Raw genomic sequence first — 71,611 nt, forward strand, 5'->3', positions numbered from 1 at the left:
CTCAGATCCTACTACCATCTGAAAATAAAGAGAAGCAGGTTCTCCAAGGAAGAGTGAAGTCAGCACAGGTTAAATGGGATAACCATTATCAATCTAGAGAAAATTTATGGCTGGAGAGATGGCTTAGTGGTTAAGGTATTTGCCTGCAAAGCCAAAAAACCCAGGTTCAATTCCCCAGGACCCACTTTAGCCAGATGCACATGTGTCTGGAGTTTGTTTGCAGTGGCTGGAGGCCCTGGCACACCCATTCTCTCAGTCTCTCTCTCTCTCTCTCTCTCTCTCTCTCTCTCTCTCTCTCTCTCCCCCTCTTTCTCTGTCAAATAAAAATTAATTTAGCTGGGTGCGGTGGCACATGTCTTTAATCCCAGCACTTGGGAAGCAGAGGTAGGAGGATCGCCATGGCTTTGTGGCCACCCTGAGAATACAGAGTGAATTTCAGGTCAGCCTGGGCTAGAGTGAGACCCTACCTCAAAAATCCAGAATAATAATAATAATATAGAGAGAATTTAAAGGATGTAGACCCTCTTATAGCCCAAGATTGGTGGGAGCTTGACAATGGAAAGCAGAATCATTATCTGTATATGATTCTGAATTGTTTTCCAGTTCCAGATACGGTTTTCTTTCCACTGAGTATATCTGCTAGCCAATCCAAGAGAAGTTGGTTACCCACCATGGCTGTATGCCACTATTGCACTTATGTAAGCATCATGTCAGGTTGTTTGCTTCTGAGTAGCTTAGACTTTGAGTTGTTTGAACAAATGTTGCCCACTTTCCCCTGGTAGCTCATGTAGCAACTTCCAGCACTAGATGGACTAATTATGGAGACTGATTATCTTCCAGATTCCAACCAGGTCTCTCCATGGTCCATGCTGACAGTGTATGGTGTCTTAAGCAGTAGGGTCCTACCGTTAACCTCTGGTGGGTAACCAAGTGCTCTGACAGAAGTCTGTCTTGTTTGTTTTGGGAGATCTAGTATGTCTCTCTGATCAACAGCTCATTGTGGATGTAGACCACATCCTGGTACAGGAAATTATAGGTCAGCACCAAGGGTAAAGAAAGAGAAACAGAAGAAATTTAAAGTTAGCTTTCATCTCACCCTCACCAGGGCCCTTTGGTTCAGGTGCTCTCCCTAAAGGCCTCTTGAGGGTTCCACCTTTTAGTCTACCTTCCAGGTTATAGGATTCTATGGTACAAGTTCAATTTGGGTTCAGTTTTGACACACATGGTTTTTAAAATATTTTACTTATTTATTTGAGAGAGAGAAAGAGAACAAAGAAAGAGAGGGGGAATGGGAGCTCAAGGCATCTAGCCACTGCAAACAAACTCCAGACATATGTGCCACATTGTGCAGCTGGATTATGTGGGTACTGGGGAATTGAACTTGGATCCTTAGGCTTTGCAGACAAGTGCCTTAACCACTAAACCATCTCTCCATCCTACACACAGGGGTTTTGAAATATTTGTGATCCAAGCCCTCCTACCAGATCCAACCCTCCCATGCAAACATCTTCTTCCAGCTAGTGGGCTTGCCTTTTCCTAATAGTGCTCCTTAATGAAGAGAAGTTCTTTTGTTTTAATGTTCACTGTGAATATTTTCCTCTGATTCTCCTCATTCGTTTTCCACTTAATATCTGCCTTTCTTGAGCTCAAATAGCATTCTTCTGTTCCTTTATAGAAGCTTTGTTTTTTTTGTTAAGTTTGTAATCATCTGAAATTGATTCTATATGGCAGAAACTCTTTCCTGTAAGGAACTAGAGTTGAACTAGCACCTATTCATTGTTAAAAGTTCAGTCTTTCCCAGGTAGTGTCACCTTTTCATAAACTAATGGCTGAATACATATGGTTTATCCCTTTGGATTCCAGTCCACTCTATTTGTCTAGCTGTCTCTTCCTGCATCAGTACCATATTGCTGTCATTATGACACTGTGGCCCTTCCATGTATCTTGAGATCCATTAGCATGTCTTCTATACATGTTCATCTACTTAGTTGGCTGAACTATCTATGGCTCTATTCATGTTCATATACTATTGGTTGTTCTTAGCCCTTGCTGAAGGGGGGTGAGGAAGTTACCCATTTTAGAATCTTCTTTAATTTTAATGCATGTTTTATTTATTAGCATGCAAAATTGTACATACTTTGAAGTAATTCCTGTATTCTTTCATTCTTCTTTGTGATGCCACTGGGTCACTCTTTCTTAGAATCTTCTTAAGGCCAACAAAAAATGTTTGTAAGATTTTCATTGTGTTGAATCTATAGATTAATTTGTAGATGAATGCTATATTCACAATGTTGAGATTTTTTAATCTGAAAATAATGAACTCTCTTCAGGTACAACTTTAGTTTTTCAATACTACTTTATAGATCTGATTACTGATCTTGCATATCTTTCCTGTACTTGAATTTTTAAATTCCAAAATAAATATTGTCTTTTAAGTTTTTTAATTCTTTTATGCTGGTATATAAAATACAATTTTAAGATTGCCTTTGGAAAATTTTTAAATTTGCAGGAAGCTGCAAATAAATATGTAGAATAGTCTCATGTGCTCATTGCCTGATACATGACTCTGGTATGGCTTTAGTAACGGAACACTGACTTTGGCACAACCTTCGGGACTGGTGCAAGTTCTAGCAGTTCCATGTACATTCATGTGTTAGTGCATCCATGATTTATTACCAGCAGGAGTATGTTTATAGCAACTACCAAAATCAAGATACAAGAGCATTTCCATCACCCAAAAGCAACCTTGGGCTGTTGCTTTGTAGCCAAGCTTGCCCTTTTGTAACCTCTAGTATCCTCTAATATGTTAATCTCCTAACTTTCTCATTTCAAGGATGTTACATAAATGGAATCACAACACAATATGAACCTTTTTAGAATGTCTGTCTCTCAATGTAATTTCGTTCTGACCCAAGTTGTAAGCATATCTATGGTCTGTTTTATTGCTGAGTAGTATTCCACATGAATGTACCAGTTTGTTGATTCATTCACTTACTGAAGGGCAGGTGGGCAGTTCTCAGTTTTCAGGGAACAGGAATGAAGGTGCTGCAAACATTTATGTACAGGTTTCCCAGTGAACCTAAGTTTCACTTCCATACCTCATAGTGTAACTGCTGGTTTGTATGGTGAATCCATTTTTAACTTCAAAGGACACTGCCAAATTCATTATTAGACCAGTTGTCCCATTTCACATTCTCTCTAGACATGTAATGGGCTTCTCTGCATCTTCTCCATGTCTGATGTCATCTCTGTTTAGCAGTTCTGATGTTTGTGGTAATAATATCTTGTTACTCATTTCATATCATTTCTCAAGTGGCTAATGCATGTAAACATTTCATGTGCTCATTTGTCATCTGTGATCCTCTTCTATAAAATGTGTGCACATGTCATTTGTCCATTTCCCAACTGGATCGTTTGTTTCTTAACATTTATTTGGGGAGTTCTTTAGCCATTCTTGATACAAGTCCTTTGCTGGCTCTCTGGTTTGCAGATGTTTTCCCCCTGACAGTAGCTTGTCCTATCATCCTCTAAAGAAGGCCTCTCACAGGAAAGATTTTGATGAGTCCCAAATTGCCAGTTTTTTCTTTTATGAATCATATCTTTGATATCATGTTCAAGAATTCTTTCTGGCTGGGCGTGGTGGCACACAACTTTAATCTCAGCACTTGGGAGGCAGAGGTAGGAGGATTGCCATGAGTTCGAGGCCACCCTGAGACTACATAGTGAGTTCCAGGTCAGCCTGGGCTAAAGCGAGACCCTACCTTGAAAAACTAAAAACAAACAAACAAAAAGAATTCTTTCTGTAGCTCTAGGCCCAATCATGACATATTTTGAGTTTTAAAAAAATATTTATTTATTTATTTATTTATTTATTTATTTATTTATTTATTTATTTATTTGGGGGAGAGGGATGGAGGGAGAGAGAGAGAGGGAAAGAGAGAGAATGGGCACACCAGGGCCTCAAGCCACTGCAAATGAACTCCAGATGCATGCACCATCATGTTCATCTGGTTTATGTGAGATCTGAAGAATCAAACACGGGTTCTTAGGCTTCACAGGTAAGCACTTTAACTGCTAAACCATCCCTCCAGCCCCATTTTGAGATTTTTGTTTAAGGTCTGTTTGTTTTTACTCCATGTCTGCCCAATTATTCTAATACCATCTTTCACTGAACTACATTTGCACTTACTACTGTCAGGCTCCAACTGAGAATATCTGTGTTCATTTATGAGTGCTCTGTTGTTTCACTGATCCATGCTCTATAAACACCACTGCTTCCATCACTACCACATGCTCTTGATCAATATCAATAAGCCTTCACAATGGAAAAGTAATTCCTCCAACTTTATTCTTTTTAAAAACCACTGCAGCTAATCTAAGGCTTTTTGTTTCCATAAACATTTTTATAAAGTGTGTTGATGTCTATTAAAAACCTTACTGTTATTTTGATATAGAATTCCATTAAACTGACAGACCAGTTTGGGAAGAGTTGAAGTAGCCTCTCATCTTCTGACCCATGACTCAGTCTTCCCATTTCCTGAGCTCTTTTGAGGTTTCTTACCTGTTGTTTCATACATTTCAGCACACAGGTCCTGTGTATGCTGTGCTACGTTAAAATCTAAGTATTGAATTTTGTTTGGAACAACCATACATTATATTCCATTTTTTAGTTCAGTTTCCACTTGTCTGTTTTTAGCATATACAATTCTGTGTGGTTTTGTGTGTTTATCTCGTATCATGCAATCTCACTTAAGTAATTTATTCATTTTAGTTCCACTTGTCTGTTTTTAGCATATACAATTCTGTGTGGTTTTGTGTGTTTATCTCGTATCATGCAATCTCACTTAAGTAATTTATTCATTTTAGAGGTTTTTTGTAAACTCCTAAATGTTTTCTATGTAAACAATCTTATCATCTACAAATGAAGACACTTTTCTTTCTTTGCTATCTCAATCCTTTTTCCTTATTGTATGACTTAGAAGATCAAGGGTTCTGTTGAAAAGGGGAGGGGAAAGCAGAAACTCTCCTTCTCTACTTAAAAGGCAAATGTTATTCCTCCGTGGTTCAGCATGAGGTTAGCTTAGAGCTTTGTACATGTGCTTTATCAAGATGAAGTAGTCCCTGTTGACTCAGATGTGTTTTCATCAGAAATGAACATTAAATCTTGTCAAGTCTTTTCGATGCATCTGCCAACCTGAACACTGGGTTTCCTTTTTCATTTAGTTTGTTGACAAAGTGGATTATAATGGATGATTTTCAAATATCAGACTAGCTTTGTATTCTTAGAAGAAGTCACCTTTGTGTTGTATTGCTCATTTTATATATTGCTGGTTTTAATTTGCTAACATTTTTGAGGATTTTTGATCCAAGATCATGAGAGACATTAACCTATAGGGGTTATTTTGTACCGTCTTTGCATGTTATAGCATCATAATGGGTTGGAAGGCATTCTCTCCTCTTGTTTTCTGGAGGAGATGGAATACATTTGGTACTAACATCTTTGTGTTTAGTAAAATTCTCAGTGAAACCAACTATGTCTAGGAATTTCTCTTTTGGGGTCAGGTGACTTTTATTTACAAATTTAATTTTATTTACAAAATTCAATTTACAAATTCAATATCAAGTGATAGATATACAGGGGTTTATATATCATATTGTTTGTTTTCTATTGGTTTCCTCAACTTTTTTCTTACTTTCCAATAGATAACTTCTGCATGCTTTAAGAATTCCATCTTTATTTGCTTATGTTTTGGAGCTATCATTGTGTAGTATTCTTGGTGGTGGTTCTAGGTAACACAGCATGCAGATGACCTTCAACCTGTTCTAGGGCTGTTTTGCTATTTCAAGTGGTAGAGTAAATATTACATTCACTTAGGTTAACTTCTCCATTTTGTAAATTTATTTATCTTGAGTATTTTCTGTGGTCATATTAAACACTGCATTAATGAGGCTACAATTTTGTTTCAATCACCAAACATGACTTAAAAACTCATGCAGTGCGAGAGAGTTTATGATCCTGTCATTTTCCCTTTCTGTTGTTCTTTTTCTTGCTGGAGTCCATCTGCTGTCATCCCCTTTGAAAACAAGTCCTGAAGGGGAGAGGGGAACACTGGAAACAATCTAGTTTTCCTTCATTTAAAGTCTTTTATTCTTAGTTTTCTTCCTGAAGAATGGTTGAGATCTGCCACCCAGGTAGACTTTTTCCCGCTGAATGGCTATGGAGGCCCTCCAAATGCTGTGTCAACCCCTGAAAACTCCACTGGCAACAGCATCAGGGACAATAAAGACTGGCCAAACTCCCCATGAAATTTTGTGAAGCCTGTAGTATCCTGACACTAAGGCTAGGCAAACAAAAAAAGCCGAACTGAAAACCACGGGTTGTTTTTCCTCAAGAATACAGAAGAAATGTTCTTGTAATACTTCAGATAGAAAGCATGACCATAAGAAGAATGATGTTTGATCAAATAAGGATTTAATCCAGGGATGCAATGCTAGTTCAATATTCAAAAGTCAACTGGTATTCCAAAGAAAATGAAAATTCACACAGTCATACCTACTGATACAGGAAAACTATTTAACAAAAGCCAACCCTCAACTCACCATAAAAACTCTCAACGAGCTGGGGGTGCAAATCTTTACAGAGAACTGGGGGGTGGGGGAGGATGCCGGTCTTCACACAGAACGGGTAGAGTGGCATGTCTTCTCACACAGAAGGGGGGAGGGGAGCGGGCCTTCTCACACAGAACCCGGGCGGGAGGCGGGTCTTCTCACACAGAACCCGGGCGGGGGGCGGGTCTTCTCACACAGAACCCGGGCGGGGGGCGGGTCTTCTCACACAGAACCCGGGCGGGGGTCGGGTCTTCTCACACAGAACCCGGGCGGGGGGCGGGTCTTCTCACACAGAACCTGGGCGGGGGGCGGGTCTTCTCACACAACATGGGCGGGGGGCGGGTCTTCTCACACAGAACCCGGGCGGGGGTCGGGTCTTCTCACACAGAACCCGGGCGGGGGGCGGGTCTTCTCACACAGAACCCGGGCGGGGGGCGGGCCTTCTCACACAACATGGGTGGGGGGCGGGTCTTCTCACACAACATGGGCGGGGGCGGGCCTTCCTTTCCTCCCCGTCTTCTCGACCGCGCCCCTCGCGCCGCCCACGCCCCTCGTACGCCCTGTCAGACTCGGCCCCGCCCACCCCTCCAACTTTAGGACAGGCGCCGAGGACACCCCGTGACGTCACTTCCGCGCGACAGCCCGCGTCAGGACCCCGCGCGGCCGCGTCCCTTCGGGTCCTTGAGCCGGGGCAGACAGCGCAGCCATGGCCTTGAGGCTCCTGAGGCTGGTGCCGACGTCGGCGTGTGCCCGCGGCCTCACTGCCCGCGCCGAGCGCGTGGTGAGCCTGCGGGAGGGGCGGGCGGCAGGGCCGGCGGGCTCGGCCGTCCTCTGCTTCCCCGTCCGGCCCGTGAGGACGCGCAGTGCGGGACGGGACCTGGCGGGGCCGCGAGCTCCTCTGCCCGCGCGCTGCTCGCGCTCACGCGTCGCGGAACCCGGGCTGCAGGACGCCTGGGGAAGGGCGAGGCCTGGCGGGCGCGGGGCCGAGGCGAGGTTGCGCGGCGACAGGAGATATTTGGGTTAGATTTGAAAGGAATACACGGTAAAGATCCACGTTGTAGGGAGCTAGAGTGACATTAGAAGCCGAGGGCACTTAGGGGGGTTGGTTACCTAGCTACTTGGCTGGCCAGTGGCTGAAACTACCTGGGTGGCATGCTGTAAAGGGCTTGGCCTCCATTCCGGGGGAGGATTCGATTCTGAACGGAGGAGAGGACTCGTCTCATTGAGCTGCCATGTGAGGGTTCTTGGGCGATGGCACAGAACGAGAAACAGGCTGTTATCTCTGGAATCTGTGTCAATGGACTGAGAACTTCAAAGGAGAGGGACACTACTGCAACCCAGGCCGGCACACACCTCCACCAGGTCACTTTTGGGCATTGCTAACCAAAGGCAGTATGGAATAACTTCAAGTCACATGAATGAGATGAGCAGAGTGCATGCCTTGTATCTTGGGGAATATCTGAAGGAACTGGTAATGAGTCCTGAGAAATGAGGTATTCAGTGTGGTTCCCGAGAACAAGAGGATAGGATCAAGAACAGGAAATTACTGAGATGACTTCCAAACTACAGAGAAGCACTTTCTAGAGATTAGGAAGTCAGGACATAGTTGTTTGCACGATGCAGACATTGCTGTGCTCCTTGTGTACCAGTAGGGGAGATGGATTGTACATGGCTCAGAGGTAGCCGAGAGGAGATCGGGATTAATCTCGGGGTGCAGCCACTTGTAAGATTGTAACTCTGCACACACACACTTCCCTTACCTCCCTTTCCCAGTGCACTTGGCATCAGCCACACTGGTTTTCTGCTGACTTTGCAGTGTTCCTACCTTGACAACTCATCTATACTTCTCTTTTCTGTACCTGAAAAACCTCCTCCACCTGGCCATTTCCTGACCACTTTCCCATTTGCCTTTGTTCCAGGGCCACACTCTTGGTGAGTGCTCCATGACTGTTGTAATATGAAAACCTACACACCCTCTCCTTTGCTTTCATTCATTTTCAAAAAAAAAACAAAAACATTTTATTTTTATTTATTTGAGAGAGAGGCAAAGAGAAAGGGCGTGCCAGGGCCTCTAGCCACTGCAAATGAACACATGCACATGCCACCATGTGCATCTGGTTTATGTGGGACCTGGAGAATCGACCTGGGTCCCATAGGATTTGCAGGCAAGCACCTTAAGCTTAAGCCAGCCTTCCAGCCCTCTGCTTTCTCCCCACAGCACTTACTTAATATACAACCTGACTTGCTTGTTTGTTACCTCATCCGAGTCTTGTCTTTTGGCTTGTTATTCTATCCTCCTTGTGTGAAAATGACTTGCCACTTAGTAGAATTTTAGCAAATACTTGTTGGGTGAAAGAATAAATGACATACAGTAATTCCTGAGTAGTAAATCAAAAGTTCATAAACTGTTAGGAGTTTGAGGTTTGGGGATTACATAAGAAATATGGTGCCATTTACTTTAGCCTAGTTCCCTGTGAATGGAACTTTGGGTGGTTCCAGTTTTCTCCTATTGTAAACATTACTCCAATGAGCAGCTTAAAAAAATATATTTGTTTATTTTGGAGAGAGAGAGAAGAGTATGGGCATGCCAGGCCTTCAGCCATTGCAAACAAACTCCACACATGTGCCACTTTGTGCATTTGGCTTTATGTGGGTACTGGGGAATCAAATCTAGGACATCTGACTTCGCAAACAAGGGCCGTTAACCACTGAGCAATCTCTCCAGACCCCAAAGAGCATTTTTATATGTAGTCTTCATTTGTCTTTGCTATGAACATGTGTATATATATGGTTTTCAAAATGAAACTAGTGCATTTTTTTCTTTTAATAACTAAGGCCATGTGTATTCCTCTTTCTGCAGTTTCCCCATGTCCCTTCTATTTTTAGGATCCCATCCTATATACCATCTGATGTTTGGACATTGTTTCTCTTGGCTGTGTTGATTTCTTGGATAACCTTGACAGTTTTAGGTAGTAGTAGGTAGGTATTTGGCCCTTCAGTGGGACTTGGGTATGTGCTCCTGGGAGGAGGACTCCAGAGGTCACATACCCTTGGCATCATACACCACTAAACATATCATATAACACAGCTTGTTTTCATTGATGATGTTGGTCACCTAGGTCTGGTGGTAAGTAGTTTCTGCCCTGTCAGTTCTCTTTCTCCCCCTCTGTGTGGAGTATTTGTTTTCCCACATGTATTATGTATGTAGACACCCATCAGTGTGGCTTCATGGTATTTACCTGATGCACTGGTTGATAGTCATTACTGCTTATTTTACTGCTACAATTCTAGCTGTGGCTGTTGGAACCATGTTCAGTCAGATTCTATATCTCTATAACTTACTCTTCATCATACACACTGTGTGTGAGAAGGCTTTCTTACTTTTTGGCACTAATAGATGGTTCACACATAGAAACATCGATTTCTTTTTAATTTTATTTATTTATTTATTTGAGAGCGACAGACAGAGAGAAAGACAGATAGAGGGAGAGAGAGAGAGAGAGAATGGGCGCGCCAGGGCTTCCAGCCTCTGCAAACGAATTCCAGACACGTGCGCCCCCTTGTGCATCTGGCTAACGTGGGACCTGGGGAACCGAGCCTCGAACCGGGGTCCTTAGGCTTCACAGGCAAGCGCTTAACCGCTAAGCCATCTCTCCAGCCCAAACATCTATTTCTTTAAGGAGCCCTGGTTCATCTTTTTTAAAAAATTTTTATTCATTTTTGTTTATTTATTTGAGAGTGACAGAGAGAGAAAGAGGGAAAGAGAGAGAATGAGAATGAGCATGCCAGGGCTTCCAGCCACTGCAAACGAACTCCAGACATGTGCGCCCCCTTGTGCATCTGGCTAACGTGGGTCCTGGGGAATCAAGTCTCAGACCAGTGTCCTTAGGCTTCACAGGCAAGCGCTTAACTGCTAAGCCATCTCTCCAGCCCTCATCTTTTTTTTTTAATACATATTTTTATATTGACAACTTCTATACTTCAGACAACAAACCATGGGATTTCCCTACCCTCCCCACTTTCCCCTTCATAACTGCGCTCTCCATCATGTCCCCTCCCTCTCTCCATTAGTCTCTCTTAATTTGATGTCATGATCTTTTCCTCCTATTATGAGGGTCTTGTGTAGGTATTGCTAGGCATTGCAAGGTCTTGGATATCAAGGCCAAGTTCTGTCAGGACAGTTGCACTGTAAGGAGTGGTACCCTTCCTTTGGCTCTTACATTCTTCTACCTATTCCACAATGGACCCTGAGCCTTGGAGGGTGTGAGATATTTCAGTGCTGGATACTCCAACATCCCTTCTTCTCAGCACTATGTTACCTTTTGGGTCATTCCAGTGGTCATTGCCATCTGAAAAGAGAAGCTTCTCTAACTAGAAGTGAGAGTAGCATTAATATATGAATATGAACATTAAGTGTAGTGCTTTCGGGGCAATTTGGTGAGATTAATATATGCATTTATCAGATGAGAGCAGGTTTTATTCCCCTAAGGCTCATGACCTCCCCTGCCGTAGGCTTTTGATTAGGTTTTCAGTACCAGGCATGTACTGGGCCTTCAGTCCAATTAGAGAGCAGTTGGTTTCCCCCAGCAGATATCCCATGGTTGCACTGTTCAGTCATTTGGCCTATCTGGCCAAACTTGAGTGGTTCATCTTTTTATTGGGTGGGGGGAATACTACTAGAAACAAAGGTCTGATAGTACGTTTGCTCATTGCTATTGAAGTGTCAGTTGGTTATAGACCTCAGCTGACATAGCAAGGAGTGACCTGCGTATGCATGGATAGGTAATTACACTTGGGTCACCTGACCTACTCCCTTTGCTTATTTGTAACTTCCTACTTTGACAGTGAGACACCTGGATCCCACCATTTGACATCCATTTACAGAAAACAGGACAGAGGGAGGGTATTGTAGTTGTTTGATTTAGGTGCTCCCCATAAAGTCATATGTCCTGAATGCTAGGTCCCCAGCTGGTGGCAATTTTGGAATTGGAGCCTTGCTGGAAGAGGTGTGTTGTTGAGGGTAGATTCATGGGTGTTACAGCCAGTTTCACCTTGGCCAGTGTTTGGCACACTGTCCTGCTGTCTAGGAGGTGATGCCATGCTTTCCCAACTTCTATTATGGAGCATCCCTTGAGTCTGTAAGCCAAAATAAACCCTGTCCTCCCACCAGTGGCTATTGGTCGGGTGCTTTCTGCCAGCAGCACAGGTAACTGCAACAGACGTGAATATGACAGTGAATCAGAATGGTCAGCCTTCGTCTCACAGGGACTGTCTGTATCAGCTGCACACACACTGTGCCTCTGGCCTTGACTCTTAATGGCTGCACTCATTTCCTTGTCCCTTCCCATATGCTCCTCAGTGGCAGTAGTCCGTCTCCCCCCCCCCCCCACCCAGGCAGGGGCTCACACTAGCTCAGGCTGACCTGGAATTCCCTGTGTAGTCTCAGGCTGGCCTTACATTCATGGTGATCCTCTTACCTCTGCTTCCCGAGTGCTGGGATTAGAGGCATGCACCAACATGCCTGGTGAGTTCATGTATTTATATATTGGATATTTTGTCACATTCTGCATTCCATCCTAAATAAGTTTTGATAAATTTGTGTGCATTGCAAGACCCTCATAATAGGACATAGTAAGCAGTCACTTCTCCAGAAGCGTGTATGGAGAAGGGAGGGAGTCGAATCATTATACAAACAAGCAGGTAAAAAGATGTAGAGGTGGGCATTTTTATCATGGAGGGGCCTTTTAGTACTGTACATAGTAGCTGCTAATTCTTAAGTGTAACCGGAGTGGTCATATGGTGGTGTGTCTTTCAGGAACAAATTCATAGCAGCGTACAATGCAAGCTACAATATGGACCTCTGGCCTTCCTCCTTGGTGATAAGACAAGCAAGAAACTGACAGAGACAAGCAAAGTGATAACTGTAGATGGCAACATATGTTCCGGGAAAAACAAGCTTGCAAAAGAGATTGCAGCAAAACTAGGTATGAGCCAGTGTCATGCAGAGTAGTCCCATTTCTCAGGCATGTGGCTTTTTATCCTGTTTAGAGTTTACTTAGCAATTGACAGGGTGGAATTGGGCCCACAGCAAGTTTTTACATTTTCAGTTCTACACTGGGTGCCTTCCTGTACTTAGAGCACTTGGGGCTAATGCAGGAGGATTGCAAATGTTTGAGGCTAGCCCAGCCTACGTGATAAGTACTACGTCAGCCAAAGCTGCATAGAAAGACCCTCACTCAATTTTCTTAAATGCTGCTTTTACTCTTTCAGATGTAGAAGATTTAAAATCCATACCACTTTCCATCTTAAACTGAATATTACCTGAGACAGCAGAGCGCTTCCCCTGAGCTCCAAAACCGGTGGAGCTGTTACTGTCATTCTCTTCCTGTGGAGATAAGCTAACACCACATGACTGGTCATTAGGACCAACTTCTGGCTCCTTGTGCACATCCTTGTGTGCTGTGACAGTGGCTGGACACTTGAATAGGGGCCTTCCTGGCTGCAGGAAACAGGACACAGTGCAGTCTAGCGGTCATGTGCCTGAATGTTTTATCCTTGGCACCTTGTGCTCTCTTTACATATGGTGGAATTGCAAACATGAGGGTGACTTGCCTTGAGTCCTGATGTCCAGCCTTAGTGATGACATTCAGATGGGCTCTTGTGTTGCCATTAGTCTACTCAGCTGGCAGTGGGAGTAAGAGGTCCACTTAGCTTCATCTGGTGTTTTTCTTTTCAGGCATGAAACACTTTCCTGAAGCTGGAATACATTATGCAGACAGCACTACAGGAGATGGGAAGGCTCTTGACGTACAACTTAGTGGCAACTGTAGCTTGGAGAAATTTTATGATAATCCGAAAAGTAATGATGGCAACAGCTACCGTCTGCAGTCCTGGCTGTACGCCAGCCGCCTCCTCCAGTACTCTGACGCCCTGGAGCACCTGCTGAGCACAGGTGTGGTGTCTTTGGTTGGGGGTGGTGGGCATGTTCTTTATGATCCTGTGTTAGAATTCAGCTATTTTCGATGGCCACTCAGCAGAGCTCTCTCTAAGGAGACTTGAAGCAAGTTCTGTCTAGTGATGTTAGAATTCACATTGCTTCAAAGTAAAATTCACAGTGTCCATTTATGATTGTGTGGTCGAGTGAGGTTTCTGGAAGTGAACTACTATGCCACTACGTTAAGCACATAGTGACATGTCAAAATAATGGAGGACAGAGAACGTGCAGGTGACTGGGAGGCTGTAGAGTCACACTCAGGGTGATGAACTCTGTGTACTACAGAGACATGGATGATACAAATTAGGCTTGTCTGGAGGGACAATGGCCAGGTTGGAATGTACCACAGACCACAGGATAGAAGTTAATCCTTTAAGAGATGGCAGAGGTGAGGAAGGGGGAGAACAAGCAGGGCTCATGTAATAAGAGGGTTTGTGTTCCCAGATGTTATCCAAAGTACAGAGGCCATGGAGAAGGATTGCATACACGTGTAGGAAAAATCCCAAGCCTCAGAGACTGGCAGCAAGGAAGGGAGCAGGAAATAGCATGTGCAGGGAAGGGAGAGAGGGTAAACAGATGCGTCAGGAACACGTGAGGACAGATCCCACTCACAGACTGCTCACTGTCCTGTAGCAGCAGGGGTGATGACTTGGGCTTTACTCCAGAATACCAAGAACCAACAGTAGACATTGGCTATCCTGGGGCAAAGCTGTGTGCCATGTCTGTCTTGACATAGTGTGTTGGATGAAGGGGGAGAAGGCTGGTGTCTTTGCTTCATGTGTGCTTTGTATCTTAGTTGCTGTTCCATGGTTGCTGGTCAGAGCTCCCTATGAATATATTTAGAAACAGAAGCCCATCTACTTTTAGAGTTGGCTTCATGGTTTTGAGCTGTGAGAGCAAAAGCATGTTGTTTCAACAAGACCCCAGATAACTGATGAAGCAGCTTCACAAGTCTGTGGTCGAGCCCACTGCCTTGGACTCTTGGTAGGTTCCTAGGCACACAGCACATGTCCACAAGACACTAAAGCAGTCACTGAAATGGTATAGATAGCATCCTTTTCTAACATTTTATGACAGACTTCTTTCTGTGAACATAAGTGCTTCTGTGGGTTAGTGTTGGTCCTCAGAACACACGTGGGCTGCAGTTTCCCTTTTGGAGTTTTGTTCCAGAGCCACCACAGTGGCACTTGGGCAGAACTTGGATGTAATACTGTTCTTCAGGTCAGTCTAGTTTCTTCCTGAAGAACACTCAAACCTATTTTCTACCTGTCCATTTCTTAAAATTCAAAGAAACATTTAACTTGTTAAATACAGTGTGCTGTATTCATTTACTTATTAAATATTTCATGAGTGCCTGCTCTGTGCTAGGCTTATTCTAGGAGCCTGGGATGCTATAGGGAAGAGGGTTATATTCCAGTCGGACTGAAGAGAAGGACTGAATACGGAAAGGAGTATGATAGGCAGTAAGTAATGGCAGGTGGTTTGGGGAGTGGGACCATGGGTCCATTATTGTAGGGGGATTCTTAGGGAGGCTTCTGCCTAGGCCCAGAAAGGCTGGTGATAGGGAACTTTTGCTTTGAGCACCAGTGAATGTTGAGGTGAGGGTAGAAGTGGATGGAGATGAGAAGCAGCAGCCAGATGAGAGTGTTGGGCCTTGAGAACCATGACAGAGACTGGTCTTTCTACTGAAGGATAGAGTAGACTGTTAGGAGGGTTGAGTACAGCTCCATCTGGCCCAATTTGGAAATGCCTCTGCTACTGAAGTTGGGATTGGGGGGTGTCAATTTGTTGGGGAGATGTTCAGATGTTTTGTGATGGAGTGAGACATATGATGTGAGAAGTTGGGGCAGGAGCAGCACTGAGGTAAGCACACTAAGGCTGAAATAGTTTGCTTAAAATGGACACTTTCCACTCCTTTCATAGCTGATAGAATGACAGGATGTTAGAAGTTTTGAAATGATTTCCCACTCATAAACACTGTATGGTCTTTGATATATTTGTTATGGAATTGTAAATGTCTTTATTTTTTTAATTTCTAAAATGAAATTTCGAGTTAACTGATTATTATCCATATGGCTTTTAATTTTTGTTTACCTGTTTTCAACAGGACAAGGTGTGGTCTTGGAGCGTTCCATCTACAGTGATTTTGTCTTCACGCAGGCGATGTACAACCAGGGCTACATCCGAAAGCCATGTGAGTTATGGTGCAGATACGCCCTGATGTGTGTGCCTTTGCTGATGAATGTGTGCCTTCAGGGGCCACATAGAGGGGTTTGCGTGTCTGTTAAAGAAGCATCATTGTGCTGGGCGTGGTGGCGCATGCATTAATCCTAGCACTTGGGATACAGGTAGGAGGATTGCTGTGAGTTTAAGGCCAGACTGGGACTACAGAGTTAGGTCGAGGTCAGACTGGGCTAAAGTGAGATCCTCCCTCAAGAAAGAAAAAAAAAGGGGCTGGAGAGATGGCTTAGCAGTTAAGCGCTCGCCTGTGAAGCCTAAGGACCCCGGTTCGAGGCTTGATTCCCCAGGACCCACGTTAGCCAGATGCACAAGGGGATGCACGCAGCTGGAGTTTGTTTGCAATGGCCGGAAGCCCTGGCGCACCCATTCTCTCTCTCTCTCTCTCTTTTGTGTCACTCTCAAATAAATAAAAATAAACAAAAATATATTTTTTTAAAAAAGAAAGAAAAGGCAGTCTATCTCCTTTTCCCTCTTAAAGAAGTTATCTTTCGTCCTTTTGCCTGCCCTGTGTGAGCAAGAGCAGTGTTTCTGGTGCTCAAGAGCACTCCAGTACCGCATAGCTCTTACGGCCATCCGCTGGTCCTCAGCTCAGCCTTGCAGGATCTTTCCTGGTTTTCCCTGACTTGCAAATTTAATTGTGCTCACCTCTCCAGTTTGAGTATGTGGTTTTTGTAGAATTGAGGCATCTTATTTTCCTGCTATTGGGATACATATTTCTTCCATTCTCACCCTGTACTTGTCATTGTCATCATGGGCTTCCTTTCCCTTCTGATACATTGTTGATATTGTGTTAGGAACAGTAGCATTGATTGGATCATTGATAAGTAACAAAGGCAAAAGTAAAAGCTTCTTGATAAAAGAAAGCTTACCTCAAGGAGCCAGAGTGATGTTGCACCATCTTTAACTAGGTGTGTGTTGGTAGTGCTGTGGCCAGACCCGGGTCAGTCTCGCTATCCCTTTTCATCTGTGGGCTCAGTGGCTATACCAGTAGGCAGCTAAAATCCAGGTGATCAGGGTAAATGTGGCTAGGAGATCAAGGCAAGCAAAGGGGTGATTGTGATCCTGAGGCTGTGCTTGGTCTGCTCTGTGTCCTGTTGGCTAGGAATCATCTATCTGTGCATGTAGAACAGGAGGATTGGACAAGGCTCTTGATTTGCTTCAGGTGTAGTCTTCCCTGGACATGTCAAGCAGCAGTTGGATTGGCCAGCAGGTTATGTCTGGGGGGACCACTTTGTGCTCAGCTGCTCAGGTGTGAAGGGACACAAGGCAAGGCTCTTGATGTCCTAAAGGCAGGGGCAGTAAACCAGCACAGCTGGTCCTTTGCAGGGCAGTATCCCTGTTCACCCCTTACCATGGCTCCAGAGTGCTATGAAAGGAGCATACCAGAAACCTGGCTTACCCGTGGTAGAGGTGGGAGTAACTTTCAGGGTCAGTCTGCCTGATGAATGGCCTACAGGGATTGTCCACAGGGCACAGTATTAGGCTAAAGGAAGTTAGGTGCATTGGCAGAGAGAGGCCTGTGGTGGTGTGAAATGACCATGAGCAGGAAGCAAGGCAGCAGCCTCGAACAGTGGCTGGGACTAAACACTTCAGGTCCAGTAAGCAGAGTTGTGAGAGGCCTACATTTTGTCCTTGGACTTCTGTGTTAGGACACAAACTGTGGAGGTAGCCTGTAGTCTTGCCTTCTTCTCTATCTTACCCTTCTCTAACTCCACCCTTCCTAACCTTGGTCAGAGACCAGTCCCAAGATTGCCTCCAACACAGAGATGACTAGGAGGCCCATTGGAATATTTTTGGAGTAAAAGAATTGTCTTTCTCTGGGCTTTAGTATGATTACTCCTCGTCACTTCTAGGTTTCATGGTGTGAAAGTCTGCAGCCAGGGGTTTCTTAGCACTATCGCCTTGGTAGGCAAATGGGTGGTTTTCCTCCACAGGCCCAGAACATTCTCCCTGTTGGAGTCTGGTAGGGATGTATTGTGCAGGATGATACCAAGGATGAGAATATCCCTGAACGTCACAACTGTCATGCAGTGGCACTGTGTTCAGGGTACTCAGTGGTGACCACCACAGCCTCGACTGCTCCAGTTTCATTTTATTATTTTTGAAATACTCTGAGCCTAGGAAAGTGTAGCTTGGCATATTTTTTGTTATTTGAAAAATATTTTGTAATGTGTTTCATTGACTGTAGGGAAGAGCAGACTCTTACTTGTATCACTGTGAAGAAGTACACATACAGTAGGTAGATACCATGCAGCCCGTCAGGGAACAATTGCGTGCCTCTGTCTTGCTCACAAAGTGAAGTGGACCCTTATGGGTCCTATCTGTGGGAGGCTGTTAGGGTTGTGGTTTAAGTTCAAGTTTTGCAATTACCTTCTTGTTGCTGGCACAGAGCGCCCAACCAAAAGCAGCTGATGGGGGGAAAGTTGTTTAGTTTGGCTTACAGTGTTAAGGCGAAGCTCGGTGATGGCTGGGGACAGCATGGCATGAGCAGAGGCTGGACATCACCTCTGTGCTAACAGCAGGTGGACAACAGCAGCAGGAGAGTGAGCCAAAGTCTGGCTGGGGGAGCTGGCTAGTACACTCTCAAAGCCCACCCATAAAAACACACCTCTTCCAGTGCCCAAATTGTCATCAGCTGGCAACTAAGCATTCAGAGCACATGAGCTTATGGGGGACATCTGATTCGAAGTACCACACCCAGTGTGCCTGTCTCTGACAGTGGTGACCTCTCTTGTACAGGCTTGGATCATTACAATGAGGTGAAGAGGATTACTATCTGTGAGTACCTGCCACCCCACGTGGTCGTCTACATTGATGTGCCTGTGCCCGAGATCCAGAACCGGATCCAGAAGAAAGGAGATGTAAGTCAATGTCCTGCCAAAGGCCAGGTTTCCTCTCTGTCCTTGCGATCCACAGGTACAGGGTAGTAACTCTGAATGGCCTTCACATGGTGGGTGACATGCTCAGATGGCATATCTGTTCCCTGAGCCATCCTTGTGCAAAGAGGAGGCCTCCTGAATACGTACTTTACACTTTCTCTTCTCACATCCTACTGCTATGAAAAGGAAAGTGGTTCTGAGAGCTTGTCATTTGTCACTTACATGTGTTATCCACTTACTGGTTCTGGAACAGAAGCATCATGAGTCTCTCTCTCTCTCATCAGCTACCTTGACTGCTGCTCTGGGTTGTTCTGGGTAACTTGAAGCAGGGTGCAGGGTGTGGAGATCAGTTGACCCTGAAAGAAGTGCAGCGTGATGGCGTGCATGGCCCATTGTTCCTCACTGCACCCATCCTCGGTGCGGTCTTGCGGTGCTCAGAAGCCCCCTTCCTAATGGCAGTCTCTTCTGAGCACAGGCCGCAGGTATTCTTGGTTGTCTGTGAGTGCTGTTTGAGTAGCAAGTGCGTGGAAGACATGTAACATGTGCTCCTCTGTACCTCCTATGGCTGTGAATTTAGCATTAAGTGTGATGAGGAATTTAGACTCTAGATCATTACATCAAATACCAGAAGGAGGCAACTGTGGATGGAAAATAATTTTAGCCAGTGAAATAATTTTCATCACCTTTATTTACAGTATCATTCCTTGCAAAAACCAAAGGCATGGGCTAGAGAGATGGCTTAGCGGTTAAGTGCTTGCCTGTGAAGCCTAAGGACCCCGGTTCGAGGCTTGATTCCCCAGGACCCACATTAGCCAGATGCACAAGGGGGCGCACGCGTCTGAAGTTCGTTTGCAGTGGCTGGAGGCCCTGGCGCGCCCATTCTCCCTCCTCCCCCCCCCCCTTTCTCTCTCTGTGTGTTGCTCTCAAACAAATAATTTTAAAAAAAAAAAGCCAAAGGCATATATCCCAAATACCTAAATAGTAATTCTATTATCTTAGATAACACTATTTCAGAAATAATTCTGAGGTCCAAATAAGGCCATGGACTATTTTTTTTCCCAAGTAGTCTTAGATGAGTACTGCCATTGCTAAAATAATTACTTTTAAAGACAAGGAAATGTTTTATAGAAGCGATTTTAAATCATCAGTTAAGTGTGCGATCCTGCTTTTACTAGTTCAGTGCAGCCCTGGAATGCAAGGGGAGCAAATACTGCAGCAGACTGGTCAGAGCCATAGACGTGAAGCGGCGAAATAGGCAGCTTAGCAGAAGCTTTCAATACCAAAACTTGCTACTCAATTGGATTTAAAAGTTTTCTACACTTAGATGACAAGGGAAGTAAGGGCACATGGGTGGAGAGGTGGAGTCTGGGACAGGAGGAAACCCCTCTCCCCATAGTTGATGCTGGTCTGTTGCTTCCGCGTGGCTGAAGCACAGTGGGACTTTTGAAGGGTCGTCGTTCTGACCCTGCCTTACATGCAGCACTGCATCTGGAGTCTGGAGGGAGACCTTGCAATGTGTGAGGCCACCTGGCCAACACAGGTGTTAGCTGTAATCAGGAATAATTCTTACCAGCACTGAGACCCTTCCTGTCCCTGAAGGCCCAGCGATGCCTGCCTTGCTAGAAGAAAGCAGTGCCTCCAGTTGTCTTCGTACTTCACATATGTTCAGGTAAAGAGGAGTCTGGGTGTGTCCTGGTTTGACTTTTCTGCTTTTGTTTAGCCACATGAAATGAAGGTCACCTCTGCCTATCTCCAGGACATCGAGAACGCCTATAAGAAAACCTTCCTCCCTGAGATGAGGTGAGCCCAGTACACCACTGACCTACAAGCCCAGAGCTGCTTTGCAAAGGGGTTTTCACCCCAGCATCCCAGTGGGCTTTTGACTGCTGGGGTGGAGAAGGGGGTGACAGATGTTTCAGTAGATGATTGTGAACAGGATGATGGGGACATCTCAGTCTAGTTATCCTTTAAAGAATGTTTTATTTATTTACTTATTTGAGGCAGATAGAGAATGGATGCTCTAGAGCCTCTAGCCAGTATAAACAAACTTCAAACGCATGTGCCACCTTGTGCATCTGGCTTTATGTAGGTACTGCGGAATCAGATCTGGGTCCTTGCGCTTTGCAGGCAAGTGTCTTAACCACTAGACCATCTCTCCAGCCCTCTGTTTAGTTTTTGTGGGGAGTTTTGTTGTTTGCTTACTTTTGTCAGTACTTTGTTTTGCTATATCCTCAGCGTTTTTGATATTAGAGGTAAATTCCAGCTCTAGTCCACTCAGGGTTTAGCACCAGGAACTCATGTGTTTTTATTCAGATGGCAGATAAACCACTAGAAGAAGTGTTTGAAATACTCTGTACACTTGTGGAGGGAATTTATGAAGAACACACAGTCCCATAGGTATTTCTAATCGACACCTTTAAGGTGTTAGGGTTAGATGAATAAATGCCAGCAGATCTTTCTTCTTTCTTCCCTATTTCTTCTCTCTTTTTAAAGAAATATTTATTTGCATGTTGAGAGAGAGAGAGAGAGAGAAGGGGCAAGCCAGGGCCTCTAGCCACTGCAAACAAACTCCAGATATGTATGTCTCTTGTGCATCTGCCTTACGTGGGTCCTGGGGAATCGAGCCTGGGTCCTTTGGCTTCACAGACAAATGCCTTAACTGCTAAGCTATCTCTCCAGCCCCTATTTCTTCTCTTCTTGAAAGCATGAGGGAAGTGCGTCTTCTTCCACTGTACAGCTTGTTATTCTTGAGTCCTTGGGTATATTTGTGTATTATTACTATCATTCAGTCCAAATACAGTTAGGTTGACATCCCAAAATTTCATGCCCTTTTAAACTTAAATACAAAGTTTGATTTTGAAAGAAAGTATCCTTTTCCCCAAAAGTATTGATGCCAAGGTCATCTTTGCTTGTTCAGGGTCTGCTTTTCTTCCTCAAGTAGGAAAGATGGTAAACTGTGGGCTTTTTTCAGTCTGTTTCACCTCTTTTCCAGAGCACTGGGTGAACCAAGGTATGTGTGTTTACAGCATATAACTGTATTTTCAAGAACAGAATTACAGGAAAAGGCAGTTTTGCAAACCTTTGTAAAGATTTGTGTGAATACAAGCCAAGATGGTTGATCTTGGAATTTTAGTTCTAGAAACTTCTGGAGATAGTCTGGCTTTAGCAGCTCCCTAGTGGAACTAAGTGAAATGATGAGTTCTTACTATACCAGTCCTGCTGACTACATAGGCTGCATATGACAGACAGCATGTCTTCCTGGCTCTGTGGAATTTGATGAGTGGCAGCAGATTGTCACAAGGGATGTCAGCTTCAGGGTGGCATCTAAGATTCAAAAAGGATGGGCCTTTTTCTGCAGCATCATTGCCCACATGTCTGTCATTCCCAGGCAGCTCTTCTCCTCATCAGATATCATGAAGGTTGGGTAGGTCTCATGTAGCTGTGCGGGCACAACCTGAGCCAGTGTACCTGTGTGGGGCCTGTGTTCATTCAGCTCCAAAGGCTTACCTTGAGTAGCCTCTCTTGCTTTCTCTTACAGTGAGAATTGTGAGGTTTTGGTGTATGATGCAAGAGAAGCTCAGGATGGAGCAAAGGTACGGAGATGGTGGGGAGGTTGGTAAATATTCCTAAGTTTGATGGTTAAGGTTTGTGCAGACCACCTAGTCAGCTCAGTCCCACTGCTCTTGGGAATATTAGCATTTTGCAATCCAGAATCAGAACCCACCCCGCCTGTCACCCTCCCTGGGTGGTAATCTTTTATGACATTGTTTCTGTGATCTCACAGCCAGATGGCAAAGATTCAAGAACCTTGGGTCATCTGCTTTGTATCTTAATAAACACATGATAAAATTGAAAGTTGGACTAGATCGCAGGAAAAATTAATCATACAGAGATAATGGTTTTTCTCCAATCTGTATTTTGTGAAATTCCAGTTAATTCTGTGGAGTTTTCATGGAACTTGATGAGTAATAGCCAAGAAAATTCTGAAAAGGAATAGTTCAGACCATCTGCCCTTCGAAATACAGAAACAGACTATCAAATACAGTAATTAACTCTGATATTAATGTAAGAAGTAATAATAACCCAGGTATTAATAGATCTGTTTTGTTCAAGAGTCCAGAAAAATGGCTGTCTATTGTGCATGTGTTTCTTAGTTTGACAAAGTCAGTTCCTAAAGAATAATTTTAGGAGTGAGATAGGATAAAATGGGTCATTTCTTAAATAATATTCAGATAACTAAATGTCTAATTGGTAAAAACAACAAGTTGATGAGTTCAAAGCCAGCCTAAGCTACATACTTAGACCTTGTCTCCAAAAATCATGAAAACAACCAACAAACACCAAGACCTCCCAGTTCTACTTATGCTTTATATGTCATGTATGAACTATTAATTATTAGTAAACAGGTCTGACATGGTTTTTGCAGTGTCAGCACTTGGGAGACAGGTACGAGGATTGCTGCCAGTTTCAAGGCCAGTCCATTCAGGGCTCTGGAGTGAGGCCCTTGGGAAGGGGTGAGGAGAGAGAAATGGGTGGGGGGGGACAACGACCACAGTAAAAGGAAAGGAAAGTCAGGAAGCAGATGCAGTTTGCAGGCCAGTCCTTCCTGTCATGGAGAAGGAACATGCTGATGCTGTGAACAGCAGGCTGGCTCAGATTCTCACCACATGAATGGTGGGAGGAAGAGTTACCACATCTTCTGCGCGTTCTACGTGGAATCTTCCCTACCCTGTCTCTGTAATGTCAACATGGTTATATCTAATTATTTTATACCTTTTGACTGGTTTTGTGATACAGATTTAGATGGTGTGTATCTTAGGAGAATAATACATTAGGTTTCTCACTATGTTACTTGAATTTAGTGAGTATATTCAAGTTCTTGAACCTTAAGGAGAGATACTAAGTTAGAAGTGTCTGGGAGAGTATATGAGAAAATTGGCATGAAAGGATTACTTTTCTGGAAGGTTAGGTCTAGAACCCGAAGGCTAAATTAATGGGCTGTCTGGGAATTTGTAATGTTTGGGTGCCTTTCTTTCTGTGTGTGGTTCAGACTCGCCTTCTAAAAGAAAACTTATTTGGGAATAGTGAGTAGTTATGTTTGTCCTTGTCTTGATCCCTTTTCTCTCAGGCTGCAGGGTAGATTCTGTTCACTCTGTGTTCTGGATACTTGGTAAGACAATGCCACCAAGGTTGAAGAAAGTAGCCCTCCTTAGGGCCGTCTGCCTCAGCATGTGTTTTGACTCCTCGTTATGATTCATAACTTGCAGTGTCTCCTCATTTGTTTTTCTAAAAGAGACTCTTAGTTTAAATTGGCATTTCTTTTTTGTCTTAGGTGGTAGAGGACATTGAATATCTCAACTATGAGAAAGGGCCCTGGATCGAGCAGACTGACTACACTTTGCACAAACTGCGGATGCTGTAAGTTCCTGATGGGGAATTGGTGAAGCACAAACAAGCTGGTATTGGAGTACAGTACATTGGGTCTGCTTGCATGTAGAAACTTAAGAGAGTTTGAAATAGTGAAACCTCAGTCATCAGGCGTGAGCAGCACTGGTTAGAGCTGAGGTGATTTTCCTTTTCCTTTCCAAACAACTCTAGAGTTCTCTACTGGTTGCTTAGTTATCTGCTATTAATTTACTTAGGCTTTTACTACTGTATGCTAGGTGTTGTTCAGACTGAAAGAATATAGTAACCAATAAACTTTGTGCCCTCATCAAAGATAATCTACTGGGCCATACTGCATAAAGAAGTCATTTCCAACTCATGGAATGTAGGTGGTGGGCACTGAGTGATCAAGGGCACTGTTGGGATGCAGAGTCCTCTGCATACAGAGGTTCAAGTGAAGGCAGGATTCACCACATGTGTGTGAAGGAGACCAGGATTCAGAGACGCATCAGTGGAGAGCCACTGAGACAGGGACACACTGGAGCAGAAACATTGTATCACAGCTATACCAGTATGGGAGCAGAACAGAGGATGCCGTGGTAGAAAAGTGGGCATAGGTCTGGAAGAGAAGGCCCATGTGCCCACGTGGAGTCTTCCCATCGCACAGCTTTCTCCAGCTAGCCTAGTACCAGGTCTCTTGCTGTATCCTTGTCTGAGCCACCTGGCCCTGTTGGACTGGAAGATGTTCCCACAGGCACATAGGAGATGAACTCTTGTGCTGTGCTCAGCCTGTCCACTAGGTTTGCAGATTTCTAATCAGCCTCGCTGCTTTGTCCTCACTCTGTCCAAGGAGTTCTTGTTGGCCATTTCTGTCCTGTGTAGAAGTGTGGACTCCAGGCGTTGCACAGTTAGCCTGTCATCTGTCACTCAGTGCCTATAACGGTCTTCACCCAAATGTGCTTACAGGAGAGATAGGTACCTGGGGCAGATGGTTTTCATCTTTTAAGAGATTGTTGCTACCATTCTCTCTCTCTCTCTCTCTCTCTCTCTCTCTCTCTCTCTGTGTGTGTGTGTGTGTGTGTGTGTGTGTGTGTGTGTGTGTGTACTACAGTCTACGTGTGGAGACCAGCACAAGTTTGGTGTCAGTCCTCAACTTCTACCTTATTTGAGGTTGAGTATTTTGTTTATTGCTGCCTACACCAGGCTCTCTAGTCCATGAGCTTCTGAGGATTCTCCTGTCTTCTTGCCATAGGCATGCTGAAATTATAGACACATATATCTGCCTTTACTTGGGGGTCCGAACTTAGGTCCTCATGCTTGCAGGGCAAGCATATAATCCACTGAGCCATAACCAGTGATGGTGTCCCCAGCCTAAAGGCTGGACCTTTTAAATTTTGTTACAGGGTCTCCCTGTGTCCCCAAGTTGGTCTCCTAAGATCAAGTAATTCCCTCACATAGCCTCCCCAGCATAGGGGCAGTACACTCCAGCACTCCCAGCTGGTCTCTTAATTTAGGGCAGTGGAGAAAACATGGAGTTTAGGCTATGCCTTTGTATGAAATCCCAGCCTACTCTCTTTGCCACTATCCAATGCTGGTCTTAGGGCTTGTGCCTCAGCTCAAGCTCTGGTTCCCTTGGGTCTTTTGGAGCTGCCCATGCACCATGATGGCCTTGACACTCAAGTCTCTCTTCTGGATATTAGAGATAATGGACTGCCTAAACGGCCCTACCTGGAGCTGTGGGGCATCATCTTGGTGCTGGTGTCCTTCACCCTGGATTCTTCTGTGTGCTGGATCAGCCCACTTTCTTTACTCTGGGTCAGTAAGTGAAATTGTGGTCTTCTATGATGTCCAGTGGCCAGCCATCTCACTGACCAGTAAAGGACCTTGACCCAAGTGGAGGCTAGGCCTGGGCATATAGCTCAGTGGCACAGTGCCTGCCTAGCATGTATGAATCCCAGGGTTCATTCCCCAGGGCTGCAACAGAAGAAAAAAAGGAGCTGAAGTATATGTATGTTTTAAGTTGCTCTTCTTTCTACTGTCTTTCTGGGGCATCATTCACAAGTAAAATTAGATTCACATGAAAAGAGCTGGCCAGTACATTGAGTTTATTAATTCCCAGTACAGTGTTGGAATATGGTTTTAACTTCAAATCAAACTGAATATATGTCCTTTTCTATTAGTTGGGTGGATATTGAAAGGTGGGGTGGGCATAGTGTGGCATCCCTGTGTCAGATGTAGGAATGAGGCATGGCTAGCTAGGTCTGGCCATCTGCTTAGTTTCTTCATCTGTGAAGTTTTAGTGCTGTCATAGGGTATGAGACTACATTGACTGAATAGAAAACAAAAGTGCATGTAAATGTAGCTTTCATGTACAGCATATTCCATGGGTTCACTGTGCTATTCAGCAAACTTAGATGAAGTAAAAGGAACTTACTAGTACAGCCAGTTCTCCGGAAAATGTTTTAAAGAACCTTTATAGATCCTTTATCAAAGCATGAAATCATAAGCACCTGTACGTCTTCCTGGCCAGTGGAACAAAGTGCCCAGCTCTGCCTGTAGGCCCTGGGTGAGCGTCCTGCAGCCTGGAGGAGACCTGCTCAGGATGCTCTCTGCAGCCTTGCTGTAGACAAGATGACCAACCAGAACTAAAGGAGGCCTCCAGTATGTCTGAAACTGAAATTTTTCTGAGGTGTTGAAGACAGCTGGGAAGTTCCCATGAGGCCATTTTTGTTGTAGTTGTGCTTTGCTGTGAACATGGCAAGAACATGTGGGTAGCTAGCTGAGCCCCAGTGCCTCACTGTATTGTTCAGATTTCCATCACTATGACAAACTACCTGTCATAATCAACTTAAATGGAGAAAGGGCTCATTTTGGCTGTCGTTTGTGATGAACTTTTGGGCTGTGGTCAGTTGCTTGAATCAAGGCAGAACATCATGGTGGAGGCAAGTGATGCAACAAGCCCTCCACCCATGGTGGCCAGGAAGCAGAAAGAGGAGGAGGAAGGGTACACAACCACAGGCTGGTGACCAGGCCTCAACCTGTGAGCCTTTGGGGATATTCAGTGTCTGAGAATAGTGCTCATTGTAAAGTGAGGGCAACTAAAACAGACCCTTCCTCATTGGATTGTTTTGAGAATTAAGTGCATGGGCAATTTGAGGAGCTCGGAACAGTGTTGTCACCAGTGCTGAGTTTAAGCTAGTGATTTGTCATTGTGGGAAGTATGCTGTATAACATTCCTATAACCAGCCTTGCAAGCTTCCACCTTGGAAGCTGCAGAGGAGAGATGCTAAGGAAGCAGAAGCAAACAGACATCAGTGAGTCTGAAAACAACAGAGCCAGTCAGCGAGAAAAGGAACCTACAAAGCAAATGCCTGCTGATGAAAGTGTAAGCTGAAGGTCAGTGTGTATACAGTGCAGTGTGTGGCAACAAAAATCAAATGGTTTTGTTTGATTTGTTTTCACTATATTTCTTAAAAATTAGAGACATTCCAAAGGCAGGCACCAGTGTGCAAATCACCACATAGTTTCTGAATAATAATTTTGCAGAAAATCAACAGCTGTAAAATGGAATTGTATAATTTTGACATAACAACAACTTTTAAACGTTAGGAAACTAATTTGGAATCCAAGATATATACAGTATGCTTATGACTGTGTTATGAATATGATGAAATTAAAATCAGGTCAGTATTAAGGAAGTGGTAATAGGTTATTCTGTGCCTGAAGTGAACATGTTTTTCTTTGTCTTGTAAAAAAAATGTTAATTTCCTGTAAAATGTTTTTAAAAATTTTTTAAAAATCATGTACTAGTAGCTGGGAAGGTGGCTTAGGGTTAAAGTACTTGTTTGCAACACCTGCCAGCCTGGATTTAGTTCCTCAGCTACCTTTGTAACCTGGATGCCACAGGAGGCTAGAGGCTCTGGTCTACCCACACACACATGTGCAAATAAATAAAATATTTTTTTAATCATAATGTTAATTGTGCACAGTAATGGGTTTCATTATGATGTTTTTCATACATGCATATAATACCCAAATAATAGGCTTGAGGGATACATACAGTTTTTTTGTTGCAGACCCCCTTTTCTAGAACATGCACAGTTTTCTAATTATGTTCTGTATGTGTTAAGGGTTACAACTTTGTCCATAGAAGAAGCATAGAGTATGTGCAAGTACTGTGCTTTATAATATGAGGGATTTGAGTATCCTCAGTGTGATATCCACAAAGCCCTGGAACATAGCGCCATGGATATCTGGAGTTCCTATAGCTCGTTTTTAGCTTTTTTTTTTTTTTTTTTTTTGGTTGCTTTTTCTTGTAAGGATGGGAGTGACATGTAGTAGACAGTCTCATGCTGCTGGGATGAACTTTCAAACCAGGCACAGCTATGGAGGAAGGGAATTTATTTGAAACTTACTGATTCATGGGAAGTTCCATGATGGCAGAAAAAGTTGTCCCTTACCCCCGACCCTTCACAGATCCAAGCACAGAGAAAACAAACAAAAAAAAAAGCTACTACCAGCACCTGCAAGCACACTTCAGGAACTCTGTAATGTAAGGGTAGAGCTCAGGCACTTTGCATGTCTGGAATAAATACTGGAATTCAGATCTGCTCCCAGTAACACCTCCTCTAGCCAAATTATAAGCTTTAATAAACTCCTGTATCTATTGAGGGACGTCCGTTCAAACTACCACAGACAGCTCTAAGCTCTTTGCATGAAATGAAGCAAACATGCGCAGGCCCTCCTTCAGTTGTTAGAATTCTTGTTAGCTTTGTTGTCTAGACCTTATGTATATGTTATACATATGGTATATGTTATATGTGTGTGTTGGTAAGTTACTTTGTGTTTACTCAGTTATGCATTAAAATTTCTTGAAATGAATTCAGAATCTTAGGCATTGGCCCTGATCCTGCTGCTTCCACTGAAAACCAGTTTTCATGATTCCTTGTCCCACCACTAGTGATTTATCTATAAACCCCAACATTCTTCAAACCCTATCTGGAGTTACTCCCATTTTGTTTATCTCCCTATAACCTGCCCTTAAATCTTCTAAGCTCTTACATGAATATGTGTGATGATCTAGCTTGTTAGTATTGACCCTGTCTGGGTGTGAACTATCATATGAGAAAGGCAGTGGTCCTAGAATCCTGACAAGCCTGTTGAGACTGGGGAGTACATCTGGCTTTTTGACCTCCCACCAATAATGCAAGGTTATCTTCTGAATGTTATCTGAAATGTGTGTGATCTGATTCTGAAGCATATCTAAAATCATGTTTTAAAATTATAATTTTGATAATTACTTAGTTATATGGTTATCAAAGCATAGAGGTAGACCCTGTAATTCTCTGAAAGTTTATAAATTACAATATTCAATTAATTGCTTCAATTTAGCTTACTCTGGCTCTGTCATTTTTCCCCCCATTCTTGTCCTGCATTTGTGTATCTTACCATTTCACAATGGTAATTGTGTTTATGTTTATCTTATTGAGTATTATTACTTGAGTGAAAATTATGACTGTTTTTCTGAGGTGATTATTCTAAACATGTCATTTGCCAGTTATCCTCATTTGGTCCAGAATCCAACAAAATTACTGGTTTGGGGGGGTTTTTTGTTACTGTCTCAGCAGTAACATGGACTAGTGTATAATTGTGTGTGTATGTGTATGTGTGTGCACACATGCCTGCCTGTGCAGTTATTGTATTTCCAGTCTCAACTGTGTTTTGTGCTTGTAGCTTATAACTGACCAATGCTGTCCAGGTTGGTTTAGTTCTGGAAAGGTCATTGACAACCAGTGGAGCTTCAAGTGTGCTTGCTCCTGCCTGGCCTCCCTCTTCTACAGAGGTCAGCCTTCTGTTCACCATCTGCTCCCCGTGAGGTTGGCCAGGCTGCTGGGAGCGTCTTTCCAGTATGGAAACCCAGTGCTGTGGAGACTGCAGATCCAAACTGCAGTCTGTGTAGGGCTTGGGGTAGAATTTGTAGTTTAGAAGGAAGTGAAAAACGGAATCACAGGAGAGAGTATACTTTCTACTAATGAAACAGTCTCAGCCTTAAAACCTGATTTGCCATTTTACTTCTTTCTGTCTTATGTTTCACTCTTGTTTAAAACTGTTTGGCCCTGGCGCTTCATACTGAATTCAACTGGTCACTTTATCATCTTAGTTGGACACCGGCTTTAGTGGCATATTCTCAGTATGGTTTTTCCTTCTTCTGAATAGAACTAATGCTGTATAACATCTTCCCTCACTGGTGTTTGCTTTCTGAGTCATGAGCAGCTTCCAGGGGCCTTTGCACCTATTTCTCTCCAGCTGATTAGAGGTTCAAACTTCTGGGAGATTTACTGAAGATGTGCTGAGGCACTTCACAGTCATCATGTGAGCTCAAAGTGACACATGAATGGTTTGTTAAGAGCCAGAACCTTGCAAGTTTAAGTAAGGTGTGGAGCAGAGCAGCAAATTCATGTTTGTCCTCAAGATACTGCAAAGCCTATTCACATTTTTTCTGGGGTTACTGTAAAGTATAATTCTTCCAAGTTAAGCATAGGTGGCACTGTTGCTCTGTAAATTTCACACTCCACACATTCAGTTATAATTTTCCAGCATTTTCTTAAGATTTTCAAGTATAGAGAAAACCAGACACCCCAACCACCTTGATGTTTGCCAACATCTAATAGGAACTTCAGCTTTACTTGAAATATTTTATTTTGTTATAAAAAATTAATAACAGGTATAAAATAATTATATTGTGTTGACAGTAGAAAGCTGTACACTTATACATCAGTGACATGTATAAAATACATCTGCAGAAGGGCTGCTAGCTCCTGGTTGGTGAGGGAACCTTACAGAGCTAAAGGGGATGCTGAAGGCTGTACTGTGAAACAGTTCACACATCATACTGCTGATCTATGACCAAACAGAAGTCTGGAAAAATACAGCTACTTCTGTCCTTTACACACTTCCCTGTTTGCTTGCTGTTTAGATTTTTAAAAAATATTTTAATATCTTTCAGCAGGTAATGCCAACTGACTATTAATGTTAAGAAAGCAGTCTTATATGTGACTGCATCTGATATAGCTGTTTACCTAGCTGAGTGTGGACTCATGAGCACATGGGAAGACAGGCGAGCTATCGTAGTAGATCCTTGGAGTGGGGTTTGGGTCATTGGTTTATTGATTACACTGAGTGATGCTTTTGTGCTGGGGTACTTGACATGCTTCTGCTGCCATCCATGTAGCTTAGCCTGCCTTAGCCTCGGGTTCTCTCTGGTTCCCTATAGAAGCGTGACCCACAGACCCTTTAGCCTTTCTTATTAAGCTGTTCTTTCTAGTGCCATAGAGACCAAGCTATAGGTGTGTACTGTGGGCCTGGCACAGAATCTCAACTTGGGCATTACAGACAAGACGCATCCACTACCTTTTCAATTTATAGTGTCAAAGTGGCTGCTGTTTTCTGTTTTGAGCTATAAGAAAGATTTACATGGTTGTTTGTTTCAGAGTTACTAGGTAGCTTGGGCTGGCTGTCAACTTGTGCTGGTCCTCCTGCCTTAGATTCCCAAGTACTGGAACTTCTGGTCTGCACTACTTTAATAGATTTTTTTAAATGCTTCTTTCTAAAAGTTCAAAAACTGGCTTTTATTGGGAAGCATAATGGTTGTGCCCAGTTGAATGAAACAAGGAGAGTTTCCCATGGTTTTTATTTATTCATGCAAGTAAACAGAGCATTAGTCTATGTACAAGTGGTAGTGTGATGGACCATCCCACCTGGGCCCTTGTACTCTTGAGTAAGTGCCGCATGGGATTGTCACTTGACCTTTAGACAGCTCAGCCTGCCCTGCATAGCAGGGCACTGGCTAGTGAGCCTAGAGAGATATTTAGCTGCTTGAGGCCATCCCCCACTGACATGGGTGTCTTATGTTGTTAATGAGAGCCTGGTTTGCATAGCACTGCAATGTACCATCTGTTAGCTTTTTTTTTTTTCCTACTATTCCTTTACACAAGCATTCTGTGGCTTCATTTTCCTGTTTCCCAAACTTTGTGCTTCAGAGCTTACCATTTGGGGCACCAAGAGTCCCTTGAGTTTTGGAGCAATTTCAGCATAACAGCCCACACAGATTCAGTGGTCTTCAAGGTAGAGGTGGTGCTTCTGAGAGGGAGATGGTACTTCTGGATGGAGGTGGTGCTTCTGAGAGGGAGATGGTACTTCTGGATGGAGGTGGTGCTTCTGAGAGGGAGATGGTACTTCTGGATGGAGGTGGTGCTTCTGAGAGGGAGATGGTACTTCTGGATGGAGGTGGTGCTTCTGAGAGGGAGATGATACTTCTGGATGGAGGTGGTGCTTCTGAGAGGGAGATGATACTTCTGGATGGAGGTGGTGCTTCTGAGAGGGAGATGGTACTTCTGGATGGAGGTGGTGCTTCTGAGAGGGAGATGGTACTTCTGGATGGAGGTGGTGCTTCTGAGAGGGAGATGGTACTTCTGGATGGAGGTGGTGCTTCTGAGAGGGAGATGGTACTTATGGATGGAGGTGGTGCTTCTGAGAGGGAGATGGTACTTCTGGATGGAGGTGGTGCTTCTGAGAGGGAGATGGTACTTCTGGATGGAGGTGGTGCTTCTGAGAGGGAGATGGTACTTCTGGATGGAGGTGGTGCTTCTGAGAGGGAGATGGTACTTCTGGATGGAGGTGGTACTTCTGGGATTGAGGTAGTTCTGGATGGTGATGGTACTTCAGAGATGGAGATAGTACTTCTGCATGGAAGTGCTGCTTCTAGGTGGAGGTGACACTTCTGGATGGAGGAGGTACATCTGTGTGGAGGTGGTACTTCTGAGGTTCCTATTTGGGAGTGAATAACATTTATCTTGGTGTGTGGAGTATTTTTTTTAATTTAAATTTAATTTATTTATATGAGAGAGAGAAAGAGGCAGATAGAGAGAAAATGGACACATCAGAACCTCCAGCCACCTCAAACGAACTCCAGACACATGTGCCACCCAGTACAACTGGCTTTATGTGGGTCCTGGGGAATTGAACCTGGGTCCTTTGGCTTTAGTGGCAATCACCTTAACTGCTAAGCCATCTCTCCAGCCCAGTGTGTGGATTTTTTTTTTTTAACCAGTATCTAAAGAATTAGACATAGCTCTTGTTGTGTGGTACTTTGATGACTTGTTGTAATCCATGTTTACTTTGTTTTTCAGGGTTCAGGATAAGTTGGAGGTGCTGAAGTACACAACTATCCCTGTCTACCTTCCAGAAATCACGATTGGAGCTCACCAGAGTGATCGCGTCTTTCGCATGTTCCATGAGGTAAGATTGGAATGTGGGACACTCCCTCTCAGTGCTGGGGGCAGGATCACTAAATCATTCCTGAAGTGTGGATTTGCTACCTTCCCCTTTGTTTTTTGGACATAAAGCTAATTTGTCATCAACTGGAGGCAGGAGCAGGAATGTCCTAGGTAGCCTATGTAATAGCAATTCACCAGGGGTGTTATTTTGATGTCCTGTTATGTTTTGTTTGGTGTTTTTGTTAGAGAGAGAGAGAGAATAAATGTCTGTCTGCGTGCACAGATGCACATTCATGTATATGCACATTTGTGTGGAGACCAGAAGACAACCTCAGGTGTCATCCTCAAGGACATGGTCTGCCCGCTTTGAGATAGGGTCTCTCATTGGCCTGGAGCTTGCCAATTATGCTAGAGGAGCTGGCCAGTGAACCTCAAGGGAATCCCTATCTCTCTACCACACCGAGTATTTTACAGTAGTAGTGTTGATCTAACTCAGGTACTCGTGTTTGCAAGGCAAGCACTTTACCACTGAGCCATCTCCTTAGCCCTACAGCCTTTTAAGTAAGTTCTTTGGGTTATTTTTAAAGTGTTTTCACTGGTGTGGTAGTGCATGCCTTTAATCTCAGCACTGAGAAGGCAGAGATAGGAGGATCACTGTGAGTTCGAGACCAGCCTGAGACTACATAATGAATTCCATGTCAGCCTGGGCTGGAGTGAGACCCTACCTGGAAAAAAAGGTGATTTAAGTAGTTATAGATGGCCATAAAGGCCTCTCCCAGGCACCTGCCATTCCTGTTGGTGCCTGTTCCTGTCATGGTATGTGTGCTAGGACACTCATGTCTTTTTTTGAGTGTGGCTCTTACATGTCTCTAAGTGGAATTATGAAGACCTGCAGTTTCTTTAGGTGGACTGTGGAGGCTCACGTATGCTTGCAGCCAGTCCCCGTCATCTCTCCTCAAGTGGCTCCCTGTATCACACAGGGCTGACTTATCTTCTTTCGACTTGCTATGAGTGGAGGCATCCTGGTCCTGCCTCCCTTCACTGGGTCAGATTTTGCCCAGTTCTCTTGTGATATGTGTCATTTGGGTAGATGGTTAGTAGGCTTGCCCTTTTATACCTTAGACATTCTACATAGCTTTAGTAATAAATCTTGCCTTAAATCATACTCTGCTTAGTACTAGTATAGCACCTAAAACTCTTAGTATTTGCACAGGATATCTTTTTTTCTACATTGCCTTCTAATGCCAGTTGCTCTGTGTTTATATTTAATGTGAGTACTTACAACCTGCAGATATTTTCAGAATCTGTCACTCAATATTTGAAATGTTTATCTGGCCACATTTTATGATACATTTGTATTTAATAGCCTGTCTACTATTTGTATTTCTCTGACCTGTCCTGTGTATTGGGTTTCCTTTTTTCTTGCCTTTTTTGGGTTATGTTTTTTCTGAGTTTCATTTACTTCCTATCTGAGTACTTGTTACCGTTTTTTCATTACCTTTAGTGACTCGCCTGGTAATGAAATGTCCACCTTTGGTGTATTGAAGGCTAACACTAGTGGTTTTCAAGTTCCAGACCATATGTGGGTCACAGACTACCTTAAAACCCATTTGCCCTGTGGGGTGGTGTGGTTATGTGTTTGAACACTCTGTGCATTTTAAGTCCCTCAGGATATTCTGGGTAGTGTAGAGACAGTGTTGACTCCAGTAAATCTGTGCCTGTGTTTACCCTGCTCCGACTCAGTTTCTGGGGCTCAGCTTCTTTTTAGGATCTTTGGCCTTTCAACTGAAGAACTTTTTGTGGTAACAAGTTAAAATGGTCTTTCTTCATTTATTTGGTTTTGTTGGGGGAGAATACTTTTAATTTTTTTATTGACAACTTCCATAATTATAGACAGTAAACCACAGTAATTTCCTAACTCCTCACTTTCCCCTTCACAACTCCACTCTCCATCATATCCCCTTTTCCTCTCAGTCAGTCTCTCTTTGATTTTGATGTCATCGTCTTTTTCTCCTATTATGATGGTCTTGTGTAGGCACTGTGAAGACATGCATGTCCAGGCCATTTTGTGTGTGTAAGAGTGCATTGTAAGGAGTTCTATCCTTCTTTTAGCTCTTACATTCTTTCCACCACCTATTCCACAATGGATCCTGAGCCTTGGAAGGTATGATAGAGGTGTTTCAGTGCTGAACACGCCCTTCTCATTTCTCAGTACCATAGTGCCTTTTGAGTCATCCCAAGGTCACTGCCATCTGAAAAGAGAAGCTTCTCTAACCAAAAGTGAGAGTAGCATTAACATATGGGTATGAACATTAAGAGAAGTGCTTACCTGGCAGTTTGGTAAGCATAATGTATACATTTAGCCAAATGCCAGCAGATGTTAAACCCCTAGGGCTCATGACTTGCTCATCATAGGTTTTTAGCATCAGGCATTCCCTCCCATAGAGCAGGCGTCCAGTCCAGTTAGAAAGCAGTTGGTCTCCCCCATAACAAGCATGACACTGTTGCACCCGTTGGCTCATTTGGCCAGGCTGGCTGAACTTCAGGCTTCCAGTGGCTACTGTTGTTTATCTCCACTGGTGACTTCTTTCTCTCCCATGCAGCTGCATGCAGTCTAGCTTCTTCCAACTTTCTGTCAGCTGGTCTTCATGCAGGAGGTTTTTAGCTCAGCTCCAGCAGGATTTCTCAGTGACCTTGCAGCCCAAGTATGTGGAGTCTTCAGCAGTAGGGTCTTTCTGGTGGGAAACCAAGAACCTTGACAATGGCCTGTAATGTTTGGGGCTGGGGGGGAGGGGGGCATCAGGGATCTCCCTGGCCAACAACTCAACTGGAAGGTATCCCATCCCTGGCACTGAAAATTTTCTAGTAACAATCTATGGCTTCTGGGTGTGCCATTGTCCAAAAGGTAGGTTTCCATGTACTGTAATTTTTTTTAATTAATTAATTTATTTATTTATTTTTATTTGAGAGCGACAGACACAGAGAGAAAGACAGATAGAGGGAGAAAGAGAGAATGGGCGCGCCAGGGCTTCCAGCCTCTGCAAACGAACTCCAGACGCGTGCGCCCCCTTGTACATCTGGCTAACGTGGGACCTGGGGAACCGAGCCTCGAACCGGGGTCCTTAGGCTTCTCAGGCAAGCACTTAACCGCTAAGCCATCTCTCCAGCCCTGTAAATTTTTTTTAAATGACATGCCCACCTCTACCCTTAGAGTCACATGCCTTATCCAGCCCTGCAGAGTGACTTTGGGGCCAAACCTGAAAGGAAGGGAGTCTGTCTTCAGAGATTTTTTTTTTTTTTTTTTTGGTTTTTCAAGGTAGGGTCTCACTCTAGCCCAGGCTGACCTGAAATTTACTGTGTAGTCTCAGGGTGGCTTCAAACTCTTTGTGATCCTCCTACCTCTGCCTCCTGAGTGCTGGGATTAAAGGTATGCGCCACCACGCCCAGTCTAGGGATTCTTAATTGCCAGATTTCTCTTTTAGCTCTTCCAATCTTCAGCATCTTGTGCTTCTGCCTTATGTGTGTAAGGAGCTGCCTGCTGTTTCTCTGGAATACTGATTGCTCTGGCAGGGTCAGTGCTTGTCCTAAGAGGATTTCAACATGGTTTGAGCTCTTCTGGGATAAGTGCATGTCCCTGCTTTGCTTGCAGTTTATGATGCCGTTTGAAACTTGGGCTGATATCTGCTGTTAGCACCACTTCTGCCCTGTTCTTTGCTCTTTTCCTTGGGTTCTGTAGGGCATCAGTCTTCTCAATGTGTTCCCTGGGTCCCGTGTTCTCTGTTCTTTCCATTTCATTACCTTCCCTCATCATGCTTCTGTCTATGTATGTTCTAAGCTGTCTTCCAAGCTGCCAATCATCTTTTCACTTCTTGCTAATCTGTTGTTAGACCTGTAGTTCTTATAATTGAGCTTTTACTGTTAATTGTCCTTTTTGTTTCAAGAATTTCCACTGTGTTATAATATCAAGTTATTTGCTAAAATTACTCTGTCATGTAATTTCTTTAATTTTTAAAAATTTCTTTAATTTAAAATTATCTGATTATTTCAATGTCCTTCTGTTGGGGTCTGTTTAAATTATTTGGCTCTCTTCTACTATGTTAAATTATTTGGCCTTTAATCTCCATGTGCCTTATAGTTGTTTTTTTGTGGTTTTGTTTTAGATGTCCCCCTCCATTGCCACTTGTTAGTTTTGTTGAGTGTAGGAATAACTTGAGACCTTGACAGAGGCTTCATCCTTGAAAGGATGTGCCATGTCATCTTCTGGCAGATGTTACACTTAGGGCAGGTAACCTGAATCCATTCAGGGATCAAGCCATGTGGCTGAGCTTGAGTTCCATTGTGGGCGTATTTCCAGCTTGCTCTTGTGAGGGAACATCATCACAGGGCCATTTCTTTTGGTGAGTCCTAAACTGCAGGTTTTATCTCCACAGAGCCACCTCTGTGGGAGCTCTGCTCAGTGCTTCTCTGCCTCTGCTGCCAGTGAGTACTAGGGAGACCCTGGGAGGATGATCTGCTGTTCTTTCAGCCTTTTGTCCTGGAACCCTGGAACAGGCCCTCCCTACCCAGTAGATGTACTAATGTGCTTTCAATCTCTGCAGCAAAGTTGGTGGTCCTCCCAAACTGGACATAGTTCTGTAGTTCTATGCTGAGTTTATCTAGCACTTTTCATTGTTATTGTGCTTTGTGTTATTGCAGGGTTTTTTCCCCCTACTATTTTCTATTATAAACATTAAAAAGGACCTCTGCCATTGGGCATGTGGTTTTAATTTAATATTTTTAAATGCTCAAAAGTATAATCAAAACAAATGATTGGAGAAATCTTTTTTTTTTTAAAGTTTCTCAACATTTTAAAAGATATCCTTCAGCTTTGAGTGCCATTTTAGATTTATGAGAAAGTTGTGGGGCTGTTAAAGGTCTCTTATACCCACATACAGTTTTCCATGTTCCCAGCTTCCCCAAGTTACAATTAAGGACCTTTCATGTGCACCAGGTGTTAGCCGAACACGTACTTCATGCTGCCTTGAGTCACCAGGTATTAGCCGAACGCCTACTTCATACTGTCTCGAGTCACCAGGTCTCCACAGGCTCCTATGGCTGTGACACTTGCTCATTTTCCTGTTCTTAGTCACTGTGACAGTGTAAGAAGCCTTCAGGTGGGTGCTCAGTGCTTTCTTGAGAGGGGGTGCCTGGGAAGGTGAGGCTGTCAGGACGGCTGCCACCACCTGGCTGAGGTTGTTTGCAGCTCTCTCTGGAGAGTTGTTCTTGCCCTTTCCTCCAGAAAGTACTGTGCATATTGCAGGCTTCTTTACTCATAAGAGTTGTATAACTAGTTAGAGGATTTTTTAAAGGAAATTTAGTTGCTTAATATTCAAAAAGGATAAATCAAAGCATGGTAATAATAGTGACTAATTCTTAGAGAATTGGTTTTGAGCATTAAAGGCATAGCAGCAATTGCCACCAAATTTCCCTCTGGAAATGACACCAAGGGTGATAGATGTGGATGAGTGAGCCATTGTCAGTTTTATATGCAGCTGCTTACAGTCTGGGAAGATCTTTGGCCGGAAGAGCAGGTTCCCTGGTGGTGTGGCAGAGCTGTCTTCTACCTGCTGTGCACAAACTCCTCTGGAGGAACATCATCTTTGAACGGTGAGGCAGTTCCCTCTGCCTTGCTTCAAACCTGTGTGTCTTGTCTCTCCTCTTTTTCCACAACAGGAGGTAGGGAGGCTTCCTTGTTCAGTTAGAGCAGTGGCTTCTTTGTGTGTGGTCATCTCAGTAGACAAGTGGTCTGCCAACAGTTTCTGTCACATATTATAGATAAAAATACCTGTTGCTTTAAAAGATAAAACCTTAATAATAAGACCTAATTTTTCCACTGTTTTCCTTTTCTTGGAAGCAGCTTAAAAATCACATGTTAATGATGTAATATAAAGTCAAAGTGCCATGAAAATGTAATTCATTCTTAATCTTTAGTTCTTAGATTGCAGTCCCATGGTTCACCTGGGGACGGTAGGCAGGACTGGGAAAGTGGGAAGTGGACAGGAGGAGAAAGGGCTTGGGGAGCCCACAAGGCATGGCCCTGTGCTGCTGTCATTTGGATGGACAGGGATTTCAGCGTGAGGAGCACTCTGTCTCTGGCCCTCACTCTAGGGCCGTCAGGAAAGGCCTGAAGATCTGTTTGGGTTAGTTAGAGCTTCTTGAGGGTTAGTGAGAATTGCTATAAAATTTGAATTGCTAATCAAACTAAATGCTGTCTTTCAGAATTATGTATTATAAGAAATTAGTAAAGAAAGTATCTTTTAAAAAGGTGCCTTTTTGGCTGGGATCAGTGTCTTGTGACCATGCTGGCTGTGGCCATCAAAGTATCTTATTCCTTAGGACATAGCTGTTTGCTTCTCACATCTGCATCTCCACTGCCCAAGGGGGACACGTGTTTAGTGCATGTATGTGTGTTGTGGGGATGGGATGGCTGTTGAGTGGTACAGACCAGGTTTGTCTTGCCTTAGCCCTAGTGCAGCTTTGGAGCCTGGTGTTAGGTTCCCTGTGAGGTCTTTTCCTCTTGTTAGCCCTTTCTCACTGTCCTTACAGGTCTGGGGTTTGGGGTCAGGCTTACCAATGGTGTCTTTGTCCTCATTGGCCCTCTTCCGGCCCTTGCCAGGTGTGGGAGTGCTTCTTTCCAGACATCTGCACCTGCACCCTCAAGGGTAGACTGGGCACAGGGCATAGGAGGTGTTTGGTGACCATTTGGTGACATTGTAACATGTGTTAGATGGAGGGAAGAAGAGATTGGCCAGGGAGGATGAGCTGGTGTGAGATCACACACGGCCTCATGGATATGCCAGGGAACTTAACTTTGGCCCTGAATCTCAGGAGAGTCACAGTGCATGTGGGTTGATTAGCACAGTTCAAATAGTGTGTAACTCAAGGGTATTTGTATCTTTGTAGGATCAGGTTCTAAACTGCACTATAATGTATTGAGGGAATAAATTAAGAAATGTTCTCAGAGAAACTGGATTTTGAACCAGAGATTAAGATTTGTAGATCTTGATGAGTTACAGTCTTTATTTGAGTAAACTCATTGAGAGCTGCAAGAGCAGAGTAAGGCTCACAGAAGCTGGAGCTGGCACTGCCAGTGGAAGATATGTGAGATGACTGGAAGGCATTCTCTATTGGAGAAATGGGGGAATTGCAGACCTGCACACCAGGACCAGGGTTGCTAGAGACCTTGAAAGTTCCTTGTGTGGTTGGATGTGGGCTATGGTCCAACACCTGAGCCCAACATGTGTGGTCAGTCTGGAACCATGGCCCACAGGGTGAGAGAAAAGAAGATGGGGTTGGAAAAGAGATTAGGGTGGAGTGTCACAGAGTGAGCAGGACCTGGGTAGAGAGGTGGGGACTGATGAGGGCGCTACTCTGCTGGTGTTCATGCTGGCAACATTGGTCAGCTTCCTTGATCTCCTCCTCCATGTTGGGCCCATTGTTTCCATGGGCGGTACCATGATTCCCATCTGCAAATGAGTAGTCAGTTACACAACCCTGCAGAGATAGTGGGCAGGCTGGGGCTTGGGCCCTGGGGAGCAGTTCCTTTTTGATTGACTGGGTTGTTGAGGTAGGACAGACCATTGCAGAACAGAGGACCTTAGAATTTTGTGTGGATATTCATAGGCTGATTTGATTTGGCTTAGGTGGAATGGTGACCTTGATGTTCTTGGCCAGTCTTCTCACTGGTCTAGCTAGAGTGGCTGTGGTGGCTGTCAGATGTGTTAGTACTCAAGTTGCTGGGCCACCCATGCCTCTAGGATTGAGGATCTCATGCACCCAGTGTTCCCCATTCTGGAATCTGAGCAGTATTTACCAACACACCCTCCATCCACAGTTCTGTGCTCGTACAGACCCGGTACACACACAGTTATGAATGCTGAATGTCTTCCCAGCAGTGTTTCAGAAATTGAAACAGACCACTTTATTTCTGTAAGTCTCTCTATGGGTTCGATAAACTGATGGGGCTTCTACTTCCCCAAGTCACATGCTGCAAAGATACTGGGTTCCACCATGGACCTGTGTCTGTACAAAATGGTTGCCAGGATGACAGTCTCTTCTGCTGTTTTATTTCTTCACTATCAAGTTGTTTTCACTCTGTTTCAGTTTTCATTTATCCTAACAATGTTTTCTGTGACCTTAACAGGTTAGCACAGTGGTCTTACCTTCTCTTAGTAAAATCTGCTTTTTAATAAGGAAACCCTGCAATACACAGAAAAGCTCTGTAGCAGACAGCTTCAGGTTTGCTGAGATAAACTTCCAGACCAGACATAGTTATGGAGGAAGGGATTTATTGAAGCTTATAGATCTAGGGGAAGTTCCATAATGGTAGAAGAAGCTGGCCTGCCTTCACAGGCCCAAGCTGAGAGAGAGAGAAGCACAAACCAAAAGCCACACAGCACAGCACACCAGGAACTCCTGCTAGGCACACTTTGCATATCTTTAGATTGAAACCACCTTAAGATCCACCCAGTGACATTGCCTCCAGCCAGGTGGCTGCAGATGCAAACTATAAACAAATGAAAAACTGAATATACTGGGGACCATCTGTTCAAACCACCACAAGCTCCTATTAGAAAACCCTGCAATACATAGAAAAGCTCCTGCTGGCATATCTAAACATGCGGAAGAAGAGCAGACTTGGTTGCTCTGGATTTCCTCACTGCATCCACACCTTGCTTAGGACTCCATTTGCTCCCTAGCTATGGTGATAAAATACAGACATTCATGTTGTGCTTCTTTTCAGTGAAGGGTTGGGAATAGAATATCTGACCGACCTTTGAACTTCATGCTCCATGGAATCACTGAAATGTGTTGTCTGTGTGTCCCAGTTGTTTGTCTTTCTAACTACGGAGAAGTTGCCCACATAGAAACTTAGCATAAGGCTGAAGGATGGCTTAGTAGTTAAGGTATATGCCTGCAAAGCCTAAGGACCCAGGTTTGGTTCTCCGGGTCCCACATAGGCCAGATGCACAAGGTGGTGCATGCATCTGGAGTTCGTTTGCAGTGGGTAGAGGCCCTGTCATGCCCATATATTCTCTCTTTCTCTCTGCCTCAAATAAATAAATAAAAATAAATCTTAAAAAACGAAAGTTAGCAGAGAAGATAAACTTTTTATTAGAAACCTTGATTTGAACACAGTTGCTATTGTGATGCAGTCATCCTGGACCTGCTGATAAAGACTGAGGGAATGTCTTCAGTACTGCCAAGAGTCTAAAAATGCTCACTATTGGATGTGTGTTGTAGAACTACTTTTGCTTTAGGATTTTTAGGGTACATACTGTTTCCAGGTATTTAAATGAGTGGTTAGGGTAGGAGTGCTTCTCTTACTTACAGGTAGTAGGAGTTCAGGGTTTGGGACATTAGAACTGTGTGATATGGTGATATTTGTCACAGTGAATATTAGAACTTAATGTGGTCGTATCTATAAATAAGGTGATGGTGTTAAGTATTAGCTGTTATTTTAAAAAGATGGTTTTTGAAAGTTAACTCTGATAAAATGAAGGCTTTTAAAATTGATTTTGATTTCAGTCTGATTTGATGCTATGTAATAAAAGAAGGTTAGAGAAGTTGTGAAGAAGTTATTTTATTAATTTCTACAATATTCTTTCTCAAAATTAGTGAAAAATTTGAAGCAGAGCTCATTAGTATTTGTATGTAATAGTGGAAAGTACAAGTGGAAAATTGGGAGTCCCCACGGTACCCCAAACTATTTGGTAGCTCTAAACACCTGAGAGTATCTCGCAGTCCCAAGTCAGCGTTGCCTGACGCAGCCTGGCCCCCAGCAGTGGGGCAGCTCTGCATAGGCACAGCAGAGCTTCTTGCAAGCCTTCTTTTCCCTTCATGCCACCTGTTTGCAGAAGTGAAACAGAGGGTCTGGTGCCAGGGCACACATGTACAGGTAATCATCGATGTGTGTGTACATAAAACATTGCATGTCCCCCAGGAGAGCTGTTTCAGCTGGGAACTATGAGCATGACTGAATGTCCCCGAAAGTCGCAGTGAGCTGTGGATGTTCCCCAAGGTGCACATGAAGAGGCTGAAGAAAGTCTGCCCAGCATTACCTGACCAGAGGGGATTGTGGCCACAGCACACAGACAGGGAACCTTGCAGCAGAAAGCGTAGCTGCACAAGTGGCACAGTATGTTTTTGACAGGTGGGAAGTTGAAAGGAATTCACTGAAACGAGTAGAGTCAGTGAGTGTACAGTTCAGCAAAGATAGAGCTATTACTTTATTTTTAGAAGTCAGTATACTGAGAATAGCTGTTTACTGAGATTTACATGATATCCTGGAGAAAAGTTTCCTGGTCATGACATTAGATGGGTCAGCCAGCTGTATGCTAGCCAAAAGACCATGGGCAAGTCAAGTCACTTACCATCTCTTCTCAAAACAGGGGCTGTGTTGATGGCTTCCTCATGCTGCCAGAACCACAGGAATGTGGTAGTGGGTGCCTGTGTGGGCTGTAGGTCATGCCAGTTGGACTGTAGAGTCCTGCATGGTGCATCCCCCATAGATGAGATGAGTGCCCATGGAAGAGACAGAAGGGAACTCCTGCTGGCACCAGGAAGGGCTTCATGGCAAGCGGGCAGGGGAGGGTTTCCAAGGCAAGGGTGGTTTGGGAGAGCTCATAAGAAGGGCCCATAGTGCAGGGGCTGGCAGGAGTGGCTGTGCTCAGGTCTGCTGGATGCTCTGAGGGCTGTGGGCTCATCTACTAGGGAGGTGCCCACACAAGTTTATTTGGCTTTCGTAATGTCGCCTGGCTAATCACATTTGTGAAAATAAATAATGTTCTTTGTTCCTTGTTGTACTGTGCACAACAGATATATACACACAGAAATATTTTTTCTATTTATTTGCAAGCAGGGAGAGAGGGAGAGAGAGAGAATAGATACACCAGGGCCTCCATCCACTGCAAACAAATTCCAGATGCATGTGTTACTCTGTGCACCTGGCTTGATGTGGGTACCAGGTAATTGAACCTGGGTCATTAGGCTTTGCAGGCAAGCACCTTAACCACTGAGCCATTTCTCCAGTCCCCCAGATGTACTTTTTAAGTGCTTTTTTTGGCCCACTTCTACAGAAGCTGTAGGTCTGGCTGTGGAGAGCTGTAGGCGTCTTTGCACATGCAGCCTGTGGTCACAGAGAAGTTTGTAGCAGTCTATGGCATATGTTAGCAGCTTCCTTCTGAGGGGCCTTCTCAGGTGACACTGGTCCCCTCCAGTGAGAGACTGTCTTGCTTACATGTCAGCCCTATAGCTAGTGAAGTTGGCATTTACGCCCTCTTCATATCTTGGCTTACCTTGGCTCATTTCGCACAATTCCATTGTGTTTCCTCGCATCAGTGTCACCCTAGGACAGGTATCCTCAGCGTGCCTCGTGGTTAGTAGTGCCGCTTCACACCATGCCAGAGCCTTGCTTTGGTCCCGGTGCTATCCTCTCATTCTTCATCTGCCACCACCTTGCAGGAGGTGGTTACTATTCAGACTTTGAAGGAAAGTGTAAAAAACTTTCACCCGTTTTCTTCCCATCTCTGCTATTTCTGATGTGCACCATTCTTTCATTTGGATCACGTCTTACCTGAACAGTTCTTATAGTATAGGTCTGGCACTGGTTAATTCTATTGGCTTTTGTTTGTCTGAAAAAAAAATATTTCAACTTCATTATGAGAGATATTTTCACTTGACACAGAATGCCATTCCTAGTTTGGTAGTTCTTCCAACATGTAGAAGATTCTCTGGTGCTCTAGGCCTGTATCATTTCTGATGTTTGAAGCCTACAGTTCCTCTTAGCTTTGGTCTTGGTACACCAGGATTCTTTGATCTGTAATTGCTTTCAGGATTTTAATCCCTGTTTTTAACAATTGTAGTTATGTGACTCTGTGGTTTTCTTATCTTTATTTTGGTTGAGTTTATTGAATTTCATGAATGTTCTGTTTATAACTTTCAGAACATTTATTTGGAAATATGGTATGATTTTGTAACAGTTTTTCCTCCTGTGGGGAATTTATACATACATGTATTAGATTGATGTTTTCCTAGGTCATTAAAACTGTTGATTTTCTTTGAGCCTTTTTCTCTCTGCTTTATTTTGAATAGTTTCTGATAGCATGTCTTCACGTCTTTTTTACAGTTACAAGATGTGCTTTTACTCTGCTGTATTCATTTGGATCTCTTCCAAAAAATACCAAAAGGAGTGGATGTTGAAGAGCTGAACTGGGGGAAAAGCTGAGAAGCTGAAGGTGGGCGGAGATTGAGATGGCAGGACAGTATCTGGCATGTCTGTGACAAGAGGCAGGAAGGACATATCCAGTTGGCTTGGTCCATGCTAGAACAGAGGTGCCTCCAGAAAGAGCCTGTGGGCTCAGAAGTAGCTGGCACTGTCCCTCTGCAGTCATTGATGGGCATTCTGGGAGGCTGTGGCCTGCCATTATTAACAGGGCAGTTGTCCTTCATGCCCCCATAGCAACAGCACCTTTGCATGACTGCCACACCCACCCAGCGGACTTGAATTGAACATCAGGAATCTGTCTGTGTTCCGTCCCTCTCCTTATTTGCTGTCTTTTGTCGCTTGGTCCTCGAGCACGTCGAGCACTGTCATGTCCTTGTTTCTGAGTCAGCCTGATTTTCTCTCTGATCGTGGGTCACATTTTCCATGTTCACGTGTCTGGGAACGTGGCACAGGCTGCAGTACCTGGTGGTTTGTGTTTTGAGTGCTGGATTTTGCTGTGTCTGTGACAAGTGTTAGGAATGCGCTGGCAGCAGTGGAGATGCTGCACTTCAGTGCCGTGCCTGTCGGGACCCAAGTCCCAGCTCCTCACGAAGGGTCCGGAGCAGCGTGTGGTCCAAGAGGGTCTGGAGCGGCGTGTGGCCCAAGAGCTCTCTTGAGCTCCCATGTGTGCAGGAAGAAGCCAGCGGGACGTACTTGACCCACAGATGCAGGTGAGCTGCTGTGGATTCTCCAGGCTGCAGCCGTTACATGTTTCTTTGCTGAATTTCACCCGTGCTTCCTGGACAGGTCTTCAGCCAAACAACAGTGGCCCCTTTGGAAACTCTGTCTAGAACCCTCTTCCCCAGACTCTTATCCTGGAATCTAGCCACTTCTACCTGCCCAGAGTCACATGACTCTGGGAAAATGGGATATGAGACTTCCATTTTCCAGTTTCTACGTGCTGTGGTCAGTAGTGGAGTCCAGATGCTGTAGCATGCCCATGGTAGGAGCTGCTGACCCTCAGTGCCAGTTAGCCTGGCAGCTCTGACATTGTCAGGCCCAGCACTGGAATCAGTGCCAAGAGATTTCTGGGACTTAGGTTGGCCAAAGAACAGCATGTAGTTAGGAAGGACTTTTCCATGGCTGGATTTCTTTAATACCAGGCCTGAAATGTCTACTCTTGTTGGCTGTGGGATGTAGAGGTGGCACCTTTCACTACAGCCAGAATTTCTTCGTGTGAGTTGAGTCACAACTCTATGGCATCACTGTGAATACACAGAGTGACACAGCACCACCAGCTCTCAGGCCCCACAAGAGCTTGTCTCCTGCGTTACCCTATGCCTGACCAGCACCTGGTGACACTGAGAGAACTCAGGCCAAGGGTGAGACCTGTGGGTTACATGGTGTCTGCCCAGCTCCTGGACCCTGTTGTTGTAGAGTAATAGCCACCACAGCCAGCCTGTAGACAAGTGGGTAGTGCAGTGCTGTGGACACTTTGTTTACAGGACAGTCCATGGGTCAGGGCTGAGCTGGAGCCAGTGTGCCATCCTCTGCACCCAGTAAAAAGAGGCCCTGGTTAGACGGGTTAACCCCTGTGGTATCCAGGACCAGAATTTCTGTTGTTAGATTAAACCCACTTGGGGTCTGCTGGCCCCTGCTGCTCAGTTCTGTTCTGGAAGAGATCCTAACATGTCTGGAGGCTGCGTGCCACAGTGCTGCTTATGAATGGAGTGCTGGAAGCAGCAGGGCCTGGAGGCACAGGTCCCAGAACTAGAGTGGGAGGAATGAGGTATGTAGGGTCTTGTGTAGGAGTCAGGGGATACTGCTCAGGTTTTAGCCCCATGAATGGACTGGCTGGTGCCCTCCACAAGTCAGTGGACCTTTTTCTGTGAAAAAGGAAGTGCCTGCATATGCTGTAAAGATCAAAGGCGCAGAAGAGTGCAGGTAGGAATCCTCTACTTCCTTGTTTTTAGTCACGCAGAGCTGCCTAGAGGCAGCCATGACTCAGGTCTCTTGTTGCATCCTTCCAGGGCACACACAGCTTCGTTGTAGTGTCTGGCCAGGGAGCTACCCAGGAGGGGGAGTTACCAACCTAAGGTGTAGCTAATGCTTCACTATGACAGTTAGGATCATTGCTGTTTGCGTTATTGTAAATGTTATTTTTTTTTTAATTTTTATTAGCATTTTCCATGATTTATAAAAAAATATCCCATGGTAATTCCCTCCCCCCCCCCCCACTTTCCCCTTTGAAATTCCATTCTCCATCATATTACTCCATCAGCCTGGCCTCAGATGCATAGGTTTGTAGACAGTTAAGTTTGGGGGAAAGTTGTGGTGCTTCTGCAAGTGTTTAGGCTCTGTGCCTTCTACTTACCTTGCCAGTGTGTGAGTCACCATTTATAGTGGGGGACAAGGCACACCACAGGCAATGGAAGGGTAAGGTGGGCACAAGGTACAGTTCACTCAAAGGCTGGCTGGGCATGGTGTGTTCCCCACCCAGGAGTGCATCCCCCAGAGAATGTCGCCTCTCTATGTGTGCTGAATAGAGGGATTCTTAATGCCATCCTGGCCCTTCTCATTGTTCCAAGAGTTGGGAAGTCTATTTTGGCACTGGACCCATCTTTGGCTTTAGTAAGCAGTGGACTCCTTGGTGTCTGATCGTAGCCTGCCCATCCCCCCAGCTTTCGTGGAGTACCCTGCTGGCTTTGGCTAGGTACACAGGCTTGCTCTCAACTCTTCAGGAGTAGTCTGCAGGTTTCTCAGTTTACTGATTTCTGAGTTTTAATGGGGTATAGCCTCCTGAACAGTGCCATAGCTTTAGCGAGTCCTAAATGTCTGAATTCAGAGACCCCGAGGGAGGGACGTTGCAGAGATGGCACTTGTGAAGTTTGTTCCTCTGCTGTGCACCCCTTATTTCTAAGCCTCAGTCCGCACACAAGCAGGGACGCTGGCACCTCAGCCCTCAGGGTGACAGGATGGTGTGCAGTTGTCAGGAGACGCGCCTGTGTGCACCTCCCATCCAGGACCAGTCAGGATGGACAGAGCTCGTGCACATGGCATTTCTGTGGTCACATTGCCCTGAGAGCCAAGGGCTCCAGTGCCATCTTCTCCCAGGCATCTCAGGCTTTTCCTTCTATGAAGATACTGAATTGGGTATAGGGTTGAGGTTTATTTTAATTTTTATTTATTTATTTATTTGCAAGCAAAGAAGAGAAACAGAGAATGGGCATGTCAGGGCCTTATAGCCACTGCGAACAAACTCCAGATGTATGTGCCCATTGTGCATCTGGCTTACGTGGGTCCTGGGGAATCCACCCTGGGTCCTTTGGCTTCACAGGCAAACACCTTAACCACTAAGCCATCTCTCCAGCCCATTGAAGTTTATTTTAAATTAGATGCTGACATGAAGTATCACTGTCAAATAAGCTGACTATTTTCATAGAGGGTGAAATGTTCTGCATATAAAACACTCCTAAGGTCTGTGTTGGCTTATAAGCACTGAAAAGAGACCCCCTGAACATAAGAGCACCCTTCTGCTAGATTTCAAAGGCCAGTTAAGTGCCCTGTGCAAAGTTCAGAGAGTGGATTTTGCAAGGCTCAGCAGGTTGTGCATTCTGTAAGCTTTTATTTGCTCTGGTGAAGCCAGGGAAAACCATCCTGTACCAACTCATCTACACGGTTGCTGCAAACAGACTTGTAATGGCTGTGCCTGGCTGTGGACGGTGTCACTGACAGCCATGGAGGTGACCCTTTGTGGGGAATGGCTATGCCTGGCTGTGGACAGTGTCACTGACAGCCATGGAAGATGACCCTTTGTGGGGAATGGCTATGCCTGGCTATGGATGGTGTCACTGACAGCCGTGGAGGATGACCCTTTTGTGGGGCATAAGCTCTGTGTTCTTTGAACATGGTCTACAGGTACAAGAGTGACCTTCCCAGAGGATACTCTCTAGGATGGCAGTTGGAGCAGCATCATATATCAGTATGTGGTTCTTGCCTGCAGTAGCTCCCAGCTGCTCATCTGAGGGGCAGTGGCATCTTCTCTGCTCACTGCTTCGAGTTTGAACAGTGTCCTGTGTGGTGACTGCAGCCCTGTCTCCTGCCTGGGTCCTAACTCTCCAGCTGCCCATTGGCCATCTCAGTAGCTGCACTCTAGGTTGGATCAACTCCTTCCTAATACCCTTCCTTCCTCAGATCACCACCTCCTCGTCCTGTCACCTTCTTCCTAATACCCTTCCTTCCTCCTATCACCACCCCTTCTGTTGCAGTCCGGTTCGCATTGCTGGTAGAAATCACCCAACCAAGAGAAGCTTCTGGGAAAAAGAGATTTATTTTGGCTTACAGGCTTCAGGGGAGCTCCACAATGGCAGGGGAAAACGATGGCATGAGCAGAGGGTGGACATCACCCCCTGGCCAACATAGGGTGGACCACAGCAACAGGAGGGTGTGCCAAACACTGGCATGGGGAAACTGGCTATAAAGCCCCTAAGCCCGCCCCCAACAATATACTCCCTCCAGGAGGCATTAATTCCCAAATCTACATCAGCTGGGAACCTAGCATTCACAACACCTAAGTTTATGGGGGACACCTGAATCAAACCACCACATTCCGCCCCTGGCCCCCATAAACTGATATCCATACATGATGTAAATATCCATACATGATGTAAAATACAATGCTTTCAGTCTGACTTTAAAAGTCCCCATAGTTTTTATCAATCCCAATGATGTTCATACATCCCCATAGTTCAAGATCTTTTAACTGAGCCATAATACCAAAATATAACCTCAAAAAACTCATAGTGGCACAGAATAAATATTCACGCTGCAAAAGATGGCATTAGGCATAGCAAAGAAACATTCAACCAATACAAGATTTAAAACAACCAGGGCAAACATCTGTAGCTTCAAGTCCAGCAACTCTAGCCAGTGACAAATCTTCAAGTCCGATAATTCTAACCAGCAACAAGTCTCTGGCATTCCAATTCTGCCCCTCCAGCTAGGCTACTCACAGTCCTGGAAAACTTCATCGGGGCCGGCAGCTCCTCGGCAACCATCTCATGGTCCCGGCATCTCTACTGGGTCTCCACTGCAAGCCACGGTTCATCCTCATGGCCCTATGGGGTCTCTATGCAGGCAACCAGCAAGCCCACTTCACACTGCCCATGGCCATTTCCAAAACACAAGACCGTGTTGCAAACTCAATGACCCTCTTTCGAGCATTTCTTATATTCCACGATACCAGGTAGGGAGTCAATTTGTTAATCCAGGGGGCAATAAAGCAGACTTTGAAGAATAGGACACTCCTTGAGCACTCAGGCCCCTTCAAAAGAGTGTACATTCTTCTTGTTGCCCCAGCGCAGGTCAGCTAGCCCAGTCTCAAAGGTTGTAATCTTTCAGTTGCAGCTGAATGGGCAACAGTTTACCCAAAGATTTTTCTTTCTGTGCCATATCCCTCTGCACACACCAGTTCATTTCTACGCAAAGCAACCCTGCACAACTTCTCAGGACATGGGCACAAGAGCAAGCTTCTCACACAAACTGCTAGCCCAGTCCAGGCAAAGCTTTTTCTCACCCTCATAAGCCAAACCTCACAGTCCATAGTTCTTACTGCATTCAGGTCTTGCAGCTCAGACCAGAACAGTCCATCAAGCTGTACTTACAGCACTGTAAGGCATCTCTTAGGCCAAGGTTTCAACTCCTTCCACATTCATCTTGAAAACCAGCTCCAAAAGGCCAAAGCCACAGTCAGGTGTCTAGCAGCAATCCCACTCCTCGGTACCACTTTACTGTTGCAGTCTGGTTTGCATTGCTGGTAGAAATCACCCAACCAAGAGAAGCTTCTGGGAAAAAGAGATTTATTTTGGCTTATAGGCTCCAGGGGAGCTCCACGATGACAGGGGGAAACAATGGCATGAGCAGAGGGTGGACATCACCCCCTGGCCAACATAGGGTGGACCACAGCAACAGGAGGGTGTGCCAAACACTGGCATGGGGAAACTGGCTATAAAGCCCATAAGCCCGCCCCCAACAATACACTCCCTCCAGGAGGCATTAATTCCCAAATATCCATCAGCTGGGGAGCTAGCATTCGCAACACCTAAGTTTATGGGGGACACCTGAATCAAACCACCACACCTTCCGTCCTGTCACCTTGGAGCAATCTTTCACCCTGTGCGGACCCATGGCTCTTCAAGCCCAACTCTACACCAGTACTTGTCAGAACAGTGAGGCCAGGAAATAATAGGTCTCTCTTCTTCCCCCATTGTTGTAGTCCCAGCAGTAGCACCATGTCTGCTGACCCCCTCCCTGAGCTCTGCCTAGTGGCTATAGGTGTCCCCTTTGGGATCCTGTTGGGCCACCTAGTTGTGACCAGGTGAGAGACGCCTCTTTTTCTGGTACCTAAGGGAGACTGCCACTCACACCCTGCCTAGGGCCAGAAACAGAGTCAGCTTGTATATCTTGTCTTGGCCCCAGCCAAGTACAAGTCACCTACTTTCAGTCTCCCAGCAGAGCACAGGTTAGGGCTCCTGGCAGCCTGTAGCACTGAGCAAAGTGGAGGTAGATTTGGACCCCAGAGATTATTGGATTCCAATATGTCTTTGGCTTGGAGATGCTCTTGGTGTTGCCAGTATTTGTGTGATATGATCTTGGGGGTGTATGGTTGTGCTCGGTCCCTGTGTTGTCACTGTGGAGGGCCCAAAGAAGAATGTATCAGTGGCCTGTGGCAGCCTAGAACCTGGTGTGGTTGGCTGGTGGATGCCTTTTTTTTTTTTTTTTTAAGTTTTTCAAGATAGGTTCTCACTCTAGCTCAGGTTGACGTGGAATTCACTATCTAGTCTCAGGCTGGCCTAGAACTCACGGTGGTCCTCCTACCTCTGCCTCCCCAGTGCTGGGATTAAAGGCATGTGCCACCATGCCCTGCTTGTTGGATGCCTTTTTAAAAAGTGCTTTCAGTATCTTGCTCAGAAGAATTTGGAAGTTCTATATGCATATGTATAGTGCGTATAAGTGTACTGTTTGCCGTGATGTTCGTGTTGCTATAACATGACAAAGATTCAGTGTTTTAAATGTACTCTAGACACACACTACCTTCTCTCTACACTTGAGCTTCCTCAGGCAGTCTTGGCCTGCCCTTTGTCCATTTTGTGGTCCTGTGGCTGCAGCACCAGGGCTTCTGCTTATGACACCCAGCTGGCAAGGTGTTTGGTCTTTCTGCTTCAGTCCAGGAGGTGACAGCTCCAGTTGGCCCTCTAAAGCTTTCTCTGCGAGTCCAGTAGCAGTTTCTTGTCATTTCCCTCTCTAGCCGAGCCATGTCAGTGGCTCCCCATGGCCTAGCCCTACTGTCTTTCCCCTGTGCTGGTTCCCTTACCAGATGGATAAAGCCCCAGAGGCCTGAGTTAAAATCAGTTTTATGGTGCTCTTCCTAGTAGGGATCCTGGTGACCAGAAAACCCTTCTTGGTTTTTCAAAGCTAACCTAGTATTCCTGTTTATGATGGTTCAAGCCTGAGGTTAAAGCACGAGAACCAGTCCTTTTGTTGGTGACCCCTCTACCAGTTCTCCCTGCCACCACTGTCTCTCATCTTTCTAGAGTCCTCTCCTGACGTCCGGGAGAACTGGCTCCCATCTGTAGTTCCATTCACAATGGCCGTCTTGGGCCAGGCGTGGTGGCGCACACCTTTAATTCCAGCACTTTGGAGGCAGTGGTAGGAAGAGTACCACTATGAGTTTGAGCAGCCTAGGCTAGAGTGAGACCCTACCTCAAAAAAACCAACCAACCAACCAACCAACAAAGAGAATGGCCATCTGCAGGAAGGACTGCTTTTGGGACCTGTCGCCTCCCGGGTGCCCCTGCTCTTGGCAGCATGTAGCTGGCCCGCAGAGAGGCACCTCACTCGGTGCTGGGTGAGCAGTGACTTAGAGACGCGGGGCTGAAAGGATAGCCTCACTCACTAAAGAGTGCCATACTTCCTCCCACAGCTGCCGGGCCGCAGGTACTCCCCTGGGTACAATGCCGACGTGGGTGACAAGTGGATCTGGCTGAAGTGAACAACACCGTGTACCCAGACTGTGTGTCAGCGAGGAAGACGTCTGCTCTGCCTGACTCGGGGACGCCAGAGCTAAAACACAAATGATCAGAAAATAACTCAGAATTGTCTTGCAAAAGCAATCTGCCTGTGTGCAGTCAGAGGTGAAAAGATCATCTTCTGTTGAAAAGGTTTCAGAACCTTCTGGCTTTACTTTGGAATCATCATAATTATCACTGGGGGATAAAAAAGCAAAAACTGGTCTGCTCTAAAAGACCAGCTCTCACAAAAAGCATGCCATCTTGTCACAGCGGCTTCTTGTGCTCTCTTTCAACTTGTAGAAATAAAGCTGGCTCTGTGTAGTTCTGCCCTTGCTCATCTGCGCATGTCACATGTATGTATTCATCCTTGGTGTTCAGCCACCACACCTCCACCCTTCCCATTGTAGTGTGGTTAATTCCCATGTACTGTGCCAAAGCATTTATTATTCTTTCCTTAGCAATGCACATTTGAGAAAGAAAAAAAAAAAGAATTACAAAGAGGAAAATCACCATAGGTTTCTTCTTGAAGGAACTTTAGAAAAGTTTTGTTTGATGTTCATCCTTGGCTGGTCTCCTTACTCCTGCCTCTGAGCAGAGACCTGAGCTTGGAATGTGGGTACAAAAGCAAAATCCTATGTTCTTTTACCCCAAAATCAGGTTGCCAATTAGAAATGAGTAATGAGAAAAACAGTGACCTTTCATTTCCATTGACACCTGGGGGGAAAGTGCGAACCCTTGCAGGCCAGTTCTAGTGCTTATTCAGGAACTGGTCTATAAGTTGTAAGCCCCACTACACTGAGCTTCTAGTGCAGAGCTCTGCAGTGTGACTTACACTCAAGTTAGAGCTTTGTGTCCAGTTTCTTCATTGCACTGGGCCTGTTTGAGTGCTCAGAGCCACATGGCTGGTGGTTCCAGTTTCACAGTGCATAAGAGAACATTTTTACCACACAAAGTGCCACTTGGCCTGGCTGCTTGAAGCATCCTGCAGCCCATCTGCCTGCCCTCCCTCCTACCTTCCCTCTTACGCCTCTCATTCTTCCTTCCCCTTTCCTGTGCTTCATCTCTCCCTCCAAATCGGAAGTTGCTTCCCAGCAGCTTTTCCCTTGGGGATCTAGAGCAAGCAGTGAGTGTCTGCTTTAATTCTTAATGCAGGTGCACAGAGGCCTTGAGCCAGCCCTGGAATGTTTTTTGGTCCAAATGCCTCATGAACCCATTTGGGAAAGTAGGTAAGAAAAGCACCTTTAACTTTTTTGGCTGTACCTGTGACCAAAGGAGCCACTGGCAGTGAAACTTGAACAGAAGGTGGGCAGCAACCTCAGCAGCAGGAGCTGGGCCTCTCAGAAAGCCACACTCATCAGCTTGTGCAGTGCACACCTGGTCCCGAGAGTTGGCCTGTGTTTGTGTCTATGTTTAAGTGTGGGACTCTGCATACAGCAGGGATGAACACAGCTTTTCTCATTCGTCCCTTTTCTCAAAAGCCCATTGTCTTCTAATAATTGGAAACTGTATGTCATTCCCAGAAAGGGACTTCTGAATTGGCTGTTCTAAGCACACCGTAGTTTTATGGTGAGACCACCCTGCTCCCAGGGAGATCCACAAGGTGGCATAGCAGCGTGAGCGAGGGTAGAACTGCAGTGGTCATCTGCACTTGGCCTTTGGTAGAGAATGTGTGGGCAGCAGTTGCCTCTCCTGTTGAATAAATGGAAGCCAGTGGGTTTCACAGTGGGCCCTGGTAGCTTTGCTGTAGGCAAGTGACAAGCCCATATCAGGGCAAGGGTTTCTCCCAGGCGCCTGCAGCATTTGGTCATTTCTTCTGGGTTTACAAAGAAGTACATTTTGAGAATGTCATCCAGGCTTGACCATTGGGTTTCCTGGGAAAGCACCTTTGTGGCAGCATGGCCCTAGTCCCCTTGTCAGGCTGGGCTCTGTTTCAATATGTCTGTTCTATTGGGGAGCCTCCACTGGCATCCATGGGGTGAGACTGCTGGCCCAAGCTTGACCCTAACGAACAATGGCTAGGGACCAGAGGCAAGACAGCCACACACTTCCTGCTGAATTCTAGGACTTCACTATTAGGAAAGGTTCTTCTAACAGGAAGTCAATGAGAAGGAACTTACCTTAAATATTCACTTATGCTATTTTTGTTGTTTTTTGAAATTATGAATAAATATTGCTTCAATAAGGAGAGTAAAATTTTCACAAGTAAGTGCTTTATGAACTAGAATCCTGACACTGTCTTAATTCGGTACAGTGCTGGTTATATATTGGGAAGTGCTGAGGTCATCACTAGCTTTGTGGAGCAGACATTCTGTCCTGAGGCTGGCCTAATGACTATGTTAAACCTGGCTTTTGAATTTATTGTTTGTTTTTCAATGTAGGGTCTTGCTATAGCCCAGGCTGGCCTGGAGTTCACAGCAATCCTTCCTCAGCATCCCGAATGCTGGGGTTAAAGGCGTGCACCACCAAAGGTGGTTTCTCTGGGCAGTTGTGAGGCAATGTGTTCACTCACACAGTGTGTGGCTGGTGCCTCTGGTTGCCCTAGGCACTGTTTTTCACTTGCGCAGGGTGGATGGTGATGATGCAAGCAGAGACATGGCAGCCGGGGGGAGAGAGCCTGGGCTCCAGCTTCAGCCCCTTGAAGTGAAATGGGATCAGTGGGCCTAAAGGTCCTTTCTAGCTGAGGACGGCCAGGCCTGATCCTCAAGCTCCCTAACGAATGTTGGGCTTAGGGCTTCACAGAGGTTGGGGTTTGGGAGGTGGGCAAAGGAACAAGGCAGGAAGACCCGGAGTCTCTATCCATGTGATCTTGGCTAGATCCCTATTCACTGAGGGTGCTGAGGGTTGAGAGAAGAAGAACAAATGAAATGAACCCTATTGACTTGAGGTTTCTTCGGTGGGGCGTAATGATGAAATCACTCACCCACATCATAGGAAAGCAAGCAGGAGCCCAGGCAGGAGCTGTGGCCTTCCCATCTTCACCACACTGCGGGTGGGAAGGAAGCATGCACTCTACACACCGTGTGAGGCCACCGAGAAGGATGGAGTCTGCTGATTGAAGAGAGAGGCACACTTGTTGATCTCTAAATAACAAGCAGAGTCATCTTCCTAGTCAAGACCACAAGCCCCGGGTCTTCTTGTCACCATGCCAACACCATGTTTGTGAAACTGTCTCTGCAAATGCTGTGTGTGCCCTTCAGCTAAGGAGGGACCAGGTTGGCCTTGTGTTCACAGTGATGACCACCCTCATTTAGAGAAGGACCTACTCAATGTCATGTCCTGACATGCATGTCCAAGACCTTCCACCCACTGACCTTACTGGTCCCTCTTAGCTTTGCCTGTGTGTCTGTTCCCATGCTGTCTAGCTGCTCTCTGCTGCCACACCTGCATTTGGAATCCTTTTACTATACAGAGTCCTGCTGTCCCTACCGAGTCTGATCTCTTAGGATGAAGTTCAGGTCATACTGATAAGCGATGCCCACATGTGGGGCCACCTTAATGTCCACAACCAATGCATTGTCCACTTAGACCCTGATTTGGTACTGTTGTTCACCCCCTCCCCATTTTCTCAGTGCATAGTATGCCTGTTCCCTCCTCTGTGGGGTGGCCTCAGTACCCTGCTCCAAGTAGGATTCGCATATTCATTGCCTGGGATGTGTGTATTCATACCAGCAGAGCTTTCCTTACCAGCAGGTAAATGTCAGGAACTAGTTTCTGTGGTGACAGCAGTGTGTGCATCACACGACAACAGGTCCCTTGAGGAGGGGCAGCCATATGGGGTGTGTCTGCCTCAGCATGTGGCTGACATGGTGGCCACCAGGATTGCACAGAGGCAGAGCTGTCCTGAAGCTATCTCCACACAGCTGCTTGCAGCACAAAATCCCCTATTGGTTGTTACCTGGTCAGAAGGGATGGCAAGGGCTCATACTTTCGAGTTAACACAAAGCCACCTTTTTCTCTACAGCAATGCAGTGTTGGCTCATGGAGTGGATAAGTCTTTGCTGTGGAAATGAGACGTTGAAGGCTTGGCTATGTGTATTGGCTTACCCTTTTTTAAAGCAAGCTTATCCCTACACTGGCTCAGAAAGCCAGTGGGCAAAGAGTATAGAACACACTGTTGTGGTCACAGAACACAGGCTGACTGCACACTGGCCTCTGCAGGCCTCTTGGCTCTGTCAACCCCACTCAGGGACCTGCGTCCTACACTGGGGTATGGATTTCTATCCTGTGCTCACCCCTACCATCTTACCAACAGATTTTGTGTCCTGGCCTCTACCCCACTGGCCATGCCTCCCTGCCCTTCACACATCCTATCTTCTGGACCTCTGTTCATCTACCAGACCAAGTCCCCATCCCAGAATCACCCCAGCTCTTGGCCATCAGTCCCCTCCTCTGGGACTGTCAGATGTGTGGGGGCAGACTGTGAGACCTCAAGTGACTGGGGCTATGGGAGACTGCACATAGATCCTGCATCCCCTGCCTCCCAGCCAGACTAGGGGAAAGAGGCCAGGGAGCCTGCCCCACCTCATCTCAAGAGGGACAGCCAGCAGGAGCCAGAGCAGGTGTGGTAGCACTGTTCCTATGTCCTTCCTGCCATAAGGGTGTGGAAAGGCTGTGATGGGGCTCTTTGTGCATGTCAGGAGCAGCCTGGAGCCTCTAGCCCACCTGGTGCTGACTATGTTCTTTATTTTAACTACTTCCTTCTTAGTCACCTAAATGCTTTGTAATCACAATTTAGTGACTTCAGGAAGGAACAAGAAAAGAACTTTAAAGTTGAATCCCAGCCATTGCCATGCACTGGGGATTCTTCCTAGACGTGCATTTAAAGGTGCCAGTATCCCCAGGCCCAGATTCGATGTAACAGTCCTTCCTCCCTGTGGCTGGTTGACAGGTCCCAGGTCCATTGTTTTAGGGGACCCAGTGAGGCCACAGTAGGAGGGGCTGACCAGGAGTCCTTGGGGAGGACTTCAGCAGCACCAGTGGCACAAAGGGTGAGATTAAGATGGGCCTTCATTGACAGGAGTGTGGACCATGGCACCTCAGAAACCCCACCTGGCCCCTGGGGCCTTGGGCAATAGCCATTATGGGAAGGACTGCCCTGGCGCAGACTGATGCTGAAGGAGAAACTGAGTCCTGGGTGGTGGCATACTTAAGATATTTCACTCACTGAGATTCTAAGGCAGGGCCCCTGTGCTCCTTCCAAGCCCAGTAACCTTGTGACTAAGGACACAGACAAGGCAGAGGATCAAGAGCTAGGGCAATTCTGGGATGGAGGCTTGGTCCAGCAGGGTGTAAGTGGGTGCCTCATGCAGCAGGAAACAAAGTCTCCTTGGAGCAGAACTGGGAGCCAAGACAGTGTGGGACAGAGACATACCACTCCTCACTTATGATCCCAGGTGGTCACACCCCCCAGAGTGAGCACTGTCCCACAGATGGGGTTAGGTAAGTCCCGTCGTACCTCGGAGGCCTCCATCCAGGGCATTCTGGTACCTCACATAGCCCCCACTCTTCACAGCTCACAGCAGGTGGGCCCAAGGTCACTCTTTAAAACCCAGGCCATGTATATGCTTGTAGCAACTCCCTGTCAGCAGGAGACTACACAGGCTCAACAGCTTTGCCTGGCAAAGCCCAGCCAACATCCCTCCAGGTTCCTTCTACCATGCAGAGGCTCAGATCTGCACACCACAGGACAGAAGCCAGTTAGTGTAGACCTGACCATAGTCCCCTCATTGTAAGATGATTTTCAGTTCTGCAGACATCAATAAAAACAGCAGTGATTGTTATGAAAGATCATTGTGTCCTCGTTCTTTAAGCCGGCTTGCTACAACTCCTGAAATGTGACTCGGTGGGCAGGTTGGAGGTGGCTGCTGGAAGACTACTTCACTGGTCATTGTGAGGGATGAGGTCAGGTGAAGTTCAATACCAGAGTTGATGTTTTAAAGCAGAGAGTGATCTTGGCCGTCTTCAGGGACCCTAAGCCCACTGCTTCTGTGACACTGAGAGATTATAGCCATTGTCTGTGTGCTTCTGCCTTGGCCTTGGGCACAGAGTGACGTGGGGCCCTCTGTGACCTCAGTAGGAGAAACCGATCATGGCGATGCTGTCTGTCTCTCAGTAGGGACTTGGCACTGCTGATACCTGCCTCCTCAGTACTGAGCACAATCGTGCACCTCTCGGTGCAGGCTTGTGACTGAGCGCACCCAGTGGGATGGGAAGGGAAAGCCTTCCAATCTCTGCATCTATCTCTGGGCACAAACTCCACCCATGACCGTGAGATTAGCCATGCCAACTTAGGACACACGACTCACTGTGCCACCTGGAAAGATGACTTTAGCTCATCCCTTGGGCTGAGGATGAACAGTGCAGAGCACACACTCAAACACATGTGGTTGCCACAGAATGGCTTCGCTGGTGACTTACTGGCTGCATTGGGATGTGACCTTCCACACCTACTCCTCTCAGCCCAGTCTTGCTCTTAGCCTGCCTGGGCAACTCGTTCTCACACAGCACTTTCAGAGTTCCAAACACCCCGGGCTCTAGAGGAGGACTGCATGGTCTATGAGGCGTACCTACAGTGGTGCAGCACATGCTGAGTTGTCCCCACAGTGAGCACTGTGGCTTTCAAGGTGCAGCCAGCTTCCTGACCGTGGTTACTGCAGATGCCACTGAAAGGAGCTGATGTGAGGTTCTGCTCTGAGCTCTGAGTGCGCTGTCTGGGTCTGCAGTAGGTTCTAAGTACACTCTATGACCCATCATTGGGCATACCATGACCAGTGCTGTATGATGAAATCGTCCCTGGAGAATCCTTAGCCCCTGTAGGCTCTCCTGACCATGCTAAGTGATCACAATCCTGACTGACAACTGAAGGAGGAGGTCAGTCAGGCCTGGAGACCATGGTTAGGAGGGTCTACAGCAGCTAAGTGCATGGGGGGAGCCCAGTCAAGGGTCTCCAAGGTCAGTGCTGGGTTCCTGTGCTCAGACAGGTCTGGTTTCCTGCATCTGCTAAGCAACAGGGTGACCGTGGACAAATGTCTGATCTATAAGGATTTCCCCTGCCACAAAACCAGACTGATAATAGCATTGTTTTTAATGTTTCGTGGAGATTGTGTAGCCCAGTGTTTGCAGGGTGACTAGCTGGTACCTGGCATGTTCCTAATGAGTGAGTTGTGTCCTCACTGACCCTTGACCCAGGAGCCCAGAGCACTCAGGCAGCACACCCCTGGCTTTGCACAGGAACAGTGAAGGGAAGGGCCATGCTGCCCCATCCAGGCAGCTCTGTTGTCAGGAGCTCTGAGCCTCTGCTTCCTCCTGCCATCCAGCAGGCCAGGTGTATTGATCATGTCCCTCCAAAGATAATGTGGCTGAAGCAGGCAGTGGCCCTGAGCCCCTTGGGGCTGCGAGGCTTCCCTGTACACTGGAATCTGGACTTCCATAGTTATAGACAATAAACCATAATAATCCCACCTACTTTCCCCTTCACAACTCCACTTTCTACCGTATCCCCTCCCCCTCTCATTCAGTCTCTCTTATTTTGATGTCATCATCCTTTCCTCCTATTATGATGGTCTTATGTAGGCAGTGCCAGGCACTACGAAGTCATGGATATCCAGACCATTTTGTGTCTGGGAGAGTGCATTGTAAAGAGTCCTACTCTTCCTTGGACCCTTTCATTCTTCCCACCACCTCTTCCTCAATGGACCCTTATGGATTGGAAATTGTTTTTTCCTTTTTTTAGTCCAGGCATGAAAGACATCACCACATGGCTGTGTTGGGAGGTCTTCCTCCCCAGCTTATAGGCCCAAATTAATGCAGACGAGAAAACCCATTTCCTTGTGGCTCACTGACAGATGCCTTACGGTGCTGTGGAGGACCTGGGCTGGCTGGTGCTTATCCCAAACAGTGACTAGAGGTCAGTGGCCAAAGGCTGCCAGATCCAGAGCTCTTAGCTTATGAGACAACCCTGTGGGACCACACAGATCTCAAGCATTCCAGGCTAGGGTAGAGGCTAGGCTTAGGGTCATGGGGCTCAACTGGATGAGGAGACCCAGTGCTCCTAGTGTCTGTTACATCAAGCCAGGGAGACTGCTGCTCAGGCTGTGGCAAATAGAAAGTGGGAGGGGCTGGATGTGACAATGTGCAAACACCACAAAACAATACGGGAATGATGCATAAGAAGAGCAAGAGATGTGTGCCTAGCTAGGAAAACAACTGAAAACAGGAAGATTCCTAATCTGTGTCTAAAGAGACTTTCATATGAACATAAGTTCTGTAAAATGTCAAAATTACATAATAAAGGTCCAGGAAATTAAAATAAGTTACAGACATAGACAAATCTAACCCCAAAACATGTTAATGCAGAATCAATCAATAAATTGCATATTATAAATCAATAAATTGCATATTATAGCAAGGAACAAAATTGACAACAAAGGCAGTGATTCACAAGCTGGAGAGATGGCTCAGATATTAAAGGCACTTGCTTGCAGAGCCTCATGGCTGGGGTTTGGTTCCCTAATACTCACATAAAGCCAGGTACACAATGCGGCACATACATCTGGAGTTCATTTGCAGTGACAGGAGGCCCTGGTGTGCCCATTCTCTCTCCCTTCCTTTCCTCTGCCCCTTTCTCTCTCTCTCCCTCCTCCCTCCCTCCCTCTTACATAAATAAATAAATAAATAAAGTCAGGAAAATGATTTTTTAAGTGATGATTCCTAAAGTGTGGTCTCAGGGGAAAAGCAGAGTGTCTCCACCCTCTGGAAGATGGTAGACATGTACATGTAGGCCCGCTGACCTGCAGAGCTGCAGTCTAGGACTGTCACTGGTGCATGGCTCCACACCTCCACAGTGAGAATCACTAACTAGGAAGGTGTGGCCGCCACTGTAAGTGACGAGAAATGAAACACAGATTGAAATGAGTAGCTGCTTTCAAGGCCTTCGAGTCTGTAAACCTGGCTCATGTTACAAATGGACAAAGAAGCTGGGCCTGGCGCTATGGTCCTTTGATCTTAGCTACTCAGGCGCTGAGGCAGGAGTATTTCAAGAGAGTTCAAGGCCACTTTGGGCAACTTAGGCCCTGTCCCAGAATAAAAAGATGAAAATCAGACCAGGAAAATAACTCAGTGGTAGCGCATTTGCCTAGCATGCTCAAGGTCCTAGGTTCAATTCCCAGTATCACAAAGAACACAGAGAAGCATGGGCTATGGCAGTCGAGCATGAGGCAAACTGGAGTCTATGAAGTAGTGACGGCAACAAGCAGAGTAGAATAACACCTCTCTGCCTACAAGCACACTGGTCTGTCAACGCGTGGAAACAATTTGCTCTTCATTTCAGGGGATTCACAAGTCAAAAATAGTTTTGGTGAAAAAATATAGGAAATTTGCTACATTTACTTTCATTTGTTTATCTTTTTTAAAAAGTTTGCATTTATTTTATGAGAGGGGTAGAGAATGAATGGGTGTGCCAGAGCTTCAGCTGCTGCAAGTGAACTCAGACCCATGCAGCATCTTGTGCATCTGGCTTTACATGGGTTCTGGGGAATCAAACCTGGGTCCTTCCTTAGACTTTGCAGGCAAGTGCCTTAACCACTAAGCCATCTCTCCAGCCCTTAGAAAATGTTTATTTATTTATTTATTTGAGGGAGATTGAGTGAGAGGCAGACAGAAAGAGAGTGAGTATGGGCCCACCAGGGCCTCCTGTCATTCCAAACAAACTTCAGACCCGTGAGCCATTTTGTGCATATAGCTTTATGTGGGTACTGAAATATCGAGCCTAGGCTGTCAGACTTTGCAAACAAGTTTAACTGCGGGGCTCTCCATACAGCCCTGATCCACTCATCTTAACGGGGCTAGGAGGGTAGCCCAGTGGTAGGCACTTGCCTAACCTATGCTAAGCCCTGGACTGCATCACCAGCTTAAAATGTATGCATGCGTGTGTGCACACACACACGCACACACAGAGAACATTAAAGTCAGTTAAATACAAATTAAAGTAGCACCTGTATTGCTAAAAGCATACCTCTCTTCTGTTTGTAAACAGTCATAAAAAAACCTATATGAAGCCAGAAGAGGTGGTGCATGTCTTTAATCCCAGCACTCAGGAGGCTGAGGTAGGAGGATCACCCTGAATTCAAGGCCAGCCTGGGGCTACAGAATGAGTTTCAGGTCAGCCTGAACTAGAGTGAGACCCTGCCTCAAAATCAAACAAATAAAAAACAAACAAAAAGAACCACGGTGATGTTTGCTTGTATTTAGAAGGCTCTTTAAGAAGAGGAATCTGAGATATTGTCCTGTTTTTAACATTTTTTATTGTTTTGGTGGTGTGGAGGGAATCTGATGCTGAGGGTTCCTGTCACGTTATTCTCCTTGGGCAATGAACATCCCCACTGTTAATGCCTGCATTTTAGTCTGTGCTTGACACTGAGACCTCCACCATCTGACTGGCCTGTTTCTGTGCTTTCCACATCCCCTGTGGTTGTGTGTGCTTTTACATAGTGAATTTAAGGGTTGTGCATTGGTACTGTTAGTGAGCATGCATGGCTGTGGGTGCTATGGCCTTTTTTTTTTTTTTTTTTTTTTTTTGGTTTTTCGAGGTAGGGTTGCATTCTAGCCCAGGCTGACCTGGAATTCACTATGTAGTCTCAGGGTGGCCTTGAACTCACGGCAATCCTCCTACCTCTGTCTCCTGAGTGCTGGGATTAAAGGCATGCACCACTACGCCTGGCTTCCTTCTGTGCATTTTAACCCAGCATGTTATCTATGATCATACTTGCTGGTACAGTCAGCTTCATGTTGCTGGCACAAAGCACCTGACCAAGAGCAGCTTCTGGGAGGAAAGGTTTATTTTGGCTTACAGACTTAAGGGGAATCTCCATGATGGCAGGGGCAAATGTGGCATGAGCAGAGGGTGGACATCACCCCCTAGTCAACATTATGTGGAAAACAGCAGCAGAAGAGTATGCCAAGTAATAGCAAGGGGAAGCTGGCTATAACACCCCTAAGCCCTTCCCCAATAACACCTCTAACAAGGTTCCACTTCCCAAATTGCCATCAGCTGGGAACTGAGTGTTCAGAACACATAAGTTTATGGGGGACACCTAATTCAAACCACCACACTTGTCTGGGGGATGCTGCTCACAGTAATGATTCTAGTCCAGCTCATTGTTAGGGGATGGTTTAGAACTCTGTCCAGGTGTGGCATCAGTTACTTCCTGGATCCTTGACTGAGTTGTCCTATCCAGCAGAAATCCAATTAACATCCCCTTCTTTGGGGAGAATCACATTTCCCTTCACATGCCTAGTAATGTTCCTGATCCATGAAGATGTTTATTCAGTAATGATGAGGACAAACCTGTATACATTTGAAGGAACAGAGATGGGTCAGGGAAGGCTGGTCAGCTACCTGCCTGCTGTGAATGGCTTGTGAGGATGGAGGCACCTAGCTGCCTCCTCAGGGGTATCCCTGTGAGGAGCTGCTGAGGACTGTGGCCCTGCTGCCATCCTGTCTGATTTATGTTCATTCGTGACATGGATGCACATTGACTGTGCCCACTGGGTGTCAGGCTTTGATTTGGTCCTTGGAGATCTGAAAGGAGATCCTGGTAGAAATCTACATGGTGGGCTTGTGCTTAGGCAGAGAAATCATTGCAAAGGGCTGAAGAGGAGACCCCCCCCCCATTATATGTCAACCTGAACTCACAAATGTGTCCTTATTTGGCACAGGGTCTCCACAGGTGTTATCAGTAAGGATACTAGGGTTAGATCACCCTAGATTAGGGGAATGTCCTAACTCCAGTGGATAGTGTCTTACAGGGAGAAGGCAACAGAAAAGAGGAAGAAGGAAAGGAGTGAAGGACAAAAGGAAGGAAAGAAAGGAATGGAAGAGAAAGGAAGTAAGGAAAGAAAGGAAAGGGAGAGGGCAGATATCAGTGATGTTTCTACAACCAAGGGAAGCTTCCCACAGCCCTACAGCTGGAGAGGCAGGGAACAGACTCACCCTTGTGGCATCAGAAGGAGCCCACCCTGCCAGATGTCTGGGCTTCAGAACTGCAAGACAGTAAATGTGCGTGGAGTGAGCCAGTCTGTAGTTTACAGCAGCAAACTAACATGATCACAGGAGATCTGCACATTCACGGATACAGGGAGTAATGCACTCTGGGTAGAAAAATCACTTAGGGCAAATGATGAGGTGTGCTCACACAGAGCAGAGGCTGGAAGACGAAGAAGCAAGCTGAGCAGGTGTCTTGTGGCTTGAGTCTGAAATGTCCTTTGGAAGCTCATGACACCATGTGACAGGGCTTTGGATATGCCATTGGATCATGAGGGCTCTGTCCTCATTGATGGGTTAAGCCACTGATGGAGTCATCATCTGATGGTGGTGTTGGGAAGTGATAGGTGTCAGGAAGTCATGCCAGGCTGGAGAATGTAGGTCACTGGATCTGGTCCCTTCCTGTCTCTGCTTCCTGGATGCCATGAGGTGAGCAGTCTGCCACATGCTTCTGTCACCATGAGGTTTGATCCCACCTGAGACCCAAAACTATGGTGACCGCTGGCCTCAGACTGAAACTGTGAGCCAACAGAAGTCTTGCTTCTTTTAAATAGTTTCTCTCAAGTACTTGTCACATTGATGAAAAACTCAGACAAGCACCTTCCAGGCCCACTTGCCTGTGTACATAGCAGCCAGCTAGGCATGTAGTTGTGTTTGGGTGTTCATGCAGTGAGGTCTGCACAGCACATTCAGTCTCAGCACACAAAAGGAAGTGTCATGTTTGCACACTTTAGAAATTATGGGAAGAATGTTCTAGAAAAACCTAGAAACCTAAGAAAATTGGCTAGAGTGGGTAAAACTGAAGCTGTTAGGACAAGAAGGCACATAGCTGACAAGAGAGAAGGGGTGCCAGCTACTATATGAGTCCCAAAGAGCACTACCCTTCTTGGGCTTAGTGGAAATGCATGCATACATTGGAAGGCATAGGGCAGAACAGAATGACACAGAGAAAGAGGTCAGGCAGGAAGCAGAGCTCTCCTAACACTGAGCGTGGGCAGCTGTGGCCTCTGGGAAGAGGCCCAGAGAATATGGAGCGTAGAGATCCCCATGGACACATGGAATGCCCACTCCAAGTCCTACCATTTGTAGGGCATTTGCAATTTCCAAGCCTCATTCACTCCGTATTTTGCAAGCTTCACCTGCACTGCCCTATTAGACAGGACCACCATATTAGAGATTAAAAAAAAAAAAGGAGGGCTCCAAGATAGCTCTGAGTAAGGTCACATAGCCATGAAGCAGGGTCACACTATTACACACCCATTCGTGGACCCGGGGGAATGTATATCAGTTGGGAGGGAGAGGTGTCTGAGTCACCTGGATGTCCTGGCCAGGGACTCTGTCATGTGGGTGGGACATGGTTGCTTCCTGCAAATGTGTTTGGATGACCCAAACTCCACGGCTGTGAAGAGGCCACTGGAGAAGGGCCAAAGTCCAGGCACCTGGGAGAGGGTAGAGCATACAGGGGTCCTGCTGCATGGAGCTGGTGTGACACGCATCCTAGGTTTGTGGGCTGAGCGCTCCTCTTCATTCATGTTTTCCCCTGCAAGGGCCGGCTCGGAAGCTACTGAAACATACCGAATGAGAGCTTTCTTGCACTGCCATGAGCTAGCTACCTGGTACTTACACAAACATCAGAGGATGTGCATTTAGCACGTGGAAGGACCACAAATTACAGTGTTTAAGGGAGTAACAAATAGCAGGTTCTCTGAGGGGCTCCCACCATAGGCACTCATTTAACCTACACCACCATGACCCGCCCCGGCTGCCGTCGTACGCATCTGAAGATGCAGGGCATAATTGCCTGTTTGGGGCAGGTAAGGCGCCCTTACCTCTGTTTTTGCTGCAAAGGTGGCATTCTCCTTTGTGGGAACCCAGTGGCAGCTCCAGATTGTCACTCACTGCCAGCCAACAGCTCAGTGGGCCTGCCCTAGAGATTGTATGGGGCTTGCACCTGGGACATGTGTCAAATCAGTCTTATTAGGAAACATGTGACAGGCTCAGATTTAGAAAGATGCCTAACTGAGTCTTGTACTGCCACTTACCTTGTCTCTGCCACAGTGCCCCATGTGATCCTGGCATGGTGAATGACATGTAGCCTGTGCTTGACGTAATGTGACCATGATGTGCAGAGCTTCAGGGACTCACTCTGCCACCTAAGTGGGGGTAAAGTTGAATTTGAGTGTGCAGGGTCCTTCTGGGCCTCCAGGCTTGGCTTCCACATTATGGGGCCTGATTACAGAGGGAGCCGAGCCAACTGCTGAGTCCCGAGCCAGCCTAAGGTACCAGGTTCCCTCCCTCCCACCTTCCAGTCATTGCTGTCACCTCCCTGCTATGGAGTCTGTGGCTCTAGGGTGCAGAGCTCCTTCCATAGTTCCCCACAGTCCCTGTCACAGCTGTTTCCCCATGTGAGCAGGGCCGGCCATGACCCAGCAGAGGGCGGGGCTGCGGCAGCCAGTTTGGGTTCTGCTGGCCTAATGAATGGGTCTTGGAGCACCGTGGTCCAGGTAGGGTGCATCAGAAGGGTATCCAGAGAAACTGAAGCAGTGGACAGGGAGGAGAACAAGAGAGTTCTGTGTTCTGGAGTGACCTCCAGGCCGGTGGGGCCTGGAGGGCTGGAGTCTACAGGGAGTCTGGAGGCCAAGCTGGTTCAGAGCCCTTCTTCCCCAAGAAGCCTCCGCCTTTCAGCTGAGGCCTTCAGCCAACAGGGCAAGGTTCCGCTGCAGTGTCCAGTGTGGTCTTTCAGAGGCTGGTGGTTTTACCCACTAGTTCACCTGCAGACCCCAGTATGGCGCATCTGAGTGAGCCCTGGGCAGGAGGGCTGCAGCCTGGATAGAGGCGGGTGTGAGATTTGAGGATCCAGCACTAGGATGGCTGCCAAGAGGGTGGGCAGGAAAGACCAGGAGTGCAATGAGCTGCCCCACCTGTCACGTCTGAGCCTTTGCCTGTCTGAGGAATGCCACAGGCACCAGGGACAGCAAGGTGCTGTTGACATCAGGAGCAGAGGGCCTCCAGGACACAAAGCCACATAGCAACTAGCTGTCAAGACATGACAGAGTCTCAGCATTGTGGCGGCAGAAGCTCAAGAGGGATGGGACAATGCATGGTGGGCAGCCGGAGGCCCTGCAGGCTGCAGCTGGAACAGCATGGGGCACCATGCTGAGCACGTAAGGGCCAGAGGACTGCTGACTCACCCAGGGCATGGGATGAACCCCAGGGGCTCAAGCAGGGTCTGTGCTCTAGACTCTCCTCCACACGGTTCAAAAGACATACAGGGGTATTGGCTGGGGAACAAGCATGGCTAAGGAGGGTTGTAGGAAAGCCTGGGAGGCTTAGGGGTGTCCTGTGGGGAAGGACCAGTGAAGTGTCAGGGCGAGGCAACAGATTTCAGGAAGTCTCTTGCCAGGCAGGTGTGTGAAGAAAGCGTGAAGGCCCCCCGTCATCTAATGCATAACGAAGGGCCGCGACTGCCCATGTGGGCGACTGGCTCTACCCTCTTGGGGACTACACCCCAGTAGACAGGCTGCAGCCCTCTCAAACAGCAAGGGATGAATGAGGGAACGTGTTTGTATAACCTGATGCTTTGATTGCAAAGGCCTAGGTGCACACATGGGACCAGGGTCAACATCTCCAGGAATGTCCTGAGGGTGCAAAGCTGTGCACAAAGGAATGGAGAACTTCCCAGATGAGGGACAGGCAGCTGCGGGGGCCACAGGCCCTGAGGAGAGGGCAGATGGCAGTAAGGTCTGGTGTGTCCCTGCATTTCAGAACTGCTTGGTTCGGAGGTGTGTGAGCAAAGCAGAAAATCACTGCCAATTAAACAATTTGGGGATAAGGAGATCTTGTAGCATCATTTTTTCTGTACCTTGAAATGACTTTTCTGAGTCACATTCTTTTGTGTCAGCACAGGGGTGATGTCTGCTGACAGATCTGCCTGAACAGGAGAGAGAACCTCCTGCCTGGGTCACCCTGCTCACACCAGTCCCCCTGAGTCAACTTTGATAGTCACTGCCATCTGTCTCTCTGGCATCACCCTCCATCTCTGAGAGTGGGTGGCACAGAACTGAGGCTGTGTCGTCAGGTGGATCATACTGTCACTGAGGATGTCATTGCCATCCTGTGCAGGGTTTTGTGCCACTTTTCAGGACGGTGTCTGGCCCACCTGGTTGCATCATGCTTCAGAAACACTGGATGTCAATGACATCTGTCACAGATGACATTCTCATTGCTCTGCGAGGATGTGGACCTGGCCGAGGTTGAGGCAGAGTGGTACCACTGAGCATTGCCCTTGAACAACCACCATGGGGGAGGACTGCCCATTGATGGGCACTGAAGCATGCTGAGGGGCTCCTGTCCACTCACACACCTTTCTGACTGAGGCCGGACATGTTTCTAGGTACCTTGAGAGGACAGCTGAAGTTGTGCCAAAAGATCCAGCCACCTGTGTGACAGATTAACCAGGAGAGGGGAGGTGAGTGTTCAAGAGGGTCCCTGGGGCAGTGAGGGCTGGAGATGCCATTTGGGAATCCACAGTCTCACAGAGGCTTCTGGATGAGGTCTCCTATGGGGAAGAGTGTGCCTGGATTTAGGACACCCTTCCTATGTCTTCCTGTGTCTTGTCGCAGTTCCCTGGAGACTGGGGAAGGACGTATGATATGCACGCAGATGCCTCTCACTGGGGCCCTCTGCAGCTACTTCTCTACTTGCCACGTGTGCAGGAGCTGCTGCTCTGTGCTGGGCCCTAGTGGATGGCCACTGAGCTCTCCGAGAACAGGAGTGAACACTCCTGGGGCTGCAGGGAGGGACCTGTAGATGGTGGGAGGCAGAGGCAGGAGCGGAGTCAGAGAAGGTTCACTGACCACAGTGACAGGATTGCCATGGAGAGAGGGAACCACAGCCACCGCCATCCAGAACATGGAACCCCAACAGACTGGGGGTCCCCCTGCTATCCAGAACATGGAATCCCAACAGACTGGGGGTCCCCCCAAGCAGAGGCATTCTAGAGGAGAATGTAGACACCCTTCTCACCAGGCCTTTGGGAAAGGACCGCTTTACCCACCCAGAAGGCTAGCTGGGGCTTGTATCAGTTCTTTCTTGTCCTGCGCTCTCGCCTCTATCTTGTCTTTGCTTTCAGGATTCTTGGAATTCAGGGGCTGAGTCATTTTTTTTTTGAAAACATAAAAGCAGTCTGAGTATAAAATTTCTTCTCTGTCCTTAGGGTAATGATATCTTTTATGTGATATTTCCTGTTATTTTTGTTTCCTTCCCTTATTATTTTTAGATCTTAGTGTCATTGCCCAGAGCTTCAGCCTGTTACTCGTGTTTGCTGTGTGCTCTGAAGTAGGGCCCGCAGCTTCCCCCAGGGCCTGTGTGGGCCCCCGTCACCCCATTGCCCACTTCCCTGGGCTGCTGTTCTGTTCCTTGTCATTTTATTTTGTGTTTATTTTATTTTGGTCAGGTCTTGCTATCAAGCTGGTCTCAAATTCCTGGACTCAAGTGATACTCCTGCCTCAGCCTCCTTTTGTGTGTGTGTGGGGGGGGGGGGCTTGAGAGTGTGTGTGGTGTATACACATGTGTGTGGGCAGAGGACAGCCTTGGGTGTTCTTCTCAGGTGCTATCCACCTTTTCCCATTCAAGATAGCGGTTCTCAGTGGCCTGGACCTCACCAGGTAGGCTAGACCAGTCATACCTAGGGATCCACCGGCCGCCACCTCCCAGCACTGAAATTAGAGGCACATGACACCATGAATGGCATTCTGCCCTTTTTTAACATGGGCTCTGGGGATTGAACTCAGGTCTTGATGCTTGCAAGCCAACCACTTTAGTAACTGAGCCATCTCCCAGGCCCTGTTAGGTGTTTTGAAGCCATGTTGCTGGG

At 46.1% G+C, this 71,611-nt stretch overlaps 1 protein-coding gene across 1 annotated transcript; it reads left to right on the forward strand.

Annotated features, from left to right (window-relative positions):
- Positions 1-7,262: 7,262 nt before the first annotated feature.
- On the forward strand, positions 7,263-54,017 carry Ndufa10 (NADH:ubiquinone oxidoreductase subunit A10). The gene is made up of 10 exons (XM_004667833.2): positions 7,263-7,390; positions 12,425-12,593; positions 13,346-13,561; positions 15,711-15,797; positions 18,584-18,705; positions 20,444-20,523; positions 22,262-22,316; positions 24,056-24,141; positions 33,297-33,405; positions 53,609-54,017. The coding sequence occupies exons 1-10, from the start codon at positions 7,316-7,318 to the stop codon at positions 53,675-53,677; spliced, it is 1,068 nt and encodes a 355-aa protein (XP_004667890.2). The 5' UTR covers positions 7,263-7,315; the 3' UTR covers positions 53,678-54,017.
- The last annotated feature ends 17,594 nt before the right edge of the window (positions 54,018-71,611 follow it).

Source organism: Jaculus jaculus, chromosome 4 (assembly GCF_020740685.1).
Source record: "Jaculus jaculus isolate mJacJac1 chromosome 4, mJacJac1.mat.Y.cur, whole genome shotgun sequence".
In the NCBI taxonomy this organism is placed as follows: Eukaryota; Metazoa; Chordata; class Mammalia; order Rodentia; family Dipodidae; genus Jaculus; species Jaculus jaculus.

Excerpts from the sequence above, each read along its gene's own strand:
- Ndufa10 (XM_004667833.2), top strand. The coding sequence starts at position 7,316 with ATGGCCTTGAGGCTCCTGAGGCTGGTGCCGACGTCGGCGTGTGCCCGC. Across the intron at positions 15,798-18,583 it reads GGGCTACATCCGAAAGCCAT|GCTTGGATCATTACAATGAG; the intron begins GTGAGTTATGGT and ends TCTCTTGTACAG. Across the intron at positions 33,406-53,608 it reads TCTTTCGCATGTTCCATGAG|CTGCCGGGCCGCAGGTACTC; the intron begins GTAAGATTGGAA and ends TTCCTCCCACAG.